General features: G+C 41.0%; 1 protein-coding gene, 1 long non-coding RNA gene and 1 pseudogene across 4 annotated transcripts; all 3 read right to left on the bottom strand.

Annotated features, from left to right (window-relative positions):
- On the bottom strand, nt 30542-31033 carry LOC109836022. Its single transcript, XR_002245782.1, has 2 exons — nt 30989-31033; nt 30542-30826 (listed from the first exon to the last, which is right to left on the bottom strand). It is a non-coding gene; the product is annotated as an uncharacterized LOC109836022 (long non-coding RNA).
- LOC109837754 (ras-related protein RabZ-like) lies at nt 39602-47341 on the bottom strand. Of its 3 annotated transcripts, none has more exons than XR_002246419.1 (8): nt 44907-45109; nt 44751-44823; nt 44605-44668; nt 42105-42317; nt 41608-41700; nt 41234-41497; nt 39918-40000; nt 39602-39830 (listed from the first exon to the last, which is right to left on the bottom strand). XR_002246419.1 is itself a non-coding variant. In XM_020406103.1 (8 exons), exons 1-6 carry the CDS (start codon nt 44927-44929, stop codon nt 41485-41487), a joined length of 366 nt encoding a protein of 121 aa, XP_020261692.1. In that variant the 5' UTR covers nt 44930-45119; the 3' UTR covers nt 39602-39830; nt 39918-40000; nt 41234-41484. The 3 variants fall into 3 exon arrangements, 2 of the variants coding, with proteins under 2 accessions (XP_020261692.1, XP_020261691.1); XM_020406103.1 differs by having other exon boundaries at nt 42218-42317; nt 44907-45119; XM_020406102.1 differs by lacking the exons at nt 41234-41497; nt 41608-41700; nt 42105-42317; ... (1 more) ...; nt 44751-44823; nt 44907-45109 and adding an exon at nt 46963-47341.
- Nucleotides 55623-56286, bottom strand: LOC109838947 (annotated as a pseudogene).

Below are 72089 nucleotides of genomic sequence, written 5' to 3'. Positions count from 1 at the left end.
GGCAAAGAGAAGACGATAAAGGCCGCTCTCTTAATCAGAAAGGGATGATTCAAAGGAAGCGAAACAACATGGAAGAACAATGTACACACCAACAGGCAGTACATGGCGGCGCGGCTGAGGCGCGGCAGGACATGGTGCCGCGGCTAAGGCGCGATAGCCCATGGTGCCGCGGCTAAGACGCCTGTCGCGCCAATAGCCGCGGCAGTGTTGGCTGCCGCGGCCAAATAGGGTTCATCGGGTCAGTTGTTTCGCCTCCATTTCAACTGTTGTGCACTCATACCCCTATAAATACCTCCCTAGACACGAAATAAAGGAGGGAGGGCAGATTGGAGCAGAGAAGGCTTGAGCTTTTGGTGATTTCGAGGAAGAAAGAGAGAATTTTCACCCTTTGACAAGCATCATTTGGTGATTCCTAGAGATCTAAGCTCAGACTTGATCTTTGGAAGAGTGAATATCTTACATCGATAAGATATTCACTTCAAATTCTCACTTCGATAAACGAAGGAAGAATCACTAAACCCCTCACGATTCAATCAGAATCCGTGATTCGGTGGTCCACGGGCTAACGCACCCCCGGCACAGGCAAAGATCCCACGCAAGCAGCGATCCAAACAACGATCCTGCGTTTGTTTCTAAGGAGCTTGTAATTTAATTTTTGTTGTAAGGAGTAGTTTTACAAAGTACGAAGCTTACTCTTTTGCTTTCATTGTAATCGATAAACAGTTATAATGAATTCTACAACAGAACCTGTTCCTGACGCAAACAAGCTGGCGACCACAGTGGGAGTCAACGGTCTCGTTGCCGAGACCGTCGTGTCGTAGCCGATCAAGATTCCAGTTGAATCCATGGTCGAGTACGAATTCGACCAAACCAAGTTTGAGGAATATCTCTCATCATCCTCTTCAAGATCTTCATTGTCTCGTAAGTACAAGATGATCTCACCATTGAAGAAGACTTACATGCCAAAGAAGGCACAAAATGAAGACTCTCGCATGATTGTTGCTGAGGATTCTACTCGCAACATCTCTGCTCGCGATGACTCTTATCTAATTAAAGAGTCATCGAATCAAAGCCCACCGGCACTGACGAAGAGGGCTCATCAGAGACAACGTCAGCGCCGTGCTCGCCAAATAGCTAAAGCCTTGGAACAAACCGACGGGGTTCGTTATCACGCGAACCTAGAGTCGAGGAGGCATCGAGTGGTTCAGTTGTCTCAACAACCAGTCACTCATATCTCTGCTAAACTAACGACGGATGAATTGACTTTTGTCAAAAGGACTCATTCGACCCTCAAAGAACGTATACAAAAGCGTCGTGCAAACGCTGCTTATGCCCGTGCTCTCTTACAACACAAAAGCGTCGTGCAAACGCTGCTTATGCCCGTGCTCTCTTACAACAAAGACGAGAAAGAAACAAGAAAATGGTGGCCAAAGAACCACCAAAATTCTACAAAGTTTGGATTCCAAAGTCTGGAGTTATGCAAAATCAGCATTCGGAGCCCGTTAAGACTCCATACCCGCAAGGAGGTGGTTCTAAACGTGTGACTCCCGACATAACCTTGGATCGCGCAAAGACAGTAATAAATTGTCCTGAGAATGCCAATAAGGTTTTACACCCCCAGAAGAAGACGCATTCACCAAAAGACGTCATCATACCTGGGAGGTCATACCAACAGACGATAGGATTTTTCGGCAATCATACCGATGAATCATACTATCAAGTTGGAGGTGTGAGTAAATTTCGAAAGAAAATTATTCGAGAAATAAACTCTCATTGTTCCTGTGCGCGACTCATTAAAGCAGCATTGTCAGAATATAACTACGCCAAACGAGAAATCATCCCGCAAAGAGTCTCAGTGTTCCAGAGGCTTCTCACCGAAATGTCAAAGCCCAGGCCGAGATGTTTCAGCAAGAAGCTTGCTATTCAAGAAAATGAATTCCCTGAAGTCACCATCAATATGGCTGATAAAAGAAAATCTGAATGGCGTTCAAATGAATCAAACCCCGACTTTTCCCCGGGAGGAAAAGTCGATTCAAGAATTGCCAAACGGATGTCCCGACTCCAGTTAGGAGCCATCAGACATAGGGACTACAAGAGAATGCATGAAACTTCGGATCGAGAGTCGCATTCCCAGTTAGGAGCCACGACATCGATGTTCTCTTCTGGTTTATAAATCTTGATAACTCTGTTTTAGCTTGAGTGTAATAACTCTTATTAAGTGTGGATTCATGTGAACTTTTATGTATGGGTTGATATCTGTTGGAACAATCTATGTTTTTGTTGTTTCAAATGCTTATATGATGATTTGTGACTTATTATGTTTAGTTTATTTCTTCTATGATCAATGATCAATGCATAGTTGAAACAATATTCATGTTTTGGTGTGTGGAAAATAAGTTGCTTTTAATGAGTTCTTTGTTTTATATAATGTTTATGATTGTTTAGTGTGATTAGCTCCTTTACATACTCTTTAGTGTCATTTATTCTATTTGACAGGGGGAGCTTTTGACATTCACTTCTTTATTTTTATTATCTATGCTTATAAGCAGGGGGAGCATTGCTCCTATCTTTCCCTTTTTGATGTTGTCAAAGGGGGAGAAAAATCCACATATAGTTCATATAGATCATATACTTGCTCCATATATGGTTAATGCTCTTTCTTTGGTTTATGTGATCATTCATATATGATTTGTCTATGTTTGGCTTATATGTGGGATTATCTGTTTGTTGTGCTCATATTAAATTGTTTGCCATCATCAAAAAGGGGGAGATTGTTGACCCTATAGTTTTGATGATGATTTGGCAAACAATTTATTACTAATAAGATTTCTAGTATTTTTGTATTTATGGTCACTTTTTAGGTATTTCAACACAAGTTAATCAAGCGTTAAAGATTCAAGTTCTCTTGTGTGGTTTTACCTAGGTATATTGTTTAGTTTACTTACATATATTGTATGATTATATCTAAGCTCAATATATGTACACTTAACACGATTTTGTTTTGACGTTTTCTATCATATAAATGATTTTTCTTCAAACGTTGTTACAATAACTTTTATCTCGTGTTTACAGCTCCTTCACACTTCTTTATATACATATAATATATGCACAATATATATATACATGTTTACAAGCTCTATGTCAATTTTCATGTTCGCGAAAAACAGTTTTTTTTGAACACTTTTCAAAAATAGGGAGTTTTCGCAAACGAAAATTGTTTTTCCAAAAATTTCTTTTCAAACATGTTTATTTCATCATTTAGAAACTTTCCCCAAAGTTTCATTATTTTTGGATTGAATTTGATATTTTTTTTTGGATTTTCTAACCAGCCCCTAAACCTGGAAATAAGCATATATCAGATTTCGATCGACCGGTACGGTCGACCGTCGACCGACAGTTGTTCTTTTTCTGAGCAAATTTCCAGAGAGCCTTCCGGTCGACCGAAATTCCCGTCGGTCGCCCGCCAGCTTTAAAACTCCGTTCTCTGGGTTTTTGAACTAAGCGGTCGACCGCCGAGTTGTCAGATGTGTATAACGACTAGTTTTTCAAACTGGTTTTTTGGTCTTTTTGCCTACTTCTAGCTGTTGTATTGGGGTGCTATATATACCCCATTGCTGCTCTTCCTCTCTAGAACTAAGAAATCCAAGTTTGTTGTTTATCTCAACAGATCACACTCCCTCACAGTCGATCTACACAGATCTCGCTCACACAGCAGAAGAACAGATGCAAGAACCTCTCTTTACACAGCCCCTATAGCAAAGAGTAGGTTTACTGAAGCTGAGAAGTGAATCACACTTAAAACAGAGAGAAAAAAACAGGCTTTGAAAATTTTACTCAGGAAGAAGAAAAGGCTCTCTGGTTTTTCAAACGTTAGGGCTGAGGAAGAAGAAGCAGTCTGGGGGGTTTTTATAAACGAGTTTAAACCAATTAAAAACAAAAACCCAATCTTCCTATTTAGGAAGATAATCTTCTTTTCAGACTCTCAGCTCAGACTGTGCCAAACACTAATAAGTGAAAGCACAGCGAACGAGGCAAAAACCGACCGTTTAAAAAGTCACGGCTGACCAAAGACACAAATCGGTTGACCGAAGGGAATTTCGGTCGACCGAAAAAATGCTTCGGTCAACCGACCGAAAAATTCGGTCGACCGCTAACCTTTCTGGAAAATAGTAAGGAAAGGCGATGGGAGCGGTCGACCGGACCGGTCGACCGCTTTCTGACATTTTGCAGAAAAACAGTTTTTGACCAACTTGAAATATTTGCAAAATATTTATTTGACCTCTGAAAAATCTAAAACTTTGTAAAATGTTTTTAATACTAAAAACAAACTGTTTATAAAAGGAATTTTGCAGATAGGTCCTCATACTTATGAAAAATAGTATTTTGTGAAAAACGCTTAAAAACCTAAGTATGAAATCGTGTGTGTGATTCCCAATAGCTTCAAGTAAAATCAGTAACTCTTTGCCTACATTCTAGCACTAGAGAGGGAAACAAAAGAAAGCTAATATCCTCATATATAAAGAACAATACTTGAGCTTTGATATAGCTTGAATCTACCATGGTGATTGTAGTTGTCATAAGCATGAGTGGGTCTAGTTCTACAACCCTCAATTTCTAATTTTTCAATCTTTGATCTTAATTGCTTGTTCTCGAAATCGAGATCTCCTAGCAATTCATCTTTTAGAGCAAGAGAGGTTGTTAGTTGCTCTAGCTTAATATCACAAGAGGTATGCAATTTTTTGAAAGAAGAGTATTCTTTAGACATTCTTTTAAATTCAAAGTTCAACTCTTCTAATGCCATAGCTATGTCACATTGCATATAGAAAGATTCACTTTCGGCCTCGGATATTACCTCTTGTTCATTTGCCATGAAACAAACATTTGGGTCATGAAGAGCAAATTTGGCTCCTTCTTCATCACTATCCGAGTCACTTGGTTCGGATTCTTCCCATCCGGCATACATAGCCTTCTTCTTTTTGTACTTCATGTACTTTTCCTTGAGCTTGGGGCAATCCTTAGCGATGTGACCCGGTTCGTTGCATTCAAAGCATTTTCCTACACGAGATGAAAACTTGTTGTTAGATCGGGGATTAAATTTTTTGTTCATTTTGATAAGTCTAGAGATTCTTCTAGAGAGATGAGCCACTTCTCTAGAAAAATCAACTTCACTCTCCGACGACGAAGATGAGTTGTCACTAGCTCCCTTGAGAGCTATGGTCTTCAATTTTGGTGACGGCTCCTCAACTTCGCGTGATGACACTTCCTCCTTTTCCTTCCCCTTGAGCTTCTTCTCATGCACTTTGAGCTTTCCGATGAGGCTATCAAGAGCTAAGGTAGTGAGGTCATGAGCTTCCTCAATGGCCGTAGCCTTGGGTTCCCATGTCGGAGTCAAGGAGCGAAGTATCTTGTAATTCATCTCTTGAATGGATAATTGCTTATCTAGACCATGTAATTCATTGATGATATTAGTAAAACGAGAAAACATAGCATCAATGGATTCATTTGGAAGCATTTTAAATAGCTCATAATCATGCATAAGTCCACTAATCTTAGATTCCTTAACTTGGGGGGTTCCTTCATGTGTGACACATAATTTTACCCAAATTTCGTATGCGGTTGCACACGTGGAAACTCTATTATATTCATTAGGGGAAAGACCACAAATTAAGGCGTTCATAGCCTTAGCGTTGAGATTAGCTAGGTGCCTTTCTCCATCGGTCATGTTCCCGACTTTGGACTTTTCTTCATATTTCTCTTCTATGAGCTCTAGAATGTCAAGGTCTATGCAACGAAGGTAAATTCTCATCCTAGCCTTCCAATAAGCAAAATTAGTGCCGGTGAAGAGAGGTGGTCTAGTTGTGGATTGTCCTTCTAGCATATGCATATTCAAAGAGGCCTCCATTAGATCTTTTCTCTAAGGTTGTTAAACCAAAAACTGATATAGAGACCAAGCTCTGATACCAATTGTTGGACCCTAGAGGGGGGGTGATTAGGGTCAAGAGGCTCTAATATGCAATTTAAAACTCAGCACAAGCAAACCACAAAACAGAAGTGCAATCAAATAGAAAGAGATAGAGTTAGGAATCGTTATCCTTGACGCGCGATGTGTTAACGAGGTTCGGCCCGCTGACCTACGTCCCCGCTCCCCACTCTCGAGGAGAAATCCACTAACACATCCGGTTTGGAAGCCGGAACTTCGTCTACACAGCGATCCCACAAGATCTCTCTCTCACTACACAGTTTGATCTCACAGATCACACTCCCTCACAGTAGATCTCCACAGATCTCAACCACACAGCAGCAGAAGAAAAAACAAGCAAGAACCTCTCTTTACACAAGCCCCTATAGCAAAGAGAAGAGTACTGAAGCTGGGAAGTGAAACACACTTGAAACAGAGAGGAAAAACAGAGTTTTGAAAATTTTCTCAGGAAACAGAAAAAGCTCTCTGGTTTTCAAACGTTAGGGCTTAGAGGAAGAAGAAGAGGTCTGGGGATTTTATAGGAGAGTTTAAATCATTTTAAAACAAAAACAAATCTACCCAAATGAGATAATAATCTCTTCTTCAGACCCTCATCACAGACTGTGCCAATCACTAACAAGTGAAAGCACAGGGTTCGAGGCAAACGACCGTTTTAAAAAAGTCGCGGCTGAACAGAGGCAAAAATCGGTTGACCGAAGAAAATATCGGTCGACCGAAAAATACCTTCGGTCGACCGACCGAAAAAATCGGTCGACCGCCAGCAGCTAAGGAGTTTTGACAAAACATCCAGAGACTCATCGGTCGACCGGCACGGTCGACCGATTAAGGGTTGAGAAATTCGGTCGACCGTATCGGTCGACCGACGACACTCTGGAGACATAGAGAAGAAAGGTCATCGGATCGGTAGACCGGACCGGTCGACCGATTTCTGACATATTCTGAAATCAGGTTATTTGACCAAGTTGAAATATTTCCAAAATATTCATTTGACCTCTGAAAATTCTGAAACTTTGTAAAATGTTTTTAATACTAAAAACAAACTGCTTGGAAAAAGAATTTTGCAGATAGGTACTCAAACTTGTGAAAAATAGTATTTTGTGAAAAACGCTTAAAAGCACAAGTTTAAAAACGTGTGTGTGATTCCCAATAGCTTCAAGTAAACTCAGTAACTCTTTGCCTACATTCTAGCACTAGAGAGAAAAAACAAAAGAAAGCTAATATCCTCATATAGAGAGCAATATACTTGAGCTTTGATATAGCTTGAATCGGATGAAGCTTTTGATTGAATTTGTCGTTCTTGAAATAACGTTGCTTCATCTCTTGGCCTCCTCCTCCTTTGGATATCTTCGTTGTAGCGTATATTCCATCCATCCTCCGTTAATGGCACTAACGAGCTTGACAAATGATTTTACTACATTTACACTCAATAAGCCATTAGTACCGATAATGGTGGTTGTAAGAACATCATCAAAACATAAGGGCTAACAATCTCCCCCTTTTTGATGATGACAACCAACCATTATATAAGAGCAAAAATAAAATAGCTTATAGATAGGTGCTCCCCCTATCTATGAGCTCCCCCTAAATATATGCAACAAATGAGGAGATTTCTCTCCCCCTTTGTCACCATCAAAAATGGGGTAAAGAGAAATGCCAAATGCAAAATGCAACTAATCAAGCAAGCAATGTAGAACTTTCACATAGTGCATAAGCCCAAACCATTTCTTATGCGACAAAAATCATCCTCTCCAAGAGGCTTAGTAAATATATCCGCTAGTTGAGATTTGGTGTCAACAAATACTAGGGATACATCTTGTCTCTCTACATGATCGCGTAAGAAATGATGGCGCACGTCAATATGCTTAGTTCTAGAATGCAAAACCGAATTTTTGGAAATATTTATGGCACTTGTGTTATCACAAAAGATTTTAATATTTTGAAAATTCAAATCATAGTCAACTAAACTTTGTTTCATCCATAAAACTTGAGCACAACATAAGCCGGCGGCAATGTATTCCGCTTCCGTAGTGGACAATGCAACACAATTTTGTTTCTTGGAAGCCCAAGAAACAAGGGAATTTCCTAAGAATTGGCATGTTCCACTAGTACTCTTGCGATCTACCTTACATCCGGCAAAGTCGGCATCACAAAAACCATATAAATCAAAAGTGGTGCTTTTTGGATAAAACAAACCAAGGTTAAAAGTTCCATTAACATACTTAATGATCCTTTTAACCGCAATTAAATGAGATGCTTTTGGAGAAGCTTGAAAACGTGCACATGCACATACACTAAACATGATGTCGGGTCTACTAGCGGTGAGATAAAGAAGACTACCTATCATACCTCGGTATAGTTTTTGGTCCACATCTTCACCACTCTCATCCGCATCAAGCTTAACACTAGTACTCATGGGAGTAGGCGCATGCTTAGAATTCTCCAACTTAAATTTCTTCACCAATTCCTTCGCATACTTGCTTTGTGAAATGAAGATCCCATCCTTAGTTTGCTTGACTTGGAGCCCGAGAAAGAATGTAAGCTCTCCCATCATACTCATCTCAAAGTGATCCTGCATAACTTTAGAAAATTCCTTGCACAAGGATTCATTAGTAGCACCAAAAATAATGTCATCCACATATATTTGAACTAAAATGAAATCATTTTTCCTTTTTCTCACAAAAAGTGTGTTATCAATAGATCCTTTTGAAAAACCATTTTCAACAAGAAAACTAGAGAGGCGAGCATACCAAGCCCTAGGAGCTTGTTTCAACCCATATAAAGCTTTTTGTACCCGGTAAACATGATTAGGAAAAGCATGATCTATAAAACCGGGGGGTTGCTCAACATACACTTCCTCTTCTATAAAACCATTTAAGAAAGCACTTTTGACATCCATTTGAAATAGTTTGAAATTTTTAAAACTAGCAAATGCCAAAAACATCCTAATAGATTCCAACCTTGCAACCGGTGCAAAGGTTTCATCATAGTCTATGCCCTCCTCTTGATTGTATCCTTGGGCAACCAAACGTGCTTTATTTCTAGTTACAATGCCATGTTCATCAAGTTTGTTTCTAAAAACCCATTTTGTACCAATAACACTAGCATTGTTAGGTCTAGGAACTAACTTCCAAACTTCATTTCTTTGAAAATTGTTTAATTCTTCATGCATAGCCAAAACCCAAAACTCATCATTTAAAGCATCATTAACCTTTTTAGGTTCTAGTTGAGATAGAAATGCAACATTACCACATTCACTCAAGGCTTTTGAGCGAGTTATAACTCCTTTTGAAGGGCTCCCAATGATTTGTTCCTTTGGGTGGTTTGATGTGAATTTCCAAGCTTTAGGTTGTTCAACTTGATCTTGAGCATTTGTGCAATCTACATCCTTTTGAGCTTCTATAGAGGGAGTGTCATTGATTTGCAACAAGTCCAATCCTCCCTCAATATCATCATCATCATCCTTCCTAGGCAAAACAACTTGAGAGCCAACATTAGTCTCATCAAAAGTAACGTTTATAGACTCTTCAACAACGAGGCTTCGTTTATTGAAGACCCTATAAGCCTTACTTCGAGGTGCATAACCCAAGAAAATACCAACATCAATTTTGGAATCAAATTTATCATGGTGATCTTTTGTATTTAAAATAAAGCATTTGCAACCAAAGACACGAAAATAACCAATGAAAGGGGTTTTTCCATAATAAAGTTCATAAGGAGTTTTCTTAAGCTTTGGTCTAATCAAAACACGATTTAAAACATGGCAAGCCGTGTTGACGGCTTCCGCCCAAAAATATTTTGGCAAATCAAAAGAATTAAGCATAGTGCGTGCCATCTCTTGTATGGTGCGATTTTTCCGTTCAACAACACCATTTTGTTGTGGTGTTCTAGGAGCGGAAAACATATGAGTTATACCATGATGAGCACAAAAATCATAGAAAAATTCATTTTGAAATTCACCACCATGATCACTTCTTATTTTAACAACTTTCAAATCCTTTTCATTTTCAATTCTTTTAACATGATTAGCAAATTCTTCAAAACAATCATTTTTCTTAGCAAGAAATATTGTCCATGTAAAACGAGAAAAATCATCAATAATCACAAAAACATAGTGTTTGCCTCCAAGAGAGGTAACACGCATAGGACCAAATAAATCAAGATGTAATAGTTGCAAAGGTTTAGAAGTTGATACCTCATGGATGGATTTGAAAGAAGATTTTGTTTGTTTACCTTTGGCACAATCCTCACAAATTGTATCTTTTATGAAGTGCAAGCTAGGTAGCCCTTTCACAAGATTCTTCTTAGACAATTTTGATATTAACTCCATATTTGCATGTCCAAGTCTCTTGTGCCAAATCCAAGGATTTTCATCAATTGCCGCAAGACACTTTACATCTTGATTCACTAACTCATTCATCTCAAAAATGTAAACATTAGACTTGCGATTTGCAATAAAAACAATTTTTCCATCCATACTAATGATGCATTTATCCGGTTTAAAAGAAATATCAAAACCTTTATCACTTAATTGGCTAATGCTAAGAAGATTATGATTCAAACCACTTACTAAATAAACATCTTCTATTATGGGTGAGGGTTTCTTACCAATAGAACCGATACCAATGATTTTACCTTTCTCACCACCACCGAAGGAGACATTGCCTCCTTCAATCCTTGATAGGGTTGCAAATAACTCTTTGTTGCCCGTCATATGATGTGAGCAACCACTATCAAGGTACCACATCTCCTTACGTCGTTGCCGTGACGTTCCCTACAAAAGAAGAAGATGAAGGTGTAGTAGCTTTAGGTACCCATGTCTTGGGTCCTTGGTGGTTAGTAGTTTTGGTACCTTTAGGTACCCATATCATTCCATAAAAATCATGGTTGTCTTTAATCCTACAATGAGTAGAAATATGTCCATGTCTCATACAATATGTGCACACAAAATTTCTTTTGTATGCATGAGAGTGAGAGCCATAAAACCTATTTCTACCATGATGATAATTAGCAAAAACATGAGTGGGTCTAGTCCTACAACCCTCAATTTCTAATCTTTCAATCTTTGATCTTAATTGCTTATTCTCGAAATCGAGATCTCCTAGCAATTCATCTTTTAGAGCAAGAGAGGTTGTTAGTTGTTCTAGCTTAATATCACAAGAGGCATGCAATTTTTTGAAAGAAGAGTATTCTTTAGACATTCTTTTAAATTCAAAGTTCAACTCTTCTAAAGCCATAGCTATGTCACATTGCATATAAAAAGATTCACTTTCGGCCTCGGATATTACCTCATGTTCATTTGCCATGAAACAAACATTTGGGTCATGAAGAGCAAGTTTGGCTCCTTCTTCATCACTATCCGAGTCACTTGGTTCGGATTCTTCCCATCCGGCATACATAGCCTTCTTCTTCTTGTACTTCATGTACTTTTCTTTGAGCTTGGGGCAATCCTTAGCGATGTGACCCGGTTCATTGCACTCAAAACATTTACCTACACGAGAGGAAAACTTGTTGTTAGATCGAGGGTTAAATTTTTTGTTCATTTTTATAAGTCTAGAGATTCTTCTAGAGAGATGAGCCACTTCTCTAGAAAAATCGACTTCACTCTCCGACGACGAAGATGAGTTGTCACTAGCTCCTTTGAGAGCTATGGTCTTCAACTTTGGTGACGGCTCCTCAACTTCTCGTGATGGCACTTCCTCCTTCTCCTTCCCCTTGAGCTTCTTCTCATGCACTTTGAGCTTTCCGATAAGGCTATCAAGAGCTAAGGTAGTGAGGTCATGAGCTTCCTCAATGGCCGTAGCCTTGGGCTCCCATGCCGGAGTCAATGAGCGAAGTATCTTGTAGTTCATCTCTTGAATGGATAACTGCTTATCTAGACCATGTAATTCATTGATGATATTAGTAAAACGGGAAAACATAGCATCAATGGATTCATTAGGAAGCATTTTAAATAGCTCATAATCATGCATGAGTCCACTAATCTTAGATTCCTTAACTTGGGGTGTTCCTTCATGTGTGACACATAATTTTTGCCAAATTTCGTATGCGGTTGCACACGTGGAAACCCTATTGTATTCATTGGGGGAAAGACCACAGATTAAGGCATTCATGGCCTTAGCATTAAGATTGGCAAGGTGCCTTTCATCATCGGACATGTTCTCGACTTTTGACTTCTCTACATATTTCTTTTCTATAAGCCCTAGGATGTCAAGATCAATGCAACGAAGGTAAATTCTCATTCTAGCCTTCCAATAAGCAAAATTAGTCCCTGTGAAGAGTGGTGGTCTAGTGGTGGATTGTCCTTCCAACATATGCATATTCAAAGAGGCCTCCATTAGATCTTTTCTCTAAGGTGATTAAACCAAAAACTGATATAGAGACCAAGCTCTGATACCAATTGTTGGACCCTAGAGGGGGGGTGATTAGGGTCAAGAGGCTCTAATATGCAATATAAATTCAGCACAAGCAAAACACAAAACAAAGATGCGATAAAAGTAAGAGAGATAGGGTTAGGAGTTTGTTATCCTTGACGCGCGATGTGTTAATGAGGTTCGGCCCTCTGGCCTACGTCCCCGCTCCCCACTCTCGAGGAGAAATCCACTACACACCCGGTTTGGAAACCGGAACTTCGTCTACACAGCGATCTCCACAGATCTCTCTCACTATACAGTTTGATCTCAACAGATCACACTCCCTCACAGTCGATCTACACAGATCTCACTCACACAGCAGAAGAACAGATGCAAGAACCTCTCTTTACACAGCCCCTATAGCAAAGAGTAGGTTTACTGAAGCTGGGAAGTGAATCACACTTAAAACAGAGAGAAAAAAACAGGCTTTGAAAATTTTACTCAGGAAGAAGAAAAGGCTCTCTGGTTTTTCAAACGTTAGGGCTGAGGAAGAAGAAGCAGTCTGGGGGGTTTTTATAAACGAGTTTAAAATAATCTTCTTTTCAGACTCTCAGCTCAGACTGTGCCAAACACTAATAAGTGAAAGCACAGTGAACGAGGCAAAAACCGACCGTTTAAAAAGTCGCAGCTGACCAAAGACACAAATCGGTTGACCGAAGGGAATTTCGGTCGACCGAAAAAATGCTTCGGTCAACCGATCGAAATTTTCGATCGACCGCCAACAACCTAGAAAACTTAGAAATCAGGCAGAGACACCGTCGGTCGACCGAAGCGGTCGACCGATTTGAAAGTCAAAATTTCGGTCGACCGTACCGGTCGACCGACGACCTTTCTGGAAAATAGTAAGGAAAGGCGATGGGAGCGGTCGACCGGACCGGTCGACCGCTTTCTGACATTCTGCAGAAAACAGTTTTTAACCAACTTTAAATATTTGCAAAATATTTATTTGACCTCTGAAAAATCTGAAACTTTGTAAAATGTTTTTAATACTAAAAACAAACTGTTTATAAAAGGAATTTTGCAGATAGGTCCTCATACTTATGAAAAATAGTATTTTGTGAAAAACGCTTAAAAACCTAAGTATGAAATCGTGTGTGTGATTCCCAATAGCTTCAAGTAAACTCAGTAACTCTTTGCCTACATTCTAGCACTAGAGAGAAAAACAAAAGAAAGCTAATATCCTCATATATAAAGAACAATACTTGAGCTTTGATATAGCTTGAATCGGATGAAGCTTGTATTCGAATTTGTCGTTCTTAAAATAACGTTGCTTCATCTCTTGGCCTCCTCCTCCTTTGGATATCATCGTTGTAGCATATATTCCATCCATCCTCCATTAATGGCACTAACGAGCTTGATAAATGAACTTACTACATTTACACTCAATAAGCCATTAGTACCGATAATGGTGGTTGTAGGAGCATCATCAAAACATAAGGGCTAACAGTTCTTTCTCTGAGAAAATTTCCAGAGAGTTTTTCGGTCGACCGGAATTTCCATCGGTCGACCGAAATTTTCTATCGGTCGATCGAAATTTCCGTCGGTCGATCGCCAGCTTTAAAACTCCGTTCTCTGGGTTTTTGAACTAAGCGGTCGACCGGACCGGTCGACCGCCGAGTTGTCAGATGTGTATAACGGCTAGTTTTTCAAACTGGTTTTTTGGTCTTTTTGCCTACTTCTAGCTGTTGTATTAGGGTGCTATATATATCCTATTGCTGCTCTTCCTCTCTAGAACTAAGAAATCCAAGTTTGTTGTTTAACAAGTTGTTAATCGCGTTTAAGAGCTGTTTAAGAGTTGTTTCATTAATCAGTTTTCAAGAGAAGTTTTTCTACAACAAGAAGAGGCTTGCAATTCCTATTGGGATCATCATTTCTTCAGCTCTTCTTGTCCATTGAGAAGTTTTTCTAAACTCTTCTTTATATAGCTTATTGTTTCACTTTCATTTGATTAGCTATATTCATTGAGTTATATTTATTGAGTTTCATTCACTATTATCACACACACTTATTGACCTTAATATTTTCATATTATATATTATGGGTTGTGGGGGTGTGATTTAGTGAGTGTGAGCTTCATTGAGTTCTCACTTGTTATTTGAGAACAAAATCATTGTATTTAACTTTTATTTGAGAGAATCACTTGTAATACACTTGTACACCGAGAGAAGTGTGAGGAGAGAGAGACGGGGTCAAATCCAATAGGAGTATCGTCGATTGACGAACCTAGGGAGAGGTTGTAATCGAGTACTTAAGGAGGAGGACACGGGCTAGATTCCTACACTTAGTGTGTAAAGTGTGATTGTTGAGTGATTGTGTAGTGTGAGAGTTTTCGGTGAACTTATAAACCGAGTGTGTAGAAGTTCTGGCTTCCAAACCGGATTGTGATAGTGGATATCTCCTCGAGGTGAGGAGCGGGGACGTAGGTCGTAGGGATCGAACCTCGTGAACATATCGTGTGTTTGTGTTTTGTTTGTCTCATATTTTATTTGTGCATATTCTTATTAGTCTTATTGCTCTTATTGTTCATATCTATCTCTTGCAAGAACATATTGATCTATATAATTCAATCGCTGGGAACGCGACTCTCGATCCGAAGTTTCAAAAGGAGTATTCTTTCGAAAATGATGAAGCTCCAGCCATATTGAAATACCTCCTCGCCAATGACAAAATTGAGCTACCACCTATTAAAGATCAGGAGGGAGCTAAGATGATTACGGATCCAAACTACTGTGCGTACCACAGAAGGGTCCTTCATCCCACCGAGATTTGCTTCGGACTCAAAAACAAAATCCAAGCCTTAATTGACTCCGGCGTCATAACGACGAAACAAGCCAAGTAAAGACGACTTATACTCCATGGGGTACAAGAGTATAAACTGTTTTTCCCTAACTCCGAAGAGTATACGAGTATAAACTGCTTCCTCATGTAACTCCATTGGATACACGAGTATAAACTGTTTTCCCCTAACTCCGAAGAGTATACGAGTATAAACTGCTTCTTCATGTCACTCCAAAGAGTATACGAGTATAAACTGCTCCTTGATACTCCAAAGAGTACACGAGTATAAACTGTTTCTCCTAACTCCGAAGAGTATACGAGTATAAACTGCTTCTCAACACTCCAAAGAGTATACGAGTATAAACTGCTCCTCGATACTCTAATAGGTATATGAGCCTAAACTGTTTCCCACTCTTGACGGGAAGTTCCTGGAGAATTTTTACATGTAATATCCTTAAGGATAACCCGGTCATGTAACTCAGTATGATGTTAGATCCAGTTTCGCTAAGGAAACTGGGGGTGGATGGTTCATGTAACGGGAAGTTCTCAGAAGAATGCTATATGTAATTTTCTTAGGGATAACCCGATCATTACAAACAAAGTGATAAACACTACATCCCCACGGTGATTTCCGAATACTCTTTTGCTGAGATGAGATTCGATCACTTCTTTAGATCAATCTTCCCTCACAAAACTCATATTTGGTCAAACCTTTAAACAGTTAGGACCAAAGCCAAAATCCCCTCTCGATTCCTTCCATGAACGAGAAATCCACAAATTGAACGATCAAACCTTTAAACAGTTAGGATCGTCTCAAGTCCCCATTTGGTCAAACCTTTAAACAGTTAGGACCAAAGCCAAAATCCCCTCTCGATTCGTTCCATGAACGAGAGGTCCACAAATTGAACGATCAAATAGGATCGTATCAAATCCCCACTTGGTCAAACCTTTAAACAGTTAGGACCAAAACCAAAATCCCCTCTCGATTCCTTCCATGAACGAGAGGTCCACAAATTGAACGATCAAACCTTTAAACAGTTAGGATCGTATCAAACTCATATTTGGTTAAACCTTTAAACAGTTAGGACCAAAGCTAAAATCTTCTCTCGATTCCTTCCATGAACGAGAGGTCCACAAATTGAGCGATCAAACCTTTAAACATTTAGGATCGTATTAAACTCCCACTTGGTCAAACCTTACTACAATTAGGACCAAAGCCAAAATCCCCTCTCGATTCTTTCCATGAACGAGAGGCCCACAAATTGAGCGATCAAACCTTTAAACAGTTAGGATCGTATCAAACTTCCACTTGGTCAAACCTTACTACAGTTAGGACCACAACCAAAATCTTCTCTCGATTCCTTCCATGAACGAGAGGTCCACAAATTGAGCGATCAAACCTTTAAACAGTTAGGATCGTCTCAAGTCCCCACTTGGTCAAACCTTTAAACAGTTAGGACCAAAGCCAAAATCCCCTCTCGATTCGTTCCATGAACGAGAGGTCCACAAATTGAACGATCAAACCTTTAAACAGTTAGGATCGTATCAAACTCCCACTTGGTCAAACCTTACTACAGTTAGGACCAAAGCCAAAATCCCCTCTCGATTCTTTCCATGAACGAGAGGCCCACAAATTGAGCGATCAAACCTTTAAACAGTTAGGATCATATCAAACTCCCACTTGGTCAAACCTTACTACAGTTAGGACCACAGCCAAAATCTTCTCTCGATTCCTTCCATGAACGAGAGGTCCACAAATTGAGCGATCAAACTTTTAAACAGTTAGGATCATATCAAACTCCCACTTGGTCAAACCTTACTACAGTTAGGACCAAAGCCAAAATCCCCTCTCGATTCCTTCCATGAACGAGAGGTCCACAAATTGAGCGATCAAACCTTTAAACAGTTAGGATCGTATCAAACTCCCACTTGGTCAAACCTTACTATAGTTAGGACCAAAGCCAAAATCCCCTCTCGATTCTTTTCATGAACGAGAGGCCCACAAATTGAGCGATCAAACCTTTAAACAGTTAGGATCGTATCAAACTCCCACTTGGTCAAACCTTACTACAGTTAGGACCACAACCAAAATCTCTTCTCGATTCATTCCACGAACGAGAGGTCCACTTTTGAACTGAATAATCAAACCTTATGACAGTTAGGATTATTCAAACCCGTCCAGATTCTCTAAGTGGAGATCCCACTTTGAGTTTTCTTTGCACCAGGAGATAGAATATAAAATTCTTCCTCTCCATCATCGGGTTTATCTCTACCAACAAACAAGAGACCAGGAGATAGAATATAAAATTCTTCCTCTCCATCATCGGGTTCATCTCTACCAACAAAAAAGAGACCAAAACACTCCGATGAGTATATGAGTATAAACTGCATCTCCTTGAACCTCCCATCGGGTATATGAGGTTAAACTATTTCCCGAACACTCCAATAGAGCATATGAGTATAAACTATTTCTCCATTCTTTGACGGCAGTTCAAATTCAAGACTTCGATAACGGCCACGCGATAAACGCAGCACCGGAGGAATTTTAGCTATTCTACAAAGCACTGAAAAGGCTAAAAGATGAAGAAGTCAAGAATTGAAGCCATTTTATAGACCATGTTACGCAACTTCCTCAACAAAGTACTGAAGAAATTGCAAGAAAAACTTATCATATCCAAAGTGTCCTAGACTCCTCCCAAAATAAAAAAATAAAAAATGATGATGATGAGTCTGAGATACTTTGGAGGGGGTATCTGTAGGCGTCAAAAAATGCTTACAGACATCCAAATACTACTCAAGGCAAAGAGAAGATGATAAAGGCCGCTCTCTTAATCAGAAGGGGATGATTCAAAGGAAGCGAAACAACATGGAAGAACAATATACACACCAACAGGCAGTACATGGCGGCTAAGGCGCGGCAGCCCATGGTGCCGCGGCTAAGGCGCGACAACCTATGGTGCCGCGGCTAAGACGCGGCAGCCTATGGTGCCGCGGCAATTACAGGAGATGCTGGCGGCGGTTACAAGACAGTTGTATGATGATTTTTTGAAGCCCACGTGGCAGCATATCAGAAATAGAACGTGTGCTGACATGGACAAGCAGTTAAACCATTGAAAAAAGTGTTAAAGGTCGTGGGAGAAACAGTTTCAAGCAGGATGGAACGTGCTGGTAACCACCTCCTTCTGGCCGCGGCAGTCCACACTACGTGCAATAGCCGCGGCAGTGTTGGCTGCCGCGGCCAAAATAGGGTTCATCGGGTCAGTTGTTTCGCCTCCATTTCAACTGTTGTGCACTCATACCCTTATAAATACCTCCCTAGACACGAAATAAAGGAGGGAGGGCAGATTGGAGCAGAGAAGGCTTGAGCTTTGTTGATTTCGAGGAAGAAAGAGAGAATTTTCACCCTTTGACAAGCATCGTTTGGTGATTCCTAGCAGATCTAAGCCTCAGACTTGATCTTAAGAAGAGTGATCGTCTTACTTTGATAAGATCTTCACTTCAAATTCCTACTTCGATAAACGAAGGAAGAATCACTAAACCCCTCACGATTCAATCAGAATCCGTGATTCGGTGGTCCACGGGCTAACGCACCCCCGGCACAGGCAAAGATCCCACGCAAGCAGCGATCCAAACAACGATCCTGCGTTTGTTTCTAAGGAGCTTGTAATTTAATTTTTATTGTAAGGAGTAGTTTTACAAAGTACGAAGCTTACTCTTTTGCTTTCATTGTAATCGATAAACAGTTATAATGAATTCTACAACAGAACCTGTTCCTGACGCAAACACCTGGCAATAATCTTTTGAGCCTGTTCTCCTTGAGAGATTAGTTGTCTATAAGAACGGCATTCTGCAATTCCTATTCGGACTAGGAGGTCGGTTTGCAAGTTGTGTCGACAGGTCTCCACTAAGGTAGATTGTGTCATACCTGTCGGACATCGCAGAGCCATGTTTCGAAACCTTTTGACGAAGGCTTTGACAGACTCCCTCTTCTTCTGCTTAGTGGCGAGAAGGGTATGGATGGAGACTTCTATATCCTCTTCGAAGAATCTTGATAGGAAGAGTCTCTCTAGATCCGCCCACTTTTGGATACATCCCGCAGGCAGTTTCCTGAACCATTCAAAGACAACTCCCTTGAGGGTGCCAATGAACAATCGAGCCAGTATGGCATCGTTTGATATCACATTCCTAGTCTGTGATTTGAAATGATAGATATGTTGGTTCGGTGATCCCGTACCGTTAAAAGTTTGTAGCATCGGGACTTCAAACTTTGGAGGATAAGGGGCAGCATCCCATTCGGTAGGATAGGGTCTGACAACTCCCTCGTCTTGGAGCTCGCTTCTGTTGGCAATGGCATTGAGGCGGGCTTCCAATTCTTCTATTTTGGCATATTAGAGATTTTGCTCGTTCTCTGTCTCTCTTCCTTCATCAGAGAAAGATTCCAGGTTGTGGGCTTCTTGATTAGAAGCCGCATCATCAACCACTGTTCCCTTCCCTTTGCTTGTGTGAGGTCGGGATGAAGACGCTTTTCCTCTCTAGGAAGATTGTTGCCTAGGTGGCGAATCTGTCTTCTGAGATTTGTCCTTGTCTGTGACGATTTGAGTTAACAGGGCCAGGAGTTCATCGAGGGTCTTCTGCTGTGATTTGAGCATGATCTCCTGCTCATCAACCCTCTTTGAAAGATCTTCAGAATGTTCTGTCATGTGGGCGAAGCTCTCATGCCCAACAAAAGAACTTGATGATTGGAACTCCGCAATGGCTGAGTGTTCGTCATCAGAATTAGTTCCTCTGGCTAAACTCTGATAGTTGATAGGAGGAATGGCTCCTGTTTGAGTCTGAGTACGTTGGTAGATTCCTTCAAACTCGTTAGTGATTTCTCTGACGCTTGGAGAACGATCTGTCTCTGACTCGTCAGAACTAGGGGTTGATGATCTCCCTCTGCCAACCATGTTAGAAGTGACTCCAAGGTATTCATCCTCTAAAGTCTTCTTCATGTGAGAATGTCGTCGATTATTGAGCAAAACAACGTTCGTCGGTCGGTTGAACATCGACAGCCTTTCCCGCAAGTCAGAGACTTGGGATGAACCTCTCACAGAGCGTGAGGGTAGAGATGGAACCCCCTGTCTGTTAAAGGATAGGACTGGTTCTTGGCAAACATGAATTTTAAATCCATGTTGATCATTTTGAACACGACGAATCACATCGCGGTCTAAAGAAGGAACACGAGGGTCGTGTTTAGCTTGATTAACGCAAGACCAAAGTCTGCGTTTTGCTAGTGAAACGCAGTCCTGCGATCTGCGTTCGGATTCTGAAACACACTCCTGAGAATTGCATTCAGTTTGTGAAATGCACTCCTGAGAGTTGCGTTTTGGTTCTGGGACGCACTCATGAGAGTTGCGTTCAGCCAGATCAACACAGGTTTGATGTCTGCGTTTAAATGTTGGAACGCACTCCTGAGAGTTGTATTTTGGTTCTGGGACGCATTCCTGAGAGTTGTGTTCAGCCAGATCAACGCAGTTTTGAGGTCTGCGTTTTGATGTTAGAACGCGCCTCTGAAGGCCGCATTTTGGTTCTGGGACGCACTCTTCAGAGTTGCGTTCAGCCAGATCAATGCAGTTTTGAGGTCTGCGTTTTAATGTTGGAACGTGCCTCTGAAGGCTGCGTTCTATCTGGGAAACGCACACCTGAGGGTTGCGTTTAGCTTGGCTTATGCAGAGCTCATGTTGAGGCTCGCAAACGCAGAGTTCGCGTTGATTGGAGGATCGGCTTTTTTGGAGTTGTGCCGAAGTTGAGTCTTCTCCTTTAGAGAGGGGACTGTATCAACAGTGCAACCCCCATGGGAGATAGTCTTTAGATGAGTTTGCCACAACTTGAGCTTTAGTCTCCTCGAAAACTTTGTGGATCTTGCGCATAGCCTTAGGGCTAAGGGATCCGGAGGAGAGTGCTTTCTCAAACTTGGCTTGATCAAACTCTACCACGAGAGTTTCGACCGTTGTTCCAGCGAGGTTGACGTCGGATTGCGCCACCACTTCTTCATCAGAGAAGCTAGTCCCCAGCGGAGTCGCCATCTTTTGTTTGTGGAAAGATTCGATGTAAAAGAAATGAAAGAAAAATTGATTTGTATTCCTTCTATCTCAATTACTATTTGGATTCCGATTACAAAAGAGAAGAGAATGAATTTGATTCTCCCCTTTGTTTAAAACTGGGTTCTTCACGATGGCGATGGAGTGCCTCCCTCGAATGCTCGCGTCGAGTTTGCTCTCCGTTGATGATCCGATGTTTTGCTTCACTGGAATGATGTCTTCTCCTCACGATTCGACGTTGTGGGGAACTTGCGTGGCAAGTTTTAGAACTCTGGACGAGTTGATAACTCTGGACAAGTTGGAAACTCTTGAAAAAGAGTTGATTTGAACCGAGGATCGGTTCTCAAGCCAAGGCCGAAGGCTTCAAGGAATGCTCCAAAGGATGAATGCCGATCTCTCAATCTATGATGCTCCAAGATCTCCCCCTTTGCTGCCAAGATGTTCCAATAGACCGAACCCCTGAACTGAATTGATTTTCAGTTATTTATAGAGGATTAAGGGGTGTAACTACCCCTTAAATCGCTCCTAAGTGGGGTGTAACCGCCCACAAATCATAGGAAACAGTTCTAAAACTGTTCAAGGGATTAAGGGGTGTAATCCCCCTAAAATCTCTCTATAATGGGGTGTAACTGACCCCATTAAGTGGAGATACGGTTTTAAAACCATTCAGGTTCTGTTTGAACCAATCAAGCACAAAAAACACAGATCTGACCCCAGCTTTTTGATGTTGCAACGCGGGTCTGACCCCAGCGTTTCAATATTGACACACGGGGAGAACCTCCGTGTTTTGGTATTGCAACGCAGGTTCGACCCCTGTGTTTTGTTGTTGACACACGGGGAGGACCTCCGCGTTTTGTTGTTGACACATGGGGAGGACCTCCGCGTTTTGTTCTGGGAGTTTGGAATGCGGCCACGAGCTATGCGTTTTGTATCTGGGACGCATAGGTGAGCTTCGCGTCTGAATTTGAAGAGACTGTCGATTTGTTGTCTCTTTTGCGTTGCAAAAATCACCATCTTGTAATCTTCATCTTGGCTCCTTGAAAATATAAAAATCTTTAAATTGTAACCTTCTGGAAGTCGTCAGATTATAACCTCCATCATCGGCGTTTGATGGGGGATCAACTATCTATCGTGATTTTTAGACAGCCTACAATTTAATGTATTTGACATGTTTGCTATGTATTGTCCATGTTGTGTTTGAGAACCTTTAGTAGTTCATGACTTAGTGGCCTCGTGCGTCATGAACAGACTTAGTGAGATGTGTGAGTGTGTTGACTGAGTTTAGATGGTGAACCCGAGTTTCAATGAGGATTATGGTTGACTTAGAAAAACAAGAAGAGTTGGGATGGGGAAGTTAATGTTCATGCGATCGGATGTGGTTGTTGATGTATCTTCCAGATTCGCACCAGTGACCTGTTTCGTCCTGGGGTTGGTTTGTTGGACAAAGTGGCCTGTTTCGTCACTTTGATCCGTGACATGTTTCGTCACCTGAGCTTTGCCTGAGTTCGGACCAGGCCAAGATCGAATTGCGTGTAGTCTTCTAGCCGCCTGTTTCGTGGGATTGGATGCACGTAGGGGATTTGTGAACAGTCAGTTATCCGATGATATGAGCGTTGATTCTGTGTGAGATGTGACCAATGACTTGTTATAGAATGGATAGTTATATGACCTTATTATGAATTCTTGTGAGATGTAGGTTAGTTGTACTTCCTTTCCATACATAGATCATGATTAATATTTAATTATCTACAATTTGAGACATAAGGTATATATATGAGGGTTTCATTGTTTGGATTATTTCGCTCAACGTACTACGTCTCTTGTTGTAGATTTTTAAGTATTAATTTCATCTATTTGTATGACATGGTTACCTGAATGATTATTCTGATGGCTAGCTACATGATCGACTTGTTACTTGATTGATTTTGTGGAATTTCCAGTTGCACGTTCTTTTGTCATTTCGGTTTTCGTATCGTTTTTTGCTTGGATTTTCGATCGTTCTATTTTCTTTTGTGGGGTCTTGTCGTGTGCCATGCACGCTGACGTACACCTGTTTTCTCTGGTATACGTCAGACTTAGAAGAAGAGCAGATCCATCTTGGAGATACGCCAGAGCCGAGTATTCTCAGCAGGAGTGTCTAGCGGACGGAGCAGAAGAAGAAGCCGAAGCTTAATTATTGGTCCTATTTGTTTTTGTAGTTCTTTCTTTTCCATTGATCGATATAATTTTGTATCTCTTCAGTATTCATTTTTTAGTTATGTATAAGGGCATGTTTGACCTGTATTTTTATGTCTTGGATGATATTCATTTGTGATATGTATTATTTTATTCTGTGTTGTTCATTATATTCTTGCTATCTGTGATCGGGGACTTGTGACTTTGCATTGTATTTATTTCTTGACGCTTAGTGTATTAGGTTGAGGAGAAATGTTTACTTTTATTTATACTTCTCAATCTAATATGTCGCGAGCTTGTTCACGTTCTGGTTCCCCTGTATTTTGGGAAACGGGGCGTGACAATTTCACTTAAACCCCTTGAACTTTGGGATGTTGCATATAAATTTTATGAACTTTATTTACTAATATAACCCTCTAAACTTGAGGTGTCTCACAAAACCACCCTCAGTTTGTAACTTTTTTCACCGGACCTCTACATATAATTTGAAAATAACTAAAATTTTTTTGAGATAAAAAAATTCCAAAGTTTGTTATTTCTCATTTACAAGCAATACACCACTTCTATAAAATTTTTGATTTTTTCCTCTCAATGAAATTTAGATATTTACAAATTGTAGTACAAGATATGGTGAGAAAAGTTAAAGTTCAAAGGAGTTTCGTGAGACAACACAAAGCTTAGGAGGGTTGTGTTTTATGTGCAACACCCCCTATAGTTTAGGAAGGTAATGTGAAATGAACCCAAACTTTTGACTAGAATGTGACGAAATACAATGCAAATCGATTTGGCAACAATAAACGCGTGATGCACAAAGATCTTTTACCGATATGATCTATATGATGATCTGTTCTTATCTGCACATACAGAAGAAATTCTTTGTCAAGTTGTTTAAAAATCTTTTCTCCTTTTTTTAAACTCTGCATTTAGCTGTGTCACGAACTTCGAATCTGCCGTACACCAAAGGTGGTAGCCTTTTACACCCTTTGCATATCCCAAGAATATAGCCTTCTTGACTCTAGCGTTAAGCTTTCTCTCGTTGACGTGATAATAGGCGGTACACCTGAAAATCCGGAGCCTCTCATAATCTGCATGCTCCCCTGACCACACCCTATAGGGTGTATCACCATCCAATATAGAATATGGAGAACGGTTCACAATATAATAAGTTATAGCCATCACTTCTGCCCACCATTCCTTTCCCAATCCAACATAAGATCGCAAACTCATTGCTTTCTCCCGCAATGTTAGTTTTAGCCTCTCTGCGACCCCATTTTGCTGTGGTGTAGATCTGACTGTCCAGTGTCTAGCAATACTCTCCTGATCACAAAACTCCTTGAAAGAATCATCTGTATATTATGTACCGTTATCAGATCTTAGTGCCTTCAATTTCTTTCCTATCCAGTTTTCAATCATCGCCTTCCACTTCTTAAATATCTCGCATACCTCTTCTTATGCTTAAGAAAATAAATCCAAGCATACCTCGAATGATCATCTATGAACGAGACAAAATACCTAGAACCACCCTTCGAAGTTGTCTGAGCCGGACCCCACACATCTGTGTGCACATAGTCTAATATACCTCTGCTCTTGTGATTGTTTTTCAAGAATTAGACCATGTGCGCCTTTTCGTATACACAATCCTCACAAAAGTCCATGAAAGGTTTCTTCATATTCTTTAGCAAACCTTCCTTACCAAGCAGATCTAGACCATTCTCTGACATGTACCCAAGCCACCTATGCCATACCCGAGTGTGCCAACATGGGTCTCCACCACTTCCTTCAATTCCAACCACTGCATTTCCCGTCACCGTCATACCTGAGAGAGTGTATAAATTACCATGACGAACACCTTTCATCACTACTAGGGAGCCCCGAACAAGCTTCTTCACTCCGTTCTCTGTAATAAGCCTGCAACCACCGGAGTCCAATGCACCAACTGAGATAAGATTCTTCCGCAAATCAAGAACATGCCTCACATCCGTCAATGTTCAGACCATCCATCATGCATCTTGATCTTAATATCACCTAACTCCACCGTTTTATAAGCATGATTGTTCCCCATCAATACGGTTCCACCATCAATGATTCTGTAGGTAGTAAACCACTTTCTATTTGGGCACATGTGGTAAGAGCAACCCGAATCAAGATTCCACTTCCTGGAGATATCCTCGTCACCCGTGATGACATAGCATTCCTTCTCGCTCCCTTCTTCTAAAACACAGCTCGCTTCTACAGTCACATCGATGTCCTTCAGATCTGATATTATCCTATCGAACTTGTTGATGTATTCCCAGATTGATGAGCTCTCCTTCATCTTGCAAGTATACAATTTAGGTTTTAAATAGATCCGGTTCGTTAGATTCTTCATCATGAAGGTGCTCTCTAACTTTGACCACACGCCCGTAGCCATTTCCTCTCCATCTACCAAGAAAGCTACATCCCTCTCAAGGCATAGGAGAATCGATGCCCGTGCTTCCAGTTCTAGCTCCTCCCAATCCTCATCAGATGTATCCTTGTGCTTCTTCTCCTTTCCAGCTAAAGCCTAGTGCAATTTCTGCGAAATCAACAAATTCTTTATCTGCATCCTCCAATAGAAAAAATCGTTCTTCCCATTAAACTTTTTAATCTCGTACTTTCTAATTTTAACTGTCTTGCTAGTTGACGCCATCCTCCGCTTGATTAATAATCCCTTCTCTCTAACCAATTGCACTGATACTAATTGTTGGGTGCAGAGTCACGCCCTCACACCGCGGAAGCGATATAACCCGAGAGTAAACCCTGACTTTTGTTTTCACAAAAGCTCAAGCTAACCTATATATTCCAGTTTCGCGAAGGAAACAAGAAAAAAAGTAAAATATCTCAACAAAGTGTGATATACACTCTTACTTTCATCAGTTCTAAGACTGAATTGTCGAGGGAACCTACAAGCAATAGCCAACAACGAGAAAATAGTAAAGAAACGAGATGTATGTGGTTCGGCAAACTTGCCTACGTCCACGGGGAAGGGAAGGGGAGATTCCACTATGAGGAGAACACTGACGATTTGTACAATCCACAAGCTCGTATCAAAAGAATAAGACTTGATTTTTACCCAAAAGAAGTTGACCTCTCTTTGTAAAATCTCTCCAAAGCTCTCTCCTCAAGATCTCTCTTTTCTAGCCGCCAAAGAAACCATTGTTTTCTTCTCTTAACAACCGACTAACCCTATTTTTCACCCACAAAACCCTAGAAGAAAAACGTCTCGGTATTTATAGCAAAAACACCAACTGAAAGGGTGTTTCGTTTTTTCGCTGCACAAAGTCGGGTGGGCCTCTCGGGGTGAGCCCGCTGAACTCAGCGCGACAACACTTCTTGTGCTTGTAGTTCACGTGCTTTTGGCCCCACGTTCACAGGCTGCAACTCTCACTAATTTTTATTTAAATAATAATAATAATAAGTACATATTACATGGTGTTCTTCCTTCTTATCCTTAGACTTTTCTAACACAAAGCGACAGGTGCACTGAAAAGTGAGGTGGGAAATTTTTTCCGAATCTCAATTAGATCCTAGCAATGAAATATGACAAAGCGGCGTTTCTTGGCTTTAATTTGCCACTTAAAACAATTAACAAAGTCTTAAGTCGTCTTAAGTGGTTTGAAGACTCTTTTAAAAAAATGACGCACATGTGAACGTATTTAAAGCTAATGAAAGAATTCTCACTGGCCGCTCTGGATGAGGATTAAAAACAACTTATTGGCGTTTTCCTCTGGGTTTACACTAAAAAATCCCTAGAACTTTCAGTATTTTGGACTAAACCCCAATATCTTTCAAAATGGCATTAAATCCCCAATAACTTTTTGGAATTGTATAGAACCCCTAATCTAAGTTTCCGTATTTTGTAGATAACCCCCATAAATTAAAACCAAGAAACAGCATAAAAAGCCATTCAGAAATGCATTGGAGGTACGGTATAATTTACCCAAAAGGTATTGAGGGTCTTCGGAAACGTTACTGGGGACTTCAAATTTAATGCGATTTTGAAAGTTATCGGGGGTTTACTCCAACACCCCGAATGTTCCTGGGGTTTTGTGTAGTTTACCCTCGTCCGCCCTCTATAAATACTAACCTTCACTCGTAAACCATCTTCCATCATCCGAGCAAAACTCGATCTAGCTTAGCGCTCCATTTCAACGAGCAAATTAACAACCATCATGCCGTCTCTCAACCCCAAAGCCGACGCATACAAGCACCTCTACATCTCTCGCAACCCCGACGGTTCTCTCACCAGAAACTACCTGTTCCCCTTCACTCCCCCAGCAACCGACCAATCTTTTCCCGTCCTCCATGCAAGGACGTCACCTCCAACAAGAACCATCAACCCTCCATACCGGATTCTTCTCCCCAAAAACCCGCGCCAAACTCCCCCCCGAGAACTCCCGACATCCTCTACTTCCACGGGGCGGCCCTTGTATCCTCTGCAGCCGGCCATCGCCCCTGTCCACGACTTCACCGGCCTCGCTCTCCGCCGACCTGCCTGCTCGCGTCCGTCATCGTCGAACACCGCTCGGCCGCCCGTAGCACCAGCCTCCCCGCCGGCTACGACGACGCGGCTCGACGCCCTCCTCTGCTGCCTGCGACCGGCCCGACCCGTGGCTGAGCGCCACGGCGATTCTCTAGTCTGTCCTCATGGGCAGCAGCTCCCGGGGAACATCGCCTACCACCTATCTCTGTCCGTGATGGCTCGTCCATTCGACACGGCCCCGTGAAATGCGCGGGGTCGTGATGGACAGCCGTTCTTCGGGTGGGAGAGGAGAGGATCGGGTCGAGGTGAGAATTGCGAGACAGGTTCGTGCCGACCGCTGTGCGGACCTATTGGGAGCTAGCTCTTCGGTCGGAGCGGATAGTGATCACGAAGTAAGTAACCCGAAGCCGTATGAAGACAGGGAGGGATGGGGAGGTGGTTTGTGAGGGGGTATCTGGGGGACCCGCTCATTGACAGGATGAGGGCGATGGCGATGATGATGGAGAGGGGAGGGGTGGAGGTCGTTGCGTTGTTGGAGGAGGAGGGGTTCCACGGTGCTGAGATGTTTGATGACGGGAAGGCTGAGGCGATGGTGGATGACGTTAGAGATTTTGTCTATGATATATATAAGGGCTTGTGAATGCGCCTAGAGCTAGCGTTTCAATAAATATTTGTCATTTTGGTGGCGGTTTGTTGGTAGGATGGTGATAAAACGGATAGAAACAAGGTTTGTTTATGTTACTAGCTAGTACGAGTACGTGCGTAATTTCTAAGTTATTGTAATAGCTAGCAAAGGGGTCGGATGAAAATAATTAGTACACGGTTTTTTTTTTTTTTTTTGCTGTAGCTAAACCAAGTCCAATCTTGCTATATATTTATTATTTGTGAAGTAAGAACTAGCTAGAGAAACTAATATACTGAGATCTAATAACGAGGTGGGGAGAGAAATAAAATAAGAGAGAAGATACAAAAAGAACTAGCTTTGTATAAAAGAGAGATATGGTGTGTGTATTTCTATTTGCGCTAGCTACAGCGCGCTGAGAGTTACCTAAAGAAATTAATTAAATGGTAAAATTATTTTTGATATCCACTGCTTTCTCTATTCAACAAGCGGTATTAGAGCTGGCAGTCAAGGATCGGTTCTTTTCTACTGTGATTCGGTTGAGATTGATTTGAAGAACGAAGTTCGTGGGCAGTTCATGACTATGAAATCAAACTGCGCGAAGATGTTAATCAGAGCAACACATGTCATGATGATGATAAATCTAGCAAATACTACCTCTGTGCTCAACAAGTGTTATGTAATCAGCATATATAGAATAATCCAACTATTGAAATTGAGGATAAGGATAAAACTTATTACGAGTTAGATTTGTGAGTGGTAATAATCACCACGTCAGATTTTAAAGCATATAAAGTTGAGGATAAGGATAAAAGGTGATGAGTCAAATTAAACGTGAAGCATGAAAAGGAACCTATCCGTCTCCATCACCAACTTTATAGTTCTTTTACTTTTCCTCGAGAACAACCGTAGACAATAAGCCACGCGCGCCTGCAAATTAATTTCAAACAAGACAAATTAAATCAGACCAAATTCTCCCGCTATAACTTACATCCACAGATTGAACAGTACTACAGCAAAATCAGCAGGCAGCAGATCGACAGCAGAAGAAGCGATATTTCACGAGTGGGTGACATTTCTGTAGGATAAGGGAATAGGTAAGCTTGAGAATAGGTAACCTAGAGAATAGGTCAAATAAATGACCAAATCAAAACAAATAAAAAAAAAATAACGTTAACAAGATTATTTGCAATAATAGTTTTTTTCCCTTCTCTTCACAGTCTGCAGTCCAATCTTGCTTCGCAACTCTATGAACTTCATACGACCGAGTGGCTTAGTTAAGATGTCACTACCACATATTTACTCTAACGCAACGGTTCAAAACCGTTGTGCTAGCCGTGGAACCGTCGCCCTTGAGCAAGTGCGACGGTTCTCAAACCGCCTCATATGCTACCGTTGCCCTACCTCTATTGTAACAGTTTTGAACTCTATTGCGACAGTTTTTTGAATCGTTGCCCCCGCATCTAACGCAACGGTTTTAACATGCAAGCAGCTACAGTAACGGTTTTAATAGGATATAGCTATGGTTTTGATAGAGCTACGACGACAGTTGGAGCTATTGCAACAGTTTTAAAAGACCTAACGCAACGGTTTTAGTAGGCTATAGCTATGGTTCTGATAGAGCTACAACGACAGTTGGAGCTATTGCAACAGTTTTAATTGACCTAACGCAACGGTTTTAGTAGGCTATAGCTATGGTTTTGATAGAGCTACGACGACAGTTGGAGCTATTGCAACAGTTTTAAAAGACCTAATGCAACAGTTTGGATTGAGCTATCGCAACAATTTTGATCGAGCTATCGTAGCGGTTTTGATAAAGCTATTGCAAGAGCTCCGATTGAGCTGTTCTTGGTTTCCTACGTCAAAATAATATAGTATTCAATTAACTGGACAATCTTTTTAAGAATATGACCAAGTCAAATTTTAATACACAATATAAACGTAAAAATGTTGAGCATAATCAACCATAATGATAAGTGCTAACATACATCAGTATAGTATAAAAACTACAAAGTATTAAATCCACACTACCAATATTTCAACTCAGAAAATATCATACCGAACTAACATTCAAACAATGTACATCAACATTTGATTACAAAATATGAAACTTCTCGGTCAAAGACTATATTCTCTATTTGTTTCCAAAAACTTGTTCCTCAATGTCAAATACTCACTAGGAACCTGTCAGTATCAATCTCAGTCTTGGCTTACAAATCATCACCCATCCGGGAGTTCATTGGTGGTCTCTATCTGCTACTAACAAATCTGATCGTACACCTAAAAACAAGTTATAAACATTGTACATAAGAATCATATGAAGCGAAATGAAAGAACTAAAACTTACAGGAGAAACTAATATTTTTCAATGATAAGAAGTTTCCTTAAAGAAGTTAGGAAGATAATCATATTAGGTGCCCCAAGAGGAATACATATCCTCACCTCTCTCTTCTGATAGAATTCGCACTCGCTTGAACATTCTCAATTCTCTGTGGAATTAAAGTTCATGTCAATTTCATGTGACAATATTTGATATTTTCAACTTATTAAATCACCAAGAAAATGCTCTATCAATTAAGACAAACCAAAGTAAAAATGTGAATGAATAGCATGCCACAGTACCACTACCACATATTTGCTCTAACGCAACGGTTCAAAACCGTTGCGTTAGCCATGGAACCGTCGCCCTTGAGCAAGTGCGACGGTTCTCAAACCGCCTCATATACTGCCGTTGCCCTTGTTAGCCCTTATATTTTGATGATGTTTTTACAACCACCATTATCGGTACTAATAGCTTATTAAGTGAAAATATAGTAAATTCATTTATCAAGCTCATTAGTGCCATTAATGGAGGATGGATGGAATATATGCTACAACGAAGATATCCAAAGGAGGAGGAGGCCAAGAGATGAAGCAACGTTATTTCAAGAACGACAAATTCGATCAAAAGCTTCATCCGATTCAAGCTATATCAAAGCTCAAGTATATTGCTCTCTATATGAGGATATTAGCTTTCTTTTGTTTTTCTCTCTAGTGCTAGAATGTAGGCAAAGAGTTACTGAGTTTACTTGAAGCTATTGGGAATCACACACACGTTTTTAGACTTGTGCTTTTAAGCGTTTTTTTCACAAAATACTATTTTTCACAAGTATTAAAAACATTTTACAAAGTTTCAGAATTTTCAGAGGTCAAATAAATATTTTGTAAATATTTCAAGTTGGTCAAAAATCATATTTCAGAAAATATCAGAAATCGGTCGACCGGCCCGGTCGACCGATCCGATTTTTAAACGGTCATTTACATCGTTTACTGTGCTTTCACTTGTTAGTGTTTGGCACAGTCTGTGATGAGGGTCTGAAGAAGAGATTATTATCTCATTTGGGAAGATTTGTTTTTGTTTTAAAATGATTTAAACTTTTCTATATAAACCCCCCAGACCTCTTCTTCTTCCTAGCCCTAACGTTTGAAAAACCAGAGAGCTTTTTCTGTTTCCTGAGTAAATTTTCAAAACTCTGTTTTTCTCTCTGTTTCAAGTGTGATTCACCTCCCAGCTTCAGTATACCTTCTCTTTGCTATAAGGGCTGTGTAAAGAGAGGTTCTTGCATTTCTTTCTTCTGCTGTGTGAGTGAGATCCGTGGAGATCTACTGTGAGGGAGTGTGATCTGTGAGATCAAACTGTGTACTGAGAGAGATCTGTGGAGATCGCTATGTAGACGAAGTTCCGGCTTCCAAACCGGGTGTGTAGTGGATTTCTCCTTGAGAGTGGGGAGCGGGGACGTAGGCCAGAGGGCCGAACCTCGTTAACACATCGCGCGTCAAGGATAACGAACTCCTAACCTTATCTCTCTTACTTTTATCGCATTTTTGTTTTGTGGTTTGCTTGTGCTGATTTTTAATTGCATATTAGAGCCTCTTGACCCTAATCACCCCCCCTCTAGGGTCCAACAATTGGTATCAGAGCTTGGTCTCTATATCAGTTTTTGGTTTAACAACCTTAGAGAAAAGATCTAATGGAGGCCTCTTTGAATATGCATATGTTAGAAGGACAATCCACCACTAGACCACCTCTCTTCACAGGGGCAAATTTTGCTTATTGGAAGGCTAGGATGAGAATTTACCTTCGTTGCATTGATCTTGACATCCTAGGGCTTATAGAAAAGAAATATGTAGAGAAGTCCAAAGTTGAGAACATGTCCGATGATGAAAGGCACCTTGCCAATCTAAATGCTAAGGCCATGAACGCCTTAATCTGTGGTCTTTCCCCCAATGAATACAATAGGGTTTCCACGTGTGCAACCGCATACGAAATTTGGCAAAAATTATGTGTCACACATGAAGGAACACCCCAAGTTAAAGAATCTAAGATTAGTGGACTCATTCATTATTATGAGCTATTTAAAATGCTTTCTAATGAATCCATTGATGCTATGTTTTCCCGCTTTACTAATATCATCAATGAATTACATGGTCTAGATAAGCAACTATCCATTCAAGAGATGAACTACAAGATACTTCGCTCCTTAACTCCGGCGTGGGAGCCCAAAGCCACGGCCATTGAGGAAGCTCATGACCTCACTACCTTAGCTCTTGATAGCCTTATCGGAAAGCTCAAAGTGCATGGAAGAAGCTCAAGGGAAAGGAGAAGGAGGAAGTGCCATCACGTAACGTTGAGGAGCCGTCACCAAAATTAAAGACCATAGCTCTCAAAGGAGCTAGTGACAACTCATCTTCATCGTCAGAGAGTGAAGTCGGTTTTTCTAGAGAAGTGGCTCATCTCTCTAGAAGAATCTCTAGACTCATAAAGATGAACAAAAAATTTAACCCCCGATCTAACAACAAGTTTTCCTCTCGTGTAGGTAAATGTTTTGAATGCAACGAACCGGGTCACATCGCTAAGGATTGCCCCAAGCTCAAAGAAAAGTACATGAAGTACAAGAAGAAGAAGGCTATGTATGCCGGATGGGAAGAATCCGAACCAAGTGACTCGGATAGTGATGAAGAAGGAGCCAAATTTGCTCTTCATGACCCAAATGTTTGTTTCATGGCAAATGAACATGAGGTAATATCCGAGGCCGAAAGTGAATTTTTTTATATGCAATGTGACATAGCTATGTCTTTAGAAGAGTTGAACTTTGAATTTAAAAGAATGTCTAAAGAATACTCTTCTTTTAAAAAATTGCATGCCTCTTGTGATATTAAGCTAGAACAACTAACAACCTCTCTTGCTCTAAAAGATGAATTGCTAGGAGATCTCGATTTTGAGAACAAGCAATTAAGATCAAAGATTGAAAGATTAGAAATTGAGGGTTGTAGAACTAGACCCACTCATGCTTATGCCAACTACAATCATCATGGTAGAAATAGGTTTCATGGTTCCAACATTCGTACATACAAAAGAAATTTTGTATGCACCTATTGTATGAGACATGGACACATTTCTACTCATTGTAGAATTAAAGACAATGAAGATTTTTATGGTTTGATATGGGTACCCAAAGGTACCAAAACTACTAACCACCAAGGACCCAAGACATGGGTACCTAAAGCTACTACATCTTCATCTTCTTCTTTTATAGGGAACGTCACGACAACGACGTAAGGAGATGTGGTACCTTGATAGTGGTTGCTCACATCATATGACCGGCAACAAAGAGTTATTTGCAACCCTATCAAGGATTGAAGGAGGCAAAGTCTCCTTCGGTGGTGGTGAGAAAGGTAAAATCATTGGTATCGGGTCTATTGGTAAGAAACCCTCACCCATCATAGAAGATGTTTATTTAGTAAATGGTTTGAATCACAATCTTCTTAGTATTAGCCAATTAAGTGATAAAGGTTTTGATATTTCTTTTAAACCGGATAAATGCATCATTAGTATGGATGGAAAAATTATTTTTATTGCAAATCGCAAGTCTAATGTTTACATTTTTGAGATGAATGAGTTAGTGAATCAAGATGTAAAGTGTCTTGCGGCAATTGATGAAAATCCTTGGATTTGGCACAAGAGACTTGGACATGCAAATATGGAGCTAATCTCAAAATTATCTAAGAAGAATCTTGTGAAAGGGCTACCTAACTTGCACTTCATAAAAGATACAATTTGTGAGGATTGTGCCAAAGGTAAACAAACAAAATCTTCTTTCAAATCCATTCATGAGGTATCAACTTCTAAACTTTTGCAATTACTTCATCTTGACTTATTTGGTCCTATGCGTGTTACCTCTCTTGGAGGCAAACACTATGTTTTTGTGATTATTGATGATTTTTCTCGTTTTACATGGACAATATTTCTTGCTAAGAAAAATGATTGTTTTGAAGAATTTGCTAATCATGTTAAAAGAATTGAAAATGAAAAAGATTTGAAAGTTGTTAAAATAAGAAGTGATCATGGTGGTGAATTTCAAAATGAATTTTTCTATGATTTTTGTGCTCATCATGGTATAACTCATATGTTTTCCGCTCCTAGAACACCACAACAAAATGGTGTTGTTGAACGGAAAAATCGCACCATACAAGAGATGGCACGCACTATGCTTAATTCTTTTGATTTGCCAAAATATTTTTGGGCAGAAGCCGTCAATACGGCTTGCCATGTTTTAAATCGTGTTTTGATTAGACCAAAGCTTAAGAAAACCTCTTATGAACTTTATTATGGAAAAACTCCTTTCATTGGCTATTTTTGTGTCTTTGGTTGCAAATATTTTATTTTAGATATAAAAGATCACCATGATAAATTTGATTCCAAAATTGATGTTGGTATTTTCTTGGGTTATGCACCTCGAAGTAAGGCTTATAGGGTCTTCAATAAACGAAGCCTCGTTGTTGAAGAGTCTATAAACGTTACTTTTGATGAGACTAATGTTGACTCTTAAGTTGTTTTGCCTAGGAAGGATGATGATGATGATATTGAGGGAGGATTGGACTTGTTGCAAATCAATGACACTCCCTCTATAGAAGCTCAAAAGGATGTAGATTGCACAAATGCTCAAGATCAAGTTGAACAACCTAAAGCTTGGAAATTCACATCAAAATGATGATGATATTGAGGGAGGATTGGACTTGTTGCAAATCAATGACACTCCCTCTATAGAAGTTCAAAAGGATGTGGATAGCACAAACGCTCAAGATCAAGTTGAACCACCTAAAGCTTGGAAATTCACATCAAATCATCCAAAGGAACAAATCATTGGGAGCCCTTCAAAAGGAGTTATAACTCGCTCAAAAGCCTTGAGTGAATGTGGTAATGTTGCATTTCTATCTCAACTAGAACCTAAAAAGGTTAATGATGCTTTGAATGATGAATTTTGGGTTTTGGCTATGCATGAAGAATTAAACAATTTTCAAAGAAATGAAGTTTGGAAGTTAGTTCCTAGACCTAACAATGCTAGTGTTATTGGTACAAAATGGGTTTTTAGAAACAAACTTGATGAACATGGCATTGTAACTAGAAATAAAGCACGTTTGGTTGCCCAAGGATACAATCAAGAGGAGGGCATAGACTATGATGAAACCTTTGCACCGGTTGCAAGGTTGGAATCTATTAGGATGTTTTTGGCATTTGGTAGTTTTAAAAATTTCAAACTATTTCAAATGGATGTCAAAAGTGCTTTCTTAAATGGTTTTATAGAAGAGGAAGTGTATGTTGAGCAACCCCCCGGTTTTATAGATCATGCTTTTCCTAATCATGTTTACCGGGTACAAAAAGCTTTATATGGGTTGAAACAAGCTCCTAGGGCTTGGTATGCTCGCCTCTCTAGTTTTCTTGTTGAAAATGGTTTTTCAAAAGGATCTATTGATAACACACTTTTTGTGAGAAAAAGGAAAAATGATTTCATTTTGGTTCAAATATATGTGGATGACATTATTTTTGGTGCTACTAATGAATCCTTGTGCAAGGAATTTTCTAAAGTTATGCAGGATCACTTTGAGATGAGTATGATGGGAGAGCTTACATTCTTTCTCGGGCTCCAAGTCAAGCAAACTAAGGATGGGATCTTCATTTCACAAAGCAAGTATGCGAAGGAATTGGTGAAGAAATTCAAGTTGGAGAATTCTAAGCATGCGCCTACTCCCATGAGTACTAGTGTTAAGCTTGATGCGGATGAGAGTGGTGAAGATGTGGACCAAAAACTATACCGAGGTATGATAGGTAGTCTTCTTTATCTCACCGCTAGTAGACCCGACATCATGTTTAGTGTATGTGCATGTGCACGTTTTCAAGCTTCTCCAAAAGCATCTCATTTAATTGCGGTTAAAAGGATCATTAAGTATGTTAATGAAACTTTTAACCTTGCCAAGAAGCACTTCTTTTGATTTATATGGTTTTTGTGATGCCGACTTTGCCGGATGTAAGGTAGATCGCAAGAGTACTAGTGGAACATGCCAATTCTTAGGAAATTCCCTTGTTTCTTGGGCTTCCAAGAAACAAAATTGTGTTGCATTGTCCACTACGGAAGCGGAATACATTGCCGCCGGCTTATGTTGTGCTCAAGTTTTATGGATGAAACAAAGTTTAGTTGACTATGATTTGAATTTTCAAAATATTAAAATCTTTTGTGATAACACAAGTGCTATAAATATTTCCAAAAATTCGGTTTTGCATTCTAGAACTAAGCATATTGACGTGCGCCATCATTTCTTACGCGATCATGTAGAGAGACAAGATGTATCCCTAGTATTTGTTGACACCAAATCTCAACTAGCGGATATATTTACTAAGCCTCTTGGAGAGGATGATTTTTGTCGCATAAGAAATGGTTTGGGCTTATGCACTATGTGAAAGTTCTACATTGCTTGCTTGTTTAGTTGCATCTTGCATTTTGCATTTCTTTCCCCATTTTTGATGGTGACAAAGGGGGAGAGAAATCTCCTCATGTGAAAGTTCTACATAGCTATTTTATTTTTGCTCTTATATAATGGTTGGTTGTCATCATCAAAAAGGGGGAGATTGTTAGCCCTTATGTTTTGATGATGTTTTTACAACCACCATTATCGGTACTAATAGCTTATTAAGTGAAAATATAGTAAATTCATTTATCAAGCTCATTAGTGCCATTAATGGAGGATGGATGGAATATATGCTACAACGAAGATATCCAAAGGAGGAGGAGGCCAAGAGATGAAGCAACGTTATTTCAAGAACGACAAATTCGATCAAAAGCTTCATCCGATTCAAGCTATATCAAAGCTCAAGTATATTGCTCTCTATATGAGGATATTAGCTTTCTTTTGTTTTTTCTCTCTAGTGCTAGAATGTAGGCAAAGAGTTACTGAGTTTACTTGAAGCTATTGGGAATCACACACACGTTTTTTTTCATACTTATGTTTTTAAGCGTTTTTCACAAAATACTATTTTTCACAAGTATGAGTACCTATCTGCAAAATTCTTTTTCCAAGCAGTTTGTTTTTAGTATTAAAAACATTTTACAAAGTTTCAGAATTTTCAGAGGTCAAATAAATATTTTGCAAATATTTCAAGTTGGTCAAAAATCAGATTTCAGAAAATATCAGAAATCGGTCGACCGGTCCGGTCGACCGATCTGATGACCTTTCTTCAATATGTTTCCAGAGTGTCGTCGGTCGACCGATACGGTCAACCGAATTTTCAATCTTTAATCGGTCGACCGTGCCGGTCGACCGATGAGTCTCTGCGTGGTTTATCAAATTTCCTTAGCTGCTCGCGGTCAACCGAATTTTTCGGTCGGTCGACCGAAGACATTTTTCGGTCGACCGAAATTTCCTTCGGTCAACCGATTTTTGCCTCTGGTCAGCCGCGACTTTTTTAAACGGTCATTTACATCGTTTACTGTGCTTTCACTTGTTAGTGTTTGGCACAGTCTGTGATGAGGGTCTGAAGAAGAGATTATTATCTCATTTGGGAAGATTTGTTTTTGTTTTAAAATGATGTAAACTTTTCTATATAAACCCCCCGGACCTCTTCTTCTTCCTAGCCCCAACGTTTGAAAAACCAGAGAGCTTTTTCTGTTTCCTGAGTAAATTTTTAAAACTCTGTTTTTCTCTCTGTTTCAAGTGTGATTCACCTCCCAGCTTCAGTATACCTTCTCTTTGCTATAAGGGCTGTGTAAAGAGAGGTTCTTGCATTTCTTTCTTCTGCTGTGTGAGTGAGATCTGTGGAGATCTACTGTGAGGGAGTGTGATCTGTGAGATCAAACTGTGTAGTGAGAGAGATCTGTGGAGATCGCTGTGTAGACGAAGTTCCGGCTTCCAAACCGGGTGTGTAGTGGATTTCTCCTCGAGAGTGGGGAGCGGGGACGTAGGCCAGAGGGCCGAACCTCGTTAACACATCGCGCGTCAAGGATAACGAACTCCTAACCCTATATCTCTTACTTTTATCGCATTTTTGTTTTGTGGTTTGCTTGTGCTGTTTTTTAATTGCATATTAGAGCCTCTTGACCCTAATCACCCCCCCTCTAGGGTCTAACAGCCCTACCTCTACCGTAACGGTTTTGAACTCTATTGCGACGGTTTTTTGAACCGTTGCCCCTGCATCTAACGCAACGGTTTTAAAAGGTAAGCGGTTTTTAAGCCATTGCAACGGTTTTGATTGAGCTATTACGACGGTTTTTAAGCTATTGCAGCGGTTTTGATTGAGCTATTGCGACGGTTTTCAAGCTACTGTAGCGGTTTTTTTAGATATTACAACGGTTTTAAAAGACCTAACGCAACGGTTTTAGTAGGCTAAAGCTATGGTTTTGATAGAGCTACGGCAACAGTTGGAGCTATTGCAACAGTTTTAAAAGACCTAACGCAGCGGTTTTAGTAGGCTATAAGTATGGTTTTGATAAAACTACGACGACACTTGGAGCTATTGCAACAGTTTTAAAAGACCTAACGCAACAGTTTGGATCGAGCTATCGCAGCGGTTTGGATCGAGCTATCGCAACGGTTTTGATCGAGCTATCGTAACGGTTTTAATCGAGCTATTGCAACTGCTCAATCGAAGCTGTTCTTGGTTTCCTACGTCAAAATAATTATAGTATTCAATTACCTGGACAATCTTTTTAAGAACATGGCCAAGTCAAATTTTAATACGCAATATAAAAGTGATTATGTTGAGCATAATCAACCATAATGATAAGTGCCAACATACATCAGTATAGTATAAAAACTACAAAGTATTAAATCCACACTACCAACATTTCAACTCAGAAAATATCGTACCGAACTAACATTCAAACAATGTACATCAACATTTGATTACAAAACATGAAACTTCTGAAATTGGAAGGTGATATGTTGGCCTGCCAGATGATTAAAAGTCTCCCTCCTGACATTGGACACAAAAGTAAGTATAAATAAGTACTATAGAGAAGAGCAAGTGCATGACATGGGAACATTTCTGAAAAATAAATACCTGGTGATATCATAGACTAATAGTGCGCCTGCAGCTCCTCTGTAATAGGATCTTGTAATGGATCTGAAGGATTCTTGGCCTGCCTATAATGATAGAAACTTCAAGTCAGATGCATATAATAGTTACGAACATATAATAGCTAGAGATAAACCAATGATAGAAGCAGAGAAACATTTACATGTATATACCGAATCAGACCCTGTCGTTATGTGCACTCAACATATGTGCCGGATACGAGTACATTGGCACTTGAAAACTAACTATAAAGAGTATTGGAGGGTTAAAGTGACAATCACCAACTTCAACTTAGTTCAGAACTATAGTGATTGGAATTTGGTGATACAACATCCAAACCTGAAGAGCTTAGCGCAGGTTTTCATCTTTAACTACAAGCCTCTGATCGAGTATGGCAATATCAGTGAGTGCTCATTTTTTCTCATGCTTTTAAGTTCCAAGCACTAAGATCGTTATTTTTTTCTGGCTGAGTTGTTCATTGCTAAAATGTATTGAAAGAAAAGAATCGATAGATATTTGGTGTTACCTTAGACATTTAGAAAAGTCTGTCCCAATTTCACTTCACATGTAAATTAATTTTGATTTTTCTTTGGATTAAATGAGTCATGTAGACTTCAGAGAATATGACAGCTTTCTCTTAAAGACTACAATACAATACATTTTTTATGACATACTCTATAAATTAAAAAATAGGATGCTTAGAAGAAAATGAACATTGTGCTAATCAAAATAACTGTCGACATTTAATAGTTCAAACTCTAAAACTCATCTAATTGCTTATTCTTTTTGAACTTCATGCGTAATTGACAAGCCTTTTGTACACGTGCGCACATTTGTTTTTTGTTGCAGTGCATTTCATGTACAGGACATGTCTAATGATAATTCATCTAATATGACATTCATCAAGTCATGGCTGATATTTGCATTATTGTTTCGATACTGTAAAATCAAATTACGAAACCGTCTTGCTAGCATTATTGTTTCGATACTGTAAAATCAAATTACGAAACCGTCTTGCTACATGTCCGAAGTTGTAATCAATAAGAATAAATTTTAATAGCCATTTCTTTCTTTGTATATTGGGATGGTTATCAGAGATGAAATAGGACCAAGCAGGTTCTAGGATCACATTTTTCTGATGAGATATAATAAAGACTATAGTTGATATATATGACTGTGTATAATGATACTTATCAAGCTATATATGTTTAGCCTGATTTAAGCACTAGGTACTACTTGGCTTACATTATTTATATAGAAATATTCAGAACAACGAACATGCTAAAGGAGAAAAAGATTACCCTAGCATTTTGAGAATGCCAAATCTTTAGTAAAGCCCTAAATGACGATGATGATCGCCCGTCCCCGAAGACGCACACGTCCAGGATGTTCTTTTTTATTGACAAGATGCCATGCATCTACATTTTCTCCTTCAGTTTGTTCCTGAGTTAGTTGTTCCAATGTACCAATCATGTCAAGTGTTTTTTCTGGTTGCGCTTTTTTCTTCTTTTTACGAGTCTCTATAAACACTCTACATCTGTTGGAGGCCGGTTCAATTCCTTTTCCTACAACAAAACAACACATCAATCATTTAGCCATTCATTGCATGTCTAAATCATTTAGCTATTATTAATACATAATTACACTGTAAATCATAGATAAACAACATGATTACCATATCTCTGCGAATTCTTGCGAAACTTTTTGAACCCGCTGTGTGCAAGAGCGTTTGACTGTTTCGACTTTCCTTATTCTTTTCACTTGCTTTCTACATAATCAAAGAACTTCTAATAAGTATTCTTTAATCAAAATAAGCTAAAGCCAACCTCGTAGTGCTAATGATGTAAAGAAAAACAGGATATATTAGAAATAAAGACTGAAAATTCTGCAGCAAACAATCTGAAACAACAGCCCAAGTATGATTAAGAAACCATTCAAAGCCTAACTGTAACATTTAGGGCTTGTAAAAAGAATCATCTCAAAATTAAACAAAGAAGTAAGACTCATAAAATGAAATCTTTATGGGATTTCCCTCAAGATAAAACAGTTAAACAGGACCCTCTTATTGTGAACATTTTAGCCGTTCATTGCAGAACTAGAAAAAAATCCACAGAATATCAAGAAATATTTATTGAAACAAATCGAATCGCATCAAGGAAAGAAAACTCATACCTCATATTGGCTCCGACTGAGACTGAAAGCAACCCAAGGTTCATTAACAATTATTGGAGAACCAGGGGAAGTTGGACCATCAATAAAAGTATTATTATTATTATTGTACTGACCCCTTATGGATGAATCGAATGATCCGGTAATTGGTGCATCTCTGAACATATCTGAAATGGGGTAACTGGCACATGTAATTTGAACGTATATGCTCATGACCTACAAAATAATAATTCATTAAATTGCTTCAGATCTTATATATGAAGAATTATCTATTTGTCCACTTAGCAGATGTAAAGTTTATCATGATTTTGTTGCCAACAAATTAAAGCAACATATTAAATTATCAGGATATTATATTATGTAAAGTTTATCATGATTTTGTCCACTTAGCAGGTTGTACCACTGTCCTAATGTCGATTTTATGGAATCCAAGACCCAAAAAGACAGCACCTTAAGGTTAAGAGCCTCAAGTATGATTAAGAAACCTAGTGAGGGAGGTCTACCCTTAGATTCAATTTTTTTTTTTACAAGAAAGTGTCGAGCGTATATAAGATCACATGAGTTTGTCTTTATTAACCAGGATATTATATTATGTGCACTTGATGTATTTGAACTATACGTATATTTGGATAATTCAGAAGGTCTGTTGGATATTTTTACCATACTGTAACTATATTCATATTTTAGATGAATATCGGATATCAACATGTACATTCAATTCAACAAATCTGACATGAAGCATATTATCCATTTGAACCCTTAATTGCAACCATGCATGGAAGTACATGGACATGTAACATGGTGAGATGGTGGCCCATTACCTCTTTCTGCTTTGGGCAATTCAGAACCAAACCAACGAATGTATTTGCTATTGGTCATGAATCTATCTTTAAAAATAGTACACCTAACTATATGTATATTCACATCTTTACCCATTAAATTATAAACAAGAATAATATTCTCAAGAAAACAATAGTACATATTTACCTAAAATTTGATATTTCAGAGGCTTTTTATTTAATTTTGTTTATGCATTATCAGGGAAAATGCTACATGTTCCTTCATTTAATCAGATCCCATTTATGCTACTGAAGCCTATCCAATGTCAATTATGCATGCTATCCAAACAGCGAGGAAGCTTGGATTTGCACTAAGAGAGAAATATAAGCAAGTTGAAAGGAAAAATCAATGCAATTATGCGACCAAATGATAGAAATATGCCTCAGATATCATTTAAAAAACAGATAAGTTTCATGTACAGTTCCAGCTACCAAACACATTATTTTCACTACTTACCAGATTTATGAGTTATTGTATGCAAAAAATTGCATTACAAATAGCAGTTGCAATAGCACAAAATAGTTGCAAGTACTCTAACTGTAACATTTTTACAATTGTGATTGCAGAAAGAAGTCATTTTTCCAAATAAAAAATCCAACTAGATTAATTGCAAGCTATTTTTGGAGAAACAAAATGTCTTACTTCTAACTCTTGTTGTGAAAATATTGTAATCACATTAATAGATAGCTGCAGCTGGAAATAGAACTGTCTATTGCAAAAGGCAGTTTCAATTGCAATTTTTTATGAACCACAGAGCTCAGTATTGAGATCTTAAATGCAAAGCATAACATCCTAGAGCTTCAAAGATAAATTTCGAGGACAACAATAATATCATGAAAATGACCTAGAAACAACACTTAAGACATAGATGCATTTGCTTATCAAAAAAAGTTTAATTGTAGAACTTTGAGACCAACAATGCAAAATCAAATATAGTACCAAACAAAGTTTCCATCAGTTCAGTGGTTGTAGGTCTGAACAGCAAAATACACGGGGGTGTGAGATCAAGTTTCAGTTTAAGGTTATATATCATGACTTTCTCATTTTATCAAACTAGGTCTACACTGTTGACCCAAATTTGTTTCGACTAAAATCGGTTTAATTAATTAGTTTACCAAACATACCCTTAGTCCAGCATTAAAGTTTCATAATGGATATTTTGCTCTTTAGTCGATGTGGCTTTGTCACAGGCGCATATGATGGCGTGCAGTTGTCATCAAGCTAACAATCTTTTGATAGTGTTTGGCAACCATAAGGTCCATAACCAAGTTAAGCGGAACAATAATAACCCTTCTCCAAGTAAACAATATATCCTTCTTTTATATGTTGTTTCTGATAGCCACACAAGGGGGCAGTAAATGAAGAAACTGCATCCCCCCCCCACACACACACACAAATTAAATTCATCTATAACATGAAAAAGTAATTGAAGCATGTCCACAATTTGCCCAAATTTCCCGCAGAAAATCAAAAAAATTTAAAGATCAATAAAACAGTGATCCAACAGTTACTTAAATCAAGATATAAGCAAATCCCCTCAATTTAATTAACCCACTTGCCTAACGTAGTAGCTAATCACAACCAACATTCTGTCATTACCCAATAGAAAACAAATAAATCCATTTTTTTGAGAAGAAATAGCTTTTAGGTTAAGGAATCTTACCTCTAGGGATCGACCTAGAGCAATGGATCGTGATTAATGCAGCAATCGATGTTATCCGCAGCACCTAAGAAAAATGAAGAAGAGATTTTTAAAGATAGAAAGGGGGAAGAAATTGTAGAGATCAGAAATGCAAGGAACTGAGGTACCTTGACGACGAGAACCCAACGAATCCCATAACAACGAATCCGATCGTGGTCCGAAACGCCACTTTCGTGAACTCTGCGAGATCGAAACCAATCAAAATCAAAATTGTGTGTAATTTGGATGGATCTAGTGATGATGATGACGATGATCGAGCTTACCCTTGCGATCTGGCTTGTGGCATCTCTTGACGAGGCGAACGCTGTCCTTCGTGAAATCGCGGAGGGGATCGACGACGGATTCAATCGCGTCCATGGCGACAAGGGGAGGATCGGAGACTGAAACCCTAGATTCGAGAGAGAGAGAGAGGAAGTGAAGGAAATTTGAGGCGGCGGACCTGAAGAAGCCTCAAAGAGCGAGAAGGATTTTGTTTAAGCGGTCAATGGGCTTTACAAACTAAACTTAACTGTTATTAAGCCCATGAACAATTATTAAGTCTATGGCAACGGTTTTCCATTAAATGTTGTATTAGACACTGAAAATCATTACGATAGATATCTAACACAACAGTTAAAACCGTTGCGCCTTAACCGCTGCAACAGATCAATTATGTGGTAGTGTACCAACAAAAGAGATTACAGATTAGATATGTGGAATCCAACATCAGCATATTATAGAAAGAATCAATATCCCCACACACACGCACACAAAAAACAAAAACAAAAAACACAAAAAAAAAAGAAAACAGGCGGACCCAGTACGAACACCAAAAACAAACAGCTACACAATGTACTAAATTATATGTGCATAAAGAGTGTACTATCTAAATATACGAAATTCAGGAAAACATTGATGTAGGGATGATCGCAGGGGAATGTACAAGTGCTCATCAACTGCATTCTCACACCCATGCACCACCTCCCCGTCATGTCGACAAGTACTCCACATCGCACATGAATACATTTTGATGCTTCATTAAAATTCAAGGGTGTTAATTTCCTACACTCGTAGATCCCTCAACATGACTGCTCAAAATATTATCGTGACCGCTGCATTTTCCGATAATATAGTTATCGGTCCCCTTAATATCTTTCAAATGCATTTTGTTTCCCACACTCTGGTTTGTGTTTGGACTGAATGAAAGAAATAAGGCTACAACCATTTTCTCCTGAGGGAAAAAAATCAGGGACTATATGAAAATATTAAAGATTTAAAAGACCTGTCAGTGTATAGAAACAAACAAACCGAACTTGAGGAGTAGGTTCAATATTTTGAAAAGCTAGACAAACTTGCCAGTAAACCTTGAACTGAATGAAAAATGTACTAAATTATATGTGCATAAAGAGTGTACTATCTAAATATACGAAATTCAGGAAAACATTAATGTAGGGATGATCGCAGGGGAATGCGACATGTAAATTCAACCAGAACATCCAGTTGATTCAATTTGTGAGCATGCACTCATGGCTCAAAAGGAACTGATGAATATTATCTTAATACACACACAGTTTCTGCGTAACAAGCTTGTTGTCCACCAAAATTCAAAGATCACAAAAAAGGAGCTAGAAAATATAAAAATAAGCAGAAATTGTATGCTAGTTCACCAAGTTCTTTTCACATTATTTATGTTTATAAGATGGATTCATCGTAACTCTTGCTAATCTTGTTCATTTGCCTTTGCACAAAGGAACAAATACTGTTTGATGAAATATTGTGAAATTGTTGTTATTCAAGGTAACTATTAGCGGTCTCTTTACATGAATTAACTCTTAACTAAGAAATGAGTATAATGCAACACGAATGTGGTATACACAATTGAAAATAGCTATATTTCCTATCAAAATGTATAAAACCAGAATTCAGCATGTCTTAAACCCAGTACGAACACCAAAAACAAAACAGCTACACAATGAAAAAAAAGCAAAGAGAACAACAATCTATAACTTCTAAAAAATTTGAGCTCCTAATTAGAACGGAAAAACACAAAATGTATAAAACCAGAATTCAGCATGTCTTAAACCCAGTACGAGCACTTTTATTACATAATGCAGTTTGCTCGACAGAACTTAAAAGGAGAATAGCTCAATTAGAATCACTGATATATTATTACTGTAGCAAAATGAGAATGAAACCACGTTAGAGGCTGAAAAACACAAAGGAGAGCGAGAAGAAAGCAACGAGGAAAAAGAAGTAACTGAAATGAGTTAAGAAAACACTACAGAAACCAGTTCAAGAGCAAAGAAGGCTAAGAAATGTCGAAGTGTAAAAGGTACTTGCCTCTTCATGATCTAGAACACTAGCAGCCTCTTCAGGAAGTTTAGTACGCGCTTTAAACCTGTCAACAAAGCTTGGACTAACTGGACGTCCAGTTACTTCACTCAACATATCTGAAAATGTTTGAATCATACTAGTAGCTTGAGCTTCTTGTTGTTTCTTCATCTCCTCTTGTTGAGTGGCCACCACCTTTTTTGTTATTGCTTGAACAATTGACTCAGGGACTTGATCACATGGATCAATGGTTTTCTCCTTATTGCTTTGTAGCATGCTTTGAGTGATCGCCCGTCCCCGGAGACGCACACGTCCAGGATGTTCTTTTTTATTGACAAGATGTCATGCATCTATATTTTCTCCTTCAGTTTGTTCCTGAGTTAACTCCTGAGTTAGTTGTTCTAATGTATCAATCATTTCTAGTGTTTTTTCTGATTGTTCTTTTTTCTTTTTTTTTATGAGTCTCTAGAAACACTTCTGCATCTATTGGAGGCTGGTTCAATTCCTTTTCCTACAACGAAACAACGTATCAATCATTTAGCCATTCATTGCATGTGTAAACCATTTAGCTATTAGTAATACAAAAGTACACTGTAAATCATAGATAAACATCAAAGTTACCATATCTCTGTGAATTCTTGCGAAGCTTTTTGAACCTGTTGTGTGCAAGAGCGTTTGACTGTTTCGACTTTCCTTATTCTTTTCACTTGCTTTTTACATAATCATAGAACTTCTAATAAGTAAATTGTAATAACTAAATTGCAACAAGAGAAACTATAGTACTTAGTTAATACAGTTAAGATTAACACAAGCAACACTAAACATATAATATAAAAGAATACTTCTGAATCGGCAATTTGCAGCAAGGTAGACCTATGCAACTAAAGTGCAGCCCAGCAAACATCCACGAGATATTGAATTGAATGGTTATCCTGGTCTGGTGAGTCCACTACTAACATGTAATATAACTATCTGTAGTCTTTATGATGTACGGGACTCACATCTGGAAACAAATCGATGAACAATAATTTTCAATCTTGTGTTAAGCCTGTACCTATGCATCTAGATGGTCGCATCTTTCTGGGTGCTAAGCCTGTAGTTTCTTGGCAGAATTTGCTTCAGGCTTTTTCTGTAAGTTGCAAGACTATTTTTATTTTTATTTTCCTAATTACAATATGTAAATAGAATAACAGAAATATAGATCAGATGGTATTATTTACTCTTGCAGTTCGCTTTTCATCCAACAGCCTAATAAGAGTCTTTTGAGACCAAACTTAAACAATAATCATTTCTACAAAAGCAATTTCATGGAAAAAAAATCCTATTATACAAGGACATATAAATTTCCATAGGCTATGGCCAATTTCATATATCTCATTAACGCAGAGAATAGTTTCACTTGCACACACATTAAAAATGAGATTGAGCTCTCAAACTTTTAGTGGATTCAATAATTAGTACATTCAGCAATCACTGTCTGGATTCAAACTGAGTTTGTTAAACATGGATAACGAGTTCTAACATCCAGACAATACTCATATTTTCTAACATCCAGACAATACTCATGTTTTCCGCCATTTATTATATCTTCTGGGGAAAGAAAAAATTAATTAACACTATTAATAACTACATATAAATATTTTGATTTATAAAATAAAAAAACAATCCTCTTGTTACTATTAATAGCAATATATTCAATCAACATTATTGTGATTAACACTATTAACAGTTACATTGCAAGTCATATATGCTACAACCGTACTATTCTGAAGATTATAAAAAAATACAAGTGAGAAGTCCAAACTGAGGACTTTATATTAAAAGGTGGCATGCAATTGATACTTCATTGTTGTGAATATCCTACAAAATAATAATATAATAACTACTAAAGACATAAGTGCATTCAACACTTCAACAGTTAGAAGCATAGTCATGGTACATTGCTATAAGAATAATATCATAACACTTTTAAGAAACAAGTTAAGTTACCTTCTTACCAAATAATGATGTAATCAACGAGATTAAACGCTCTTCTAACTCTTCTTGGTAGCTCTCTTTCTTATTTTTCTTTCTCATTGGAATCTAAACATCATATAAGTCACATTAGTAGTGAAAGTAAATTTAGGCATGAACTCTACTCTGAAACTTCTTGTCGAGTTTAACTCATCGCTTCTATTCTGACCTTTAATTATTGTTATTATTATTAAACAACTTGGAAAACTAAAACAGGGACAAGAGAAAGAGCCCTGCCCCGAGTTATGCTCCATATTATCCAATTGGAGTTGATCTGTTTGTGTGCCCACGAAAAGTCCATCACATAGCTCAGCATATCGAGCTTCCTCGTGTCAAGCCACATGATAAAGTTCCATCACTTTTGATTGTTAACATCCAGGTACTTGAGACAATATGTATTAAAGTTTCCTCAGTTGCTAGAAATTATAGAAATTTATGGCTGTTTATTGTTTTCGATACAGATACCTACATATCCTACTGCAATGTTTCTGGGTGATGATGATGGGGAGGGGATGAGTCTTGTACTGTATTTCAAAGTTTCTGAATCTTATGATAAGAAAATTTCTGCAACTTTCCAGGAATGCATTAGGGTAAGTTTCAGCAAAGACTTCAAGTTCTATAGTAACAAAAATTAACAATGTTTATCTTCTACCTAATATCAAAACATAGCATGTCAAAGTTCTTACTCCCTTGCAGCCTTAAACATAATATGCATAATAATTGGCTCAGTTAGCTATTACTACTGTTTATAAATGTCTCAAGTAGATTGTAATTTTCCATGAATATCACAAACAAGAAAGTAAATAAGAGTAGATTTACAGAAATTGAAAAAATAAGGCACAACTTTTCCTTCAAAAGTAAATAAGAAACAACCACCTAGATTTTTTCTACAATCCAAAATAACAAGAAAACAAAAATCTTTAAAATGAGACTAAAAAGGAAAATTGAATTAACGATTAGAAAACATATGCATGGAAAATCCATAAAAATTAACCTTCTCCTTTAAACTAACCATAAACAGTTCAACAACTAAACAATTTCCCTAATAGAAAGGGGAAGAAACTGTAGAAATCAGAAATAAAAGGAACTGAGGTACCTGAGAGTCCAAAGGAGAGTGAGATCGGAGACGGATTAGCTGCGAGCTCGACGATCTATATCGGAGATGAGATCAGAGATGAGACCAGCAGCTCGACGACGAGATTAGTTACGAGCTCGATGACGAAATCAGAGTTGAGATCGGAGACGATGAGATCGGAAAACGGCGAAGAGATTAGCGACGAGTTCAGCGATGAGATCGACGGATTTTGGCCATGGCGATCTCTCAGAGCGAACAAAGAGGGAGATATTTTAGAAAGGGGTGATGATTTGAGAGAGAGAGAGAGAGAGAGAGAGAGAGAGAGAGAGAGAGAGAGAGAGAGAGAGAGAGAGAGTATAGAGAGAGAGAGAGAGAGAGAGAGAGAGAGAGAGGGATATTTGGTTTAAGCGGTGAGAAAAAATGAGAGTTAGTTTCAGTGATAAGCCCAAACCCGCCTATAAATCCGGCCCAAATCAATATTATTAGGCTAGGGAAGCGTTTTTTGTAAATTGTTGCCTTACAACCTTTGGTCGCGGTAAAAAGCGTTGCAAAACCGCCCCCATAGACGTCTAATGCAACGGTCAGAAGCGTTGCTCTAGAACTGTTGCGTTAGAGCAAATATGTGGTAGTGTGTCAGCTAGCTGCTCTTCTGACGTGACATGCTCAACTCTGATTCTCCCGTTCTCCACGCTCTCCCGAATATAGTGATAACGGGTGTCGATATGTTTACTCCGGTCATGGTATACCGGATTCTTGCAAAGCAATATCGCAGATTTTTTGTCAATCCTCAAGATCACTGCCTCTTCTTTTTCCTTTCTGAGATCCGCCAAGAGGCGACTCAGCCATGTACCTAGACTTGCTGTAGTCGCAGATGTAATGTATTCCGCTTCGCAAGAGGAAAGGGCCACTACCTTCTAATGTCTAATTGTAATCCCTGCCAAGCCCCCACGGAACCAAGGACCAAGTTGAGCAAGCTCAGTGAAGAACCTCCAATTGATGCAACCTACTACCGTAACATTGTAGGAAGCTTCAGATACCTAGTGAACACTAGGCCAGACATCGCTTACTCGGTTGGGATCATAAGTCGATTCATGGAGAAGCCGACCACTCAACACATGGCCGCGATGAAGCAGATTCACAAGAAGAAAGGGCCACTACCTTCTGTTTCTGAGAGACCCAAGTGATCAGGTTCCCACCGTAGAAGTAGTAAGCACCTGTGGTACTCTTTTGGTCATCTATATCACCGCAAGGTCGTTGTTGCTATACCCGACTAACTTCGCCGTTTCCTCCTTCTTGGTATAAATACAGCCAAGATCAAGTGTGTCACGTATGTATCTGAGAATCTACTTCATTGCGACCATGTGTTGAGTGGTTGGCTTCTCCATGAATCGACTTATGATCCTAACCGAGTAAGTGATGTCTGGCCTAGTGTTCACCAAGTATCTGAGGCTTCCTACAATGTTACGATAGTAGGTTGCATCAACTGGAGGTTCTTCACTGAGCTTGCTCAACTTGGTCCTTGGTTCCATGGGGGCTTGGCAGGGATTGCAATTAGACATTAGAAGGTAGTGGATCTTTCCTCTTGCGAAGCGGAATACATTGCAGCTGCGACTACAGCATGTCTAGACACATGGCTGAGTTGCCTCATGGCGGATCTCAGAAAGGAAAAAGAAGAGGCAGTGATCTTGAGGATTGACAAAAAATCTGCAATATTGCTTTGCAAGAATCCGGTATACCATGACCGGAGTAAACATATCGACACCCGTTATCACTATATTCGGGAGAGCGTGGAGAACGGGAGAATCGGAGTTGAGCATGTCACGTCAGAAGAGCAGCTAGCTGACATATTAACTAAGCCACTCCTTTGTGCTGCACATAGCCTTTAGCCACCAGTCTTGCTTTGTGTTTCACCACTACTCCTTCGAAGTCCTTCTTGATCTTGAAGACCCATTTTAGGCCTATTGGTCTATGGCCATCTGGAAGATCCACCATCTCCCAGGTACTATTTTGGTGTATGGCTTGCAATTCATCTTCCATTGCACGCCTCCAGCTCGCGTGCTTCTTTGCCTCTTCATAGCTTGTAGGCTCCTCAACTCCTAGAAGGCATAGCCCAACTTCGTCTTCAAGATCAATGGGTGTAGATGTATCATATACATCTTGAAGAGATCTATAGCCTCGAGGTCCAGCTCCTGTCGTCCCACTGGAGCTTGGAGAAGATGCCGTGTCGACCCTGCGAGTGCGGCTCCGTGCACTCCCTCCCCAGCCGGCACTGTAGCCACCTGTGGTGTGGCCGGTTCTGTCTCCTCGTCATCTTCCTGTGTTCCTGTAGCAGGTTGAGGAGGAAAATTCTCAATTGTTAAGACATTACCTTTTCTCCTTGCATCTCTGCCTGGTACTAGGTTCCAATCCCATTGCTTGTCTTCTTAGAACACGACATCTCGTGTTACATGGATCTTCTTTGTTACCGAATTATACACGCGGTAGGCTTTGGAGCCCTGTTGATATCCCAGCAACACCATGGGCATGCTTCGGTCTGCAAGCTTCTTGGGGAATGAAGTCACTGGCTTGACATGGGCAAGGCAACTGAATGTTCTCAAGTGATGCACCTTGGGTTTCCTCTGAAACCAAACTTCGTAGGGCATTTTCCCGACAACGTTTTTAGTCGGTGTGCGATTCAGCAGATAAACAGCGGTGGTCACTGCCTCACCCCAGAAGCAGCCAGACATGTTCTTGCTCTTCAACAGGCTCTGTGCCATTGCCACCACTGTTTGATTTCTTCGCTCAACTACACCGTTTTGCTGGGGTGAGTATGGTGCGGTGAGGAAATGCTTGATTCCATGCTTGGCACAGAAAGCTTCAACCTCTTTTGACATGAACTCTCCCCCCTGTCAGTCCGGAGGGATTTGAGCTTCAAGTCCACCTCTGTCTCAGCTGCCATCTTGATTTTTTTTAGGACCTCCAGTCCTCATCTTTTATTTTTAGCAGTGAGATCCACATATACCTGCTAAAATCATCAACTAATAGAAGAAAGTATATGTTACCTCCTGCTGTTAGCGGTGAAATTGGTCCACATAAGTCACCATGGATCAGCTCCAGAGGTCTATTTGCTTGGTAGCTTGCTTCAAGAGGGAAAGGTGCACGGCGTTGTTTCCCAATGAGGCAGCCATCACACACTTGATCAATGTGATCCAGGTGCGGCAGCCCCACTACCATGGCTTTGTTAGCTAGATTTCGGAGAGCTTGGAACTTTAGGTGGCCATAGCGAGCATGCCATAACCAAGCATCTTCCTTTATGCTTGTCAGTAGGCGCACTGGTTTGACAATATTCAGATTGAGGATATAGAGTCGGTTTCTAGACCTCCTAGCCTTGGCCAGCAGCTTCTTGCTACGATCAAAGATGCATAGGTGATTGTCTTCGAGTACCATGCGGCACCCGTTCTCCTCCAACTTGCCAAGGCTAACAATGTTGCTACACAGTCGTGGTATGTAGTAGACGTCCGTAAGAATGCGGTGTTCACCATTTTTTCACTTGAAAAGAATGGTACCGCGTCCCTGGATCTCGACCGCAGAGCCATCTCCAAACCTGGCGGTGCCTCCCACAGACTTGGCCAGCTCCGTGAACTTCTCCTTGCTTCCTGTCATGTGATTGCTTGCACCAGTATCTAGAAACCAAGAATCGCTCACATACCTTGTTGCGCCTCCCAAATCTGGAACAACACGTTCCTCATTGAGCATCACCTGGACGATTGGCTCCTTGGTGTCTTGTGCTAGTGCGCAGGTTTGTGCTACGAGCAAAGTTGGCTCGTCGTCATCCTTCTCGGCTAAATGAACTCGTTCGTCTTTCTTCTTGAATTGGCATTCTGAGGCATAATGCCCCATGTAGTTGCAGTTGTAGCATTTGATCTTCTTCTCGTAGTCTTGATCGTCATTGTGGCCTTCCTCGGCAAGGCCATTGCTGTGGCCGTGCCCGCGCCCGCGTCCCCGACCACGCCAGTTGCCTTTGCCGCGCCACTTGGACGTGCCCGAGCTGGAGCCCTCGCCGGACTCCTTCTCCTTTGTGTTCCACTCCTTCTAGGTCAATAGGATGTGCTTATTATCATCCCCGCTGTTGGCACGGACCCTCTCCTCGAAGGTCTTGAGGTGGCCAATCGCCTCCTCCACGTTCATCGTCGTTAGATCAGCAAATTGCTCGATCGACGTGACAATCGGCAGGAATTTGTTAGGGACGGCACGAAGGAGCTTCTTCACGACGGTGCTTTCATCAAGTTTGCCATCCAGACCAGCAATCTTGCTGACTATTGCAGCCAGCTTTTCGACGAAATCATCTACTGTCTCCGTCTCCTTGATGCGGAGGATTTCAAACTCACTTCTAAGAGTTTGGAGCTTCGCCACCTTGACGCGATCTACGCCTTCATACATGGTCTTGAGCATCTGCCAAGCCTTCTCCGTCATCTCCTTCTCTGCTATTAGCAGCAGGCTTTCTTCGGGGATGGCTTCATAGATGGCGGCGAGCGCCATCTTGTCCTTCCTTGTCTCCACATCCGTTCCGGGCTCGATGACAACCCAGACGCCTTGAGCTTGCAAGTAGACACACATCTTGATAGCCCATACAACATAGTTCGTCTTGATCAGCATCGGATAGTGGAGAGTTACGTCGGAAAGGGAAAGTTTGTTAATCGGCGCGTCTGTGGTAGCAACGTCATCACCGCCGGAGCTGCTGCTTCGTGGCATGATCTTTGGCATACAAACTGGCTCTGATACCAAATGTTGGACAAGGGACTCACTCAGACTTTCTCACACACTCAGTTAGAACTACAAGAAAAAACTCACTGTAGTCAAGAAAGAAGAATAGGATTGCCTCTTAATTTTCGTTGCTACAAGTGCTTGCCTTGAAGTTGTTTTATTGAGTACTGATGGTCTCTTTTTATACATGTCAAAGTGCAAGCTAAGTTTGCCTATCTTTTTGCAACGTTATTCCTAAGGAATAGGTAAGCTTGAGAATAGGTAACCTAGAGAATAGGTCAAATAAATGACCAAATCAAAACAAATACAAAAAAAAAACAAATAACGTTAACAAGATTATTTGCAATAATTTCATCATGAAGCCAGGAGCATAACGCCGCAGCACCGCACCCAGCACTAATTAAAGGCTAATAGAGAGAGCGTCCTCGTAGATGAACGTCCTAAGATCGTTCACCATTTCCTCAGCCTTCTTCGCATCGTGAAGCTCAGCTCCGTGGTGTCCCTCCTCATCCAGCAGCTTAACCACGCTCACTCCCTCCTCCTCCTCCAGCATCGCCGCCACTCCAACTGCTCGCATCCTATCGATCAGCGGTCGCATGCATATCCCCTCAACCAGAAACCTGCAGGCAAGTCTGTCCCCCTGCCCCCTTTAGCGTTTCGGGTTACTGTACTCGTGATCCCTGTTGGCTCCGGCGGGAAGTGCCAGCTCCCCACATCAGGTCCGGTCACGCCGCCAGCGCACGAAGCTTGTCCTCGGCATTCATCACCTCCGAGCCGCTTCCCGTCCTACTCCTCTCCCACCGAAGACGGCTGGTCGCATCACGACCCCCGCACCATATCACCGGCGCCAGTGTCGATGGATCGACGCGCGGAGAGCCAGTGGTAGCGAATTGGCACCCGAGCTGCTGCCCATGAGGAAGCACCTAGAAGAAATGACGCGTGGCGTTCCAGCCAGGGGTCGGCCGGCAGCGGAGCACAGAGGAGGGCGTCGAGCAGCGTCGTCGTAAGGCGGCGGGGAGCGGTGTCGGGGCGAGGCGGGCGTGGTCGAACGGAGAAGGGACGACGGCTGGAGGTCGGCGGAGAGCCGATGCGGTGAAGTCGTGGAAGCGGGGCAATGGCGGGGCTACAGAGGATGAAGCGCCCAGGAATGGAAGTAATGATGATGGGCTTAGCTGCTCATCGCCGGAGGGGAGGGAGAGCTGCTGAGGGATGAAGATGCGGATGGAGGTTTCGTGGGCTGAGTTGAGAGGGACATCTTTGGAGAGGGAAGGGAAAGGGGGATTTTGTGATGATGGGATTTGCTGGTGGGTTGGAGGAGTGAAGGGGAAAGGGTAGTTTCGGCAGAGAGAACCGTCGGGGTTGTGAGAGATGAAGAGTTTCTCGTAGGTAGCCATGGATCGAGTATACGGCGCCGATGAGCATGAGAATAGGAAGTATGGGAGGGAATTTATAGAGGATTTGGATTATTATTATTATTATTATTATTTACCTAAGTGCTGCATCCCGTGAGTATTACCCCTTGTAAGATAGGGGATATATTTGATTCCTTAATCAAAAAAAAAAAAAAAATCTCAAGACCCANAAATCTCTAGACCGATGGATAATATTGTTTACCGAAATCAATACGAGAAATATTTTAATTATATGACCCGCTGAATGAAGCCTTATTATGAGTACTATTTTTAGACTCAAAAATTTATGGGACGACCAAAGAACAATGTGACACATGTCATTTTCTTCATATTTTAACTAAGATCAGTAGCTACCATATGAAGATACATGACTTGTCCCATGATTAGTCCTTTGATTTTACGTGCAAAATCAATTTTTGAGACGACTAGTGGATGTATATTACTTACTCATCATTTTTCTGTAAATTATTAATTAGGCTAATTGTACATAGACCCCTTGGGATATCCTATTTTGGATCTTATGATTCATGTAGTTTGATATTGACAAATAGACCCCTTTGATGAAATTTGTTTGACTCTTTTTCCCTCAAATAGATTCGAAAATTCAACCCAAAGCCAATATCTACAAAAATTTCACCCACAATCTGCTCTGCTTATGAGTCATAAAAATTTCGCTAGGGATCTATCTGCTAAAATCAAATAGTGACTAATAAATTTCAAGCGCGATACTACAATGAACTCTAATTAATTTTTGTGAGTGAATGCAGCGAGCGCGCTGCTGACGCAAGTAGAAAGAAACTTGCAGGAGTTGAAGGTCGCGCGAGAGAGCAGGTGATACAAGCGTCCAACGGCCCGCTCGTCGTAGAATCACCTGCCGTAGCCGTAGATGCGTACGCGTCGTTTAGTTGTCACTCTCTCTCGGCGCGTTGCTTTTATTTTGATTTTCTATATAGCCCGGCATATTCATCATAGTTCGTATGCTTGCTAAGATTGTCCCGCTTTGAGCTCATCGCTGCCGTGGAGAGCCGCGTACAAGTTACTCTCACTGCTTTCGGGAGAAGCGTTAGGGTATAACTTCTAACTTTTGAGATGGGAGAAGCGTTAAGATGTAACTTCTAATTTCTGAGACGAGGAATTGGTACTTAAAAGCTGAGATATCACATCAATCTATGTCAATAATGGGTCTTTTGCATAATAATTTAAAATCATCCCATATATATCTCTGTCATTTTACGAGCTTTGTAGCTCTTGCGGGTCTTTTGGCATGTTTAGAAAGCGTTGGTACGAATATGAAACCTTTGTCGGGAAGAGATCCATTGCATCCTTTGATTGATTACAGAGAGCTTCTACAACTCATAAATCACACTTATGTTAAAAAAATGGTCTCGTATCTCAGTCCTAGAAAATAATAAAAAGGTCGGTATCGAACCTAGAAACGAAACAAGGCGGAGAAATAGAGGGTTTGAGAGATCGGGTGGGATTGAGAGGGTTTCTCGTGGGATCTATCTTAGATCACAAGAATATATTATCTTGTAATCTCTAGAATAAAATCTTTTTTCATAGATGTATGTGATTGCTGAACCATGTAAATCCCTTGTTTTTCTGCTCTTGTTTATCTTTTCTGCAGTATTTACTTTACTCTTTTATTGGAACAAAATTTGCTTTGGGTTTCCTATATTGCTTGGTGATTGTTATGTCAGCAATTAACCTAAGTGTTAATCCTTCTCTTGGAGTCGACACGCGTCTCATATCAGCACTAATCATTAGATCAGCTTACCCCTGCCAAGGATGACTCGGGTAGCATGGGCACTCATCCCCTCCCAAGTGAAGCCGAGTCAAGACAAGCTTTCACTCGACCTCATCATTTGACTCGGTCCCCCTCATATGACTTGAGGCCAGGTCGACAACTTGCGAAGCCAATAAAAAGGCAGTACTTGTCGACCCGCTCACAGAGCCGATTCAATAGGTGGTTTGTCCTCCAAATCCTCACCAACAGCTAGTCATCACTATCACATCCCATGCCACAAGTCTCCATGACTCATCACCTTTCGTTAGCACCACGTCCAATCAATTACCATAACATCAGGCTCAGCGATGACTCATCCCACTGTAGCTGACACCTGTAGGCTATCTGCCAATTCAGTTGCCTACCTAGATTCGGCTAGAATTATGCATATACCCCTCTCAGCTGAGTATATATAGGCTCATCATCTACTGGCAAAGGGAGGAGGGAGAGGGGAGAGCCCCTTGGGTCCATAGGGGATTGGTCGTCTAAAGGAGATGATGGGACCTCTATATTGTCTATATCGACCCTAAACCCCATGGCTGATTCGGTATAACCCTCTAACTCTGTTATTGAGTCCCAAGACATCAACACTGGCGCCCACCGTGAGGCTCATCATCTCTTTTTCAAAAGAGTGTGTGATCTCCTTTACTCAAACTTAGGAGATAGAAAGCTGTCATCGCCATTTGGAATTTTTGGCAGTCAAGAAATTCGGTTGTAAGGCTGAGATGCTAGCCTTTATCACTTGATCTTCTTCAACTCGATCAACTTCGACAAAAGACCATAGCATCATTTTCATGAATAAGCCCAAGGTGCGTATGCAAGACCTTAGTATACTTTCGGAGTAAAACCAAGGCACACCTCTGACAAAAATGACCTTTGTATCATTTTCATAAGTCCAAGGCATGTACCTTAATGTCTTGGTGTCATCACGAGTAAACCCAAGGCACAGAGCCGACTCCGACAAAAAAAAGACCTTGCCATTCTTTTCATAAGTCCAAGACACGTACCTCAAGACATCAGTATCATCGCGAGTAAACCCAAGGCACAGAGCCGACTTCTACAAGAAGACCTTGGCATCATTTTCATAAGTCCAAGGCAACTTGCCTCAAGACCTTGGTGTTATCGGGAGTAAACCCAAGGCATAGAGCTGACTCCAACAAAAAGGGCCTTGACATTATTTTTCATAAGTCCAAGTCATGTACCTCAAGACCTTGGTGTCATCACGAGTAAACCCAAGGCATGAGCTCGAGTCGTCTAGCTCACCACACAAGGATCCGAGCCTTCTTGACCTGAGCATTTCTAAAAGCAAACTCATAATCGAACCAAACAAATTGCAAACTCTTAACACAAGAACACAATATCAAAAGTAAATAGTTCAAATTGATAAAATAAATCCTTTTTATTCATGTAATTTAGAAATATTTACAGAACCAAAAAAAGTGATAACAACAAAAATGAGATACGCTGGGGCCCCTAAGTGGTCAGACTCGGAAGAGACACGGGTTGAATGATAATAGGTCCAGGAGCAGAGGTCAGACACGTAGAAGCAGGGATAGTAGAAGTTGGCTGAGGAATTGACTGGACCTTAGTCTTGACCTCCTTGCCTTCTCTCACCCAACTGTCATGAGTCGAACCCTGCCCTGCCTCCTTAGCCGACTCTTCATCATCCCCTATCATTACTCCCACCATCAAGCACAAGCCCTCCTCCTTGCTTCTCTATCTCATGGAGTGCTCCAAGGCAATTGGCCATCCTTGGAAGATAGTGGAAGTCGTCAGGATCACTTTGGAGGTCGGCCGAAAGCTGGGCCTCAAGATAGTCATAGCTGACTTTGTAAGCCAGTGCTACCTCCAACTTTTCGAGAGTGCTATGGCAATAGCCCTCAACAATCTCGAACCAATGGGTCTCAGATTCCAGATGAGTGAGGAAGCCCTGTAGTGCCTGGAATTCGGCAAGGGATAGCTCACACAATCGCTCGGTCTCCATTGCAACTCCAGTGCTCTCTCGCATGAGCTCTTCATGAGCAACCCGCTCCTCCTTTAGCTAGACCCGTAGGCTCTCAGCATCCAGGCGATTAGCTCGAGCCCACTTCGAAGGCGTCGTTCCTCTTTCACCTCATGATTTTGACCCCCTCGGACAGATATCTAATCTTATCATCCTGTTCGCAGAGGTCGTGCTCGAAATGGCCGAGGTCCTCATTGAGCTGGCTGTCTTGGCCGACTTCTTGGTCTTCAAAGGCTTCAAGCCACCGATCATCCTCTCTCGCATCTCTACCTCCCGATGCCACTTGTCCTCACCCCTTCTCCAGATTGCTAGCTCATCCTCCCTTGACTGACAACGTCAAGAGAGCCCTTTCATGAGTTGCTCTTTAGGCCTCCAGGTCCTCCTAGGACCTAAGGTAAGAGCTTCAGACATGCTCAAAGCGGCCAAACAGCTCATGTTCCACCAGAGCTCCTCGGATCATGTAGCATTTCAGGCACTGGTAGAGGCCGACATTCAGCATCTTGCCAAGGATCTCATCATTGCAAGGCAAATAGAACTGCTCGACTGCTCTAGTTTGAGTGAGTTGAGACTCCAGAACTAACCCCCTTTTGTCGAGATATCGTCGGGGTTCGAATCTCGTAGTGGGGCCAATTCTAGAAGAACCCATCAGTAGCATCTTAAGCTCGCTCCACTTCTCTACATGAAGCTTAACAATACGATAGGGGTATGGCCATCGAAACCCCTAAGCAAGAGGCGCCCCTTTAGCAATCGACTATTTTCCCTACTGATCGGTTGACTCGACAGACGTATTAGGGGACATCTCGCCCTCTATTAGGGCTTTGGCCTCTTCGGCCTCAGCCATAGTGATTTCAATGGTATTTTCAAGCCCCTCTTCTCTAGCAGGGTACCTATCATCAATGATGATGATATTAGCTTGATGGGCTGGAACTGCAGCAACGTCCTCCCCCACTACTTGAGGAGGCAGGATGTCCACTGCTGATTGGCTTGCGGCATCCCTCTGAGAAACAGGGGAAGCACCTGCATCCCTAGCATCTTCAGTTTTGTCTTTTATATGGTCAGCACTCCCAGAAGGGACTCGGCTGCCCCTTTCTTTAATTGTCTTTTCTTCTTTTAAGACATCTCGGCCTGAACTATAGCAGCACTTGATCTAAGCCAGTCAAGCTGCTATTTTTCTGCATTGGCTTGCACCCTCTCTACCTCCTCAGGGTCCAGATTAGGACGAAGACACTTCTTCGACCTTGCGCGAGGGCCCTCCTCGAGTTCAAGTAGGCGGAGCTATCATCGCCATCTTGGTCTCCTCTAATCTTATCGTTAGCCTGCCTGACTGAGGCCTCATCATCCACAGTCAAAGGAACTGAAGAGATGCCAACAAGCTAGATGACTGAGTTGTCGAAGAGGTTTCGATTAACGAGAACCTGTGTAGGCCCTGATCTTGTCACGCACATGCTTCTCGTTGATCGATAATAGACTCGGCCTCAGGGCATCCTTGTTGATCTCAAGCCACATGGAGCAGCCCAAGATGCATCAGCACCGAATACCCACACGAGCTACTCCTTCTAGTTCTTGTTGGACTTGGAAGAATTGGAGATGATCTTGTTTTCCCCTAGGACCTGGAGGTAATAATGGCCCTCGGTTGATTCACCTTCATGTAGACAAGGTGACAAGGATTCTCAAGGATGGGTCTACTCCTAGCCAGTGATAGATGACAACGAACCCCACCAGAGTGGCAATGGAGTTCATCTTCATTTGCAATGAAGACACCCCTAGTGTCTCACAGACGTGGCGGTGGAAGGGCTCCAACACAGGTGCAATCCATACTCCAAGTGTTTGAAATACACCGGAGCGATGTTGTTGCCGTGATCATAGACTAGGTGGCATACGCGTCGATGCCGTCAAGGCAAATGCCTAGGAATGTCATACTTCCCGTATAGAGCCTCCCCAGCTGAGACGGCAGCGCTTTGCTATGAAATTTCCAACTAATTGATTCCAAATGTCATTCCTAAGCATCAAAGATGTAGATGCATCAGATTGGAACTTTTCCAGAGAAGAGAATGTGGAAGAGGTCGAAGTTTGTTTACGAGAAGAGAGTTCAGAGTTTTTGTGAACAACAAGATCCATCCCATCACAATGGCTGTATTTATAGGTAGGAGGGCCTATAGGTGGCAAGATCACAATGGTCCACTCTGTTCTTAACCATCTATCTGGACGCATTCCTGGAATACGAGGCAACCACACCAGAACCAAAGCGCCCTCGCTTTGATTAGCCCACAATCCTCGCTCAAAATTAAGGCTACGGTTACGCAAGATCCTCTCTGATGTCACATGTCACATCAGAAGAGACTCTTCGGCGACCCATCATAAATTCACCTCAGGACCCTACGGCAGTTCTATTTCACTCAGACTCGGCCTCCCGAGTTTGAGCAAAAGGGCTAGTGTTATATCAATAATTAACCTAAGTGCTAATCATTCTCTGGAAGTCGACACATGTCCATATCAACACTAATCATTAGATCAGCTTAACCAACTAGGGATGACTTGGTAGCATGGGCACTCGTCCCGTCCTGATTGAGGCAAGTCAAGATAAGCTCTCACTCAACCATATTGTAAGCTATCTAAAAATCACTGCCAGATAGCTGATCCCCATCAAACAACAATGATGAAAGTTATAACCTGATAATTTTCATATCAACAACTCGAAATAAAAGTTACAATCAGATGACTTTCATGACAACAGATGAAGGCTGCAATCTAAAGATTTTCATGTAGATCGATGAGGCGTTACAATTCAACGACCTTCACGACAGCTAATAAAAGCTCTGATTCAATATTCTTCACAAACAACAACGAGAGTTATAATCTGACGACTCTCATATTTCAAGGAGCTAAAGTGAAGATTACAAAATGACGATCTTTGCAATGTTATGACAAAAGAGATTACAAATAACAATCTCTCTAATTCAAAATGCAGAGCCCACCTTTGCGTTCAGATTCAAAACACAGTTACGACCACTGTTTTTTCTACCCCTGACGCAGATCTCAACTCTTGTGTCCTAGTCATTGGACGTAGAGTTCATGCTCAGAATGCTAGTTTTGGTGTTTGACTCATTCAAACATGAGCTGAACAGTTTTAAAACTATTTCCCCACGATCTGAGGGATTTTTTCCCACTTAGAAGCGGATTAAGGGTCGGTTACACTCTTAATCCCTCTATAAATACCAGAAACTCAATTGAGTTCAAGGGCGGGATTTTTTTAGATCTTGAATTCTGAAATCAAAAAAGTGCTTTGGAGAAGAAGATCGGCATTTATCCTTCAACAACTGAGAGCATCTTTAATTTCAGCAACAGAGAGCTTAGATCTTTGCTTGAAACGCAATTTCGGTTAATACCAATTAACTATTTTAAGAGATTTAAACTAGCTCTGAGTTCTTAAACTTGTAATAATTATTCTCAAACTTGCCATGCAAATTCTCCTCAACGTCAAACAGAGGAAGATATCGTGTCCACGAGGTAAAGCATTAGGATCGTCAACGAGAATACAAGGATCTGAACTCCATCGACACCAGAAGACCTAGGCTTAAATAAAAGGAAGGGTCTCCGTTGACCCTTTCTCTCTTTTGTAATTGCGGAAACCAATTAGAGAAATTGTAATTTTCCTTTTCTAGGTTGTTAGAGAGAGATTGCATTGAGAGAATTGTTATCTATTCTTTTTCTATTCCTGTTAGAGAGAATAATACAAATTCAATTCTCATTTTCTTCTTTCAAAATTTTCACCAATAATACATACTTTGATTCTCATTTCTTCTTCAATTTTCTCACAAATAAAAGATAGCAACTCCGGTGAGGATTAGTTTCACTGATAGAAGAAGTGGTGGTACAATCGACGTCAACCTCGCTGGAATAAAGTCAAACTCTCGTGGTAGAGTTTGATTAAGTCAAGTATGAGGAAGTCTTTCCTCTGGATCCTTACCCCAAGGCTATGCGCAAGGTCTGCACGATCACCAACAAGACCAAAACTCCCATCCGTTGCCTGAATCATCAAAGGAGGCCTCCCCTTGGTCAAGACTGCTCAGACAACCCCTCCTCTGAAGAGTGAGCCTCAGCTTTAATGACTCATCAATCGAGTCAATGATCTCACACCTACAAAAGTGATGGGATCGGTCATAAAAGTCCCATTGCGGAGACAATCTCCATCACATAGATGACTCACTGCAAAGAACTTAAAATAGGTCAAGAAGAATGCGCCGCTCAAATGGAGGAGAAGAATCCTTGCACGAGCCTATCTCCAAGAGAGTTGATCTCTCAATCAACACGAACTCCACATTTGTGAGCCTCAACTTGAGGCGTTGCGTTTCTGCTCAGAATGCAATCCTCAACGTTGATGAGGCCCAAGTACGAGCCACGCATTATCAAAAAAAATGTAGCCCTCAGGGGCACGTTCCAAAATCAAAATGCAATCCTCAGGGATCGTCTTCAACAATTGAACACGATCCTCAGGAACACGTTCAACATCAGAACGCAATCCTCAAGGATGCGTTCTACGTCAAAACACAACCGCTCTCAGGGGAGTATTTCCAAATAGAACGCCTCTTCAGGAGTGCGTTCTAGACCTAAAACAAAGATCTCAGGACTATGTTAACCAGCCATACGCAACCCTCAAGGGTGCGTTTACCAACAAAATGGCAAACTTCGGTCTAGTGTCAATCAAACAGAACACGACCCTCGTGTTCTTCTTCCGGACACGATGTGATTCATCATGTTAGAAAAGATCAACATGGATTCAAAATTCAATATTTTCAACAAGAACCTGTCCCATCCACTGACAGACAGGGGGTTCCAAATCCAACTCACGCTCGATGAGAGATTACTTCCAAGTCTCTGACTTACAGAAACCTTCTGTCGAGAGAAAGACCGATGGAACAAGCAACTCATTCATGCCATGGTGAACGCTTTATTTCTGTGGCCCTCTCAGAATGCCATATGTTGTAATTTAGCACCCTAATGATCGGTATTCGACCGAATGACAAACGTCGCCCGACCTACCCAAGGCGACAACGACACTACAAGAGGAAGGCTTTAGAGACCGAAATATCCTGTGGTTACTATCAATGTGATCGTAGGGGGAAAGCCTCAGCTCCTAGCTCTGATAACTCTAAAATGAGTCATTACGCACCGTCAGAGAAATCAGTGATGTGTTCGAAGGAATATACCTACACACACGGACTCGGACGAGAGCCATTCCTCCTGTCAATTATAAACGACTGGCTAGAGGAACAACTTCTGATAAGAAACACTCGGCCATCGCAGAGTCTCAGTCCTCAAGTTTTTTTTAGGCGCATGGGAATACTATTTACATGATAGGGAGCGTCAGAAGACTAGTGAGGCAGGCGTCGATGAACATCCGCCATGCTCCCAGGCTAAGCAGGAGACTCTCAATCACTGCGAGAATCTGATGACTTAGCTTGTCATAGAAAGCTAGAAAGCAACTTCGGTGTAGTAGCTGGAGATGGACACACGATATCAAGATGCAAAGGACTTGAGAGGAAGAGCCATGAGCACTCCCGCTTGGGCTGAACTTGGTGTACTCTCAGTCCTCGCGGTTTTGAGCGAAATCGTCAACGGAGTGATTTCTCTGGTGAAGGAGTTATCATTGCATGGCGTGAAAGCAAGCTGTTCCAGAGGAAGGTTTGTAACTATATGTGCTTGTGTCGGAAGAGGAATCGTCACTATTTGTAATTGTTTTGGGGGAGAAGTTGTTATCACCTACTGCTCGGGAGGCGAAGTCACGTCGGTGGCCTCGTGAGTCGGGGATCCTACATATGAAAGTAGTTAGTATACAAAAGAAAATACCTGAAAGTTTAAAGTGGACAACACTTACCGATGGGAGAAAGAGGGATATAGGCCGACGCTTTCGTCAAAGAGGATGATGGGGATATCCCAATCACCGAAGATCATCACCTGTCATAGCGCACTATCATCATCCCCATCATCATCATTGTCACCGTGTGAAGGGGTATCATAATCTACCTCCTCCTCATCATCTGCTGTCGAAGGTCCAGGTAAACTCAGATCGTAGCTGGCTTAGGCCATGATCTTGTTGTTGGGCTAGGACTTGTATCCCTATAGGTGGCATTAATGCTGAAGTGGAGGGAGATTGACCTTCGCGCTAAGCTTTTCAAATTCGACCACTATAGGTTCATCTGCAGGAGGCCTACCCTTCAGCTTGAGTGTTTGTAGGCTCGACTCCTTTTGTTATCGCCTCTGTGATGGGAGAAACAACACTCGAAGCTTGAACTCAGAGTTGTTAATTCAATGGGATCCATTTTTACTCTACCTCCTCAGGGTCCAGATTAGGACGAAGACACTTCTTCGACCTTGCCGAGGGCCCTCCTCGAGTTCAAGTAGGCGGAGCTATCATCGCCATCTTGGTCTCCTCTAATCTTATCGTTAGCCTGCCTGACTGAGCCTCATCATCCACAGTCAAAGGAACTGAAGAGATGCCAACAAGCTAGATGACTGAGTTGTCGAAGAGGTTCTCGATCTAACGAGAACCTGTGTAGGCCCTGATCTTGTCACGCACATGCTTCTCGTTGATCGATAATAGACTCGGCCTCAGGGCATCCTTGTTGATCTCAAGCCACATGGAGCAGCCCAAGATGCCATCAGCACCGAATACCCACACGAGCTACTCCTTCTAGTTCTTGTTGGACTTGGAAGAATTGGAGATGATCTTGTTTTCCCCTAGGACCTGGAGGTAATAATGGCCCTCGGTTGATTCACCTTCATGTAGACAAGGTGACCAAGGATTCTCAAGGATGGGTCTACTCCTAGCCAGTGATAGATGACAACGAACCCCACCAGAGTGGCAATGGAGTTCATCTTCATTTGCAATGAAGACACCCCTAGTGTCTCACAGACGTGGCGGTGGAAGGGGTCCAACAACAGGTGCAATCCATACTCCAAGTGTTTGAAATACACCGGAGCGATGTTGTTGCCGTGATCATAGACTAGGTGCATACGCGTCGATGCCGTCAAGGCAAATGCCCTAGGAATGTCATACTTCCCGTATAGAGCCTCCAGCTGAGACGGCAGCGCTTTGCTATGAAATTTCCAACTAATTGATCCAAATCTCATTCCTAAGCATCAAAGATGTAGATGCCATCAGATTGGAACTTTTCCAGAGAAGAGAATGTGGAAGAGGTCGAAGTTTGTTTACGATAGAAGAGAGTTCAGAGTTTTTGTGAACAACAAGATCCATCCCATCACAATGGCTGTATTTATAGGTAGGAGGGCCTATAGGTGGCAAGATCACAATGGTCCACTCTGTTCTTAACCATCTATCTGGACCATTCCTGGAATACGAGGCAACCACACCAGAACCAAAGCGCCCCTCGCTTTGATTAGCCCACAATCCTCGCTCAAGAATTAAGGCTACGGTTACGCAAGATCCTCTCTGATGTCACCAATGTCACATCAGAAGAGACTCTTCGGCGACCCATCATAAATTCACCTCAGGACCCTAGCGGCAGTTCTATTTCACTCAGACTCGGCCTCCCCGAGTTTGAGCAAAAGGGGCTAGTGTTATATCAATAATTAACCTAAGTGCTAATCATTCTCTTGGAGTCGACACATGTCCATATCAACACTAATCATTAGATCAGCTTAACCCAACTAGGGATGACTTGGGTAGCATGGGCACTCGTCCCGTCCTGATTGAGGCCAAGTCAAGATAAGCTCTCACTCAACCATATTGTAAGCTATCTAAAAATCACTGCAGATAGCTGATCCCCATCAAACAACAATGATGAAAGTTATAACCTGATAATTTTCATATCAACAACTCGACAATAAAAGTTACAATCAGATGACTTTCATGACAACAGATGAAGGCTGCAATCTAAAGATTTTCATGTAGATCGATGAGCGTTACAATTCAACGACCTTCACGACAGCTAATAAAAGCTCTGATTCAATAGTCTTCACAAACAACAACGAGAGTTATAATCTGACGACTCTCATATTTCAAGGAGCTAAAGTGAAGATTACAAAATGACGATCTTTGCAATGTTATGACAAAAGAGATTACAAATCAACAATCTCTCTAATTCAAAATGCAGAGCCCACCTTTGCGTTCTAGATTCAAAACACAGTACGACCACTGTGTTTTCTACCCTGACGCAGATCTCAACTCTGTGTCCTAGTCATTGGACGTAGAGTTCATGCTCAGAATGCTAGTTTTGGTGTTTGACTCATTCAAACATGAGCTGAACAGTTTTAAAACTATTTCCCCACGATCTGAGGGATTTTTTCCCACTTAGAAGCGGATTAAGGGGTCGGTTACACCTCTTAATCCCTCTATAAATACCAGAAACTCAATTGAGTTCAAGGGGGGATTTTTTTAGATCTTGAATTCTGAAAGATCAAAAAAGGTGCTTTGGAGAAGAAGATCGGCATTTATCCTTCAACAACTGAGAGCATCTTTAATTTCAGCAACAGAGAGCTTAGATCTTTGCTTGAAACCAATTTCGGTTAAACCAATTAACTATTTTACAGAGTTTTAAACTAGCTCTGAGTTCTTAAACTTGTTAATAATTATTCTCAAACTTGCCATGCAAATTCTCCTCAACGTCAACCAAGAGGAAGATATCGTGTTCCACGAGGTAAAGCATTAGGATCGTCAACGAGATACAAGGATCTGAACTCCCATCGACACCAAGAAGAACCTAGGTTAAATAAAAGGAAGGGTCTCCGTTGATCCCTTCTCTCTTTTGTAATTCGGGAAACCAATTAAGAGAAATTGTAATTTCTTTTTCTAGGTTTGTTAGAGAGAGATTGCATTGAGAGAATTGTTATCTATTCTTTTTCTATGTCTGTTAGAGAGAATAATACAAATTCAATTCTTCATTTTCTTCTTTCAAAATTTTCACCAATAATACATACTTTGATTCTCATTTCTTCTTCAATTTTCTCACAAATAAAAGATAGCAACTCCGGTGAGGATTAGTTTCACTGATGAAGAAGTGGTGGTACAATCCGACGTCAACCTCGCTGGAATAACAGTCAAAACTCTCGTGGTAGAGTTTGATTAAGTCAAGTATGAGGAAGTCTTTTCCTCTGGATCCCTTAGCCCCAAGGCTATGCGCAAGGTCTGCACGATCACCAACAAGACCAAAACTCCATCCGTTGCTGAATCATCAAAGGAGGCCCTCCCCTTTGGTCAAGACTGCTCAGACAACCCCTCCTCTGAAGGAGTGAGCTCAGCTTTTAATGGACTCATCAATCGAGTCAATGATCTCACACCCTACAAAAGTGATGGGTATCGGGTCATAAAAGTCCCATTGCGGAGACAATCTCCATCAACATAGATGACCTCACTGCAAAGAACTTAAAATAGGTCAAGAAGAATGCCGCTCAATGGAGGAGAAGATCCTTGCCACGAGCCTATCTCCAAGAGAGTTGATCTCTCAATCAACACGAACTCCACATTTGTGAGCCTCAACTTGAGCGTTGCGTTTCTGCTTCAGAATGCAATCCTCACGTTGATGAGCCCAAGTACGAGCCACGCATTATCAAACTAAAATGTAGCCCTCAGGGGCACGTTCCAAAATCAAAATGCAATCCTCAGGGATGCGTTTCAACAATTGAACACGATCCTCAGGAACACGTTCCAACATCAGAACGCAATCCTCAAGGATGCGTTTCTACGTCAAAACACAACCCTCAGGGGAGTATTTCCAAAATAGAACGCAACTCTCAGGAGTGCGTTCTAGACCTAAAACAAAGATCTCAGGACTATGTTAACCAGCCATACGCAACCCTCAAGGGTGCGTTTTACCAACAAAATGCAAACTTCGGTCTAGTGTCAATCAAACAGAACACGACCCTCGTGTTCCTTCTTCGGGACACGATGTGATTCATCATGTTAGAAAAGATCAACATGGATTCAAAATTCATATTTTCCAAGAACCTGTCCCATCCACTGACAGACAGGGGGTTCCAAATCCAACCTCACGCTCGATGAGAGATTCTTTCCAAGTCTCTGACTTACAGAAACTTCTGTCGAGAGAAAGACCGATGGAACAAGCAACTCATTCATGCCAATGTGAACGGCTTATTTCTGTGGCCCTCTCAGAATGCCAATGTTGTAATTTAGCACCCTAATGATCGGTATTCGACCGAATGACAAACGTCGCCCGACCTACCAAGCGACAACGACACTACAAGAGGAAGGCTTTAGAGACCGAATATCCTGTGGTTACTATCAATGTGATCGGTAGGGGGAAAGCCTCAGCTCCTAGCTCTGATAACTCTAAAATGAGTCATTTACCGACCGTCAGAGAAATCAGTGATGTGTTCGAAGGAATATACCTACACACACGGACTCGGACGAGAGCCATTCCTCCTGTCAATTATAAACGACTGGCTAGAGGAACAACTTCTGATAATGAACACTCGGCCATCGCAGAGTCTCAGTCCTCAAGTTTTTTTTAGCGCATGGGAATCCTATTTACATGATAGGGAGCTCAGAAGACCTAGTGAGGAGGGTCGATGAACATCACGCCATGCTCCAGGCTAAGCAGGAGACTCTCAATCAACTGCGAGATCTGATGACTTAGCTTGTCATAGAAAGCTAGAAAGCAACTTCGGTGTAGTAGCTGGAGATGGTACCACGATATCCAGATGCAAAGGACTTGAGAGGAGAGCCATGAGCACTCCCGCTTGGGCTGAACTTGGTGTACTCTCAGTCCTCGCGGGTTTGAGCGAAATCGTCAACGGAGGTGATTTCTCTGGTGAAGGAGTTATCATTGCATGGGTGAAAGCAAGCTGTTCCAGAGGAGGAGTTGTAACTATATGTGCTTGTGTCGGAAGAGGAATCGTCACTATTTGTAATTGTTTTGGGGGAGAAGTTGTTATCACCTACTGCTCGGGAGGCGAAGTCACGTCGGTGGCCTCGTGAGTCGGGGATCCTACATATGAAAGTAGTTAGTATACAAAAAGAAAATACCTGAAAGTTTAAAGTGGACAACACTTACCGATGGGAGAAAGAGGGATATAGGCCGACGCTTTGTCAAAAGAGGATGATGGTGGGATATCCCAATCACCGAGATCATCACCGTCATAGCCACTATCATCATCCCCATCATCATCATTGTCACCGTGTGAAGGGGTATCATAATCTACCTCCTCCTCATCATCTGCTGTCGAAGGTCCAGGTAAACTCACGATCGTAGCTGGCTTAGCCATGATTCTTGTTGTTGGGCTAGGACTTGTATCCCCTATAGGTGGCATTAATGCTGAAGTGGAGGGAGATTGACTTCCGCTAAGCTTTTCAAATTCGACCACTATAGGTTCATCTGCAGGAGGCCTAACCCCTTCAGCTTGAGTTGTTGTAGGCTCGACTCCTTTTGTTATCGCCTCTGTGATGGGAGAAACAACACTCGAAGCTTGACTCAGAGTTGTTAATTCAATGGGATCCATTAGCGGAAAAGATTCAGCATCCCTAATAAGGGACTCATCCTCACCCTCCTCCTCGTCTAATGGATGGTAAGAAGAAGATCCACCTGATAAAGCAGGACCCATTAAGCGGAGCCCAGTTTGATGAGGAAGACCAGTGGCAGAAGATTCTTGCCTCTCTTCCTCTCCCATCGCTTTAATAGCATCCTCCATCAGTCTTGATGCTCGCGGACCTTTGGGAGTAGGGGACTCAACCAACAACTTTCGACGAGCATATTTCTCATGTTGACCAGCTTCCTCTGCAGTAAGAGACCTTTTCCCAGCTGCTCTTATTCTTAGAGTTTCAGCTATCTGAGGTTCTTCTACTTGAGCTCCCTCGAATACTTGGTCTCCTCCCTCCTTAGCAGGCACCTCCTCATAAGATAAATACTCGTTGATTCCCTTCAGACGAGACATCTTAGACCCCCTTCTTAAGACATACATTTTTCTAATCTCTCTTAGACCAGATAAATTCAACTTGTACTCAGGCATCTGAGAAGCGGCATGGAACCAATTGCAAAAACCCATGGAAACCAAAGAGTTGGGTGTCTTGTGAGGTAATCTGAATTTGTCCCTGGTGCAACCTGAGACAGAATAATACTAAGCTCTAGCTCC

This window comes from Asparagus officinalis, chromosome 4, assembly GCF_001876935.1.
Source record: "Asparagus officinalis chromosome 4, Aspof.V1, whole genome shotgun sequence".
Taxonomy (NCBI): Eukaryota; Viridiplantae; Streptophyta; class Magnoliopsida; order Asparagales; family Asparagaceae; genus Asparagus; species Asparagus officinalis.
This window is presented reverse-complemented; position numbering and strand designations above follow the sequence as displayed.

Coding starts and splice junctions, on each gene's coding strand:
- LOC109837754 (XM_020406102.1), bottom strand. CDS start 47,229: ATGCTACAAAGCAATAAGGAGAAAACCATTGATCCATGTGATCAAGTC. Junction 40,001..46,962: donor GTGTTCTAGATCATGAAGAG/GCAAGTACCTTT, acceptor CTATCATTATAG/GCAGGCCAAGAATCCTTCAG. Junction 39,831..39,917: donor TTAGTCTATGATATCACCAG/GTATTTATTTTT, acceptor GTCCAATGTCAG/GAGGGAGACTTTTAATCATC.